The 72,089-nt window shown below is 37.6% G+C and overlaps 1 protein-coding gene, 1 long non-coding RNA gene and 1 pseudogene across 4 annotated transcripts; 2 read left to right on the top strand and 1 right to left on the bottom strand.

Moving 5' to 3' along the window:
• Nucleotides 1-15,868: 15,868 nt before the first annotated feature.
• CLECL1 (C-type lectin like 1) lies at nt 15,869-30,389 on the top strand. 2 transcript variants are annotated; one of them, XM_085024708.1, is made up of 7 exons: nt 15,869-15,925; nt 16,250-16,334; nt 19,817-19,903; nt 21,426-21,524; nt 25,394-25,563; nt 29,331-29,443; nt 30,049-30,369. In XM_085024708.1, exons 2-7 carry the CDS (start codon nt 16,253-16,255, stop codon nt 30,164-30,166), a joined length of 669 nt encoding a protein of 222 aa, XP_084880834.1. In that variant the 5' UTR covers nt 15,869-15,925; nt 16,250-16,252; the 3' UTR covers nt 30,167-30,369.
• Nucleotides 25,229-41,131, bottom strand: LOC146403426 (uncharacterized). 2 transcript variants are annotated; one of them, XR_014803861.1, is made up of 4 exons: nt 40,896-41,047; nt 40,291-40,391; nt 27,825-27,930; nt 25,229-27,589 (listed from the first exon to the last, which is right to left on the bottom strand). It is a non-coding gene; the product is annotated as an uncharacterized LOC146403426 (long non-coding RNA). The 2 variants fall into 2 exon arrangements; XR_014803862.1 differs by lacking the exon at nt 40,896-41,047 and adding an exon at nt 41,059-41,131 and having other exon boundaries at nt 25,230-27,589.
• Nucleotides 41,132-41,148: 17 nt separating this feature from the next.
• Nucleotides 41,149-42,300, top strand: LOC100624127 (polynucleotide 5'-hydroxyl-kinase NOL9 pseudogene; annotated as a pseudogene).
• Nucleotides 42,301-72,089: the final 29,789 nt, after the last annotated feature.

Consider the following 72,089-nt stretch of genomic DNA (forward strand, 5'->3'; position numbering starts at 1 on the left):
GAGGTGGTGTAGGTTACAGATGAGGCTCGGATCACGCATTGCTGTGGCTGTGGTGTTGGCTGGTAGCTGCGGTTCCAATTCAACTCCTAGCCTGGGAAGCTCCATATGCCACAAGTGCAAGCCTAAAGAAAAAATGTTTAGTGTGTGTATATATGTATATATGTGTGTGTGTGTGTGTATGCATACATAATTACAACCAGCATACAGAGAAGTGCACATTATAAATGTACACTCATTTTCACAAAGCAAACATCTATGAAACCTCTACCCAAATCGACATGAAATGTTGCTAGCACCAAAGACAGCCACCTGTCCTTTCTCAGTCTCTATCTCACTCATCTCGCCCAGAAACACAGAAATTATCCATTTTCTTATTTTCTAAAATTAAGGTTTGAGATTTGTTCTTGAGCCCTCTGTGGGTAGAATCCTGTGGTATGTTTTCCTCTGGGCATAATTTCCTTCAACATAGTTATCCAGTTTGAATTCATGATCAACATTATGTGGATGAGTTCTATTGGTGCTGTTATGTGTGGCTATATTTAATTACTTTTCATTACTGTGTAGTATTTCATTGTTCTAATAGAAAATATTGATAGATATTTGGTTTGTTTTGCTGTTTTCAAATAAGGCTGCTATTGGTATTCTGGTACTTTTTCTTTAGGTATATGTATGTACTAACTTCTGTTGACTATTTATCTGCATCATGTAATGCAGACATGGTGAATTGAAACAATTTTTATAATTTATTTACATATATTTTTTTCTACTGTACAGCATGGTGATCCAGTTACACATACATGTATACATTCTTTTTTCTCACATTATGTGTTCCATCGTAAGTGACTAGACAGAGTTCCCAGTGCTACACAGCAAGATCCCATTGCTGATCCAACCTGAAGGCAATGAAACAGATAATTCTTAATAGATTTCAAAAGTGGTTTTAACCATTTATTTTCCCATCCATAGTATATCATTTCCCATAGTTCTATATACCTTGCCAAAATGTGATAGTAGAGTCTTTTAATTTTTAGCTATTTTAGTGTATGGATTGAGGCATCTAATTGTGGTTTGAAGCACTTGCATTTTCATTATTACTACTGAGATTGAACATTTCTCATAGGTTTACTATTCATTTGGCTATTATATTTTGTGTTATGTCACTTTAATCCATTGAATTTTTTTTTAAAGGCCACATCTGCGGGATATGGAAGTTCCCAGGCTACGGGTAGAAACAGAGCTACAGCTGCCGGTCTATGCCGCAGCCACAGCAATGTGGGATCTGAGCCAAGTCTGCGACCTACACCACAGCTTATGGCAGCACTGGATCCTTAACCCACTGAACAAGGCCAGGGATTGAACCCACATCCTCATGGATACTAGTCAGATTCATTTCCACTGAGCCACAATAGGAACTCCTGAATATTTTTCTTTCACTTTTATGTTATTATTCACTTATAGGATTTTTTTAGGTAGATAGATAGAGATGATAGATGGACAGATACATAGAGATAAATAGATCCCTTTATCAATTACATGTGTTACAGTATCTTCCCCTTTCCTGCTCTGTGACTTGCTTTGTCACTCTATTAATAGTTTCTTTTGAAAAATACAAGTCTCTGATCTTAACGTAATATGGAATATCCATTTTTCTTGATTTTTGTGCTTTTACTTTTTTAAGGAGATATTTTCCTACCCTGAGATTGTGTTTTCCTGTTATCTTCTAGAAGCCTTATTGTTTTGTGATTAATTTGCATTTGTACGTATAACTCATCTGCAATTACCTTTTGTGTGTATGGTTTAAGGTATGAGCCAAATTCTCTTTCTCGAATGAATATCCAATTGTGCCATTATAACTGACAAATTTTACTTTCTCCAGTGCTGTACAGAGCCACTTCAGTCATAAACCCAGTTTTCGTTTGTGTATAGTTATTTTCCAGTCTGTCTATTCTGTTTCATTGATATGTATGTTTATTCTGCCACACTATGTTTTCTTCATTACCAACACTTTATAACAAGCCTTGATATTTAGTGGAGCGACTTTTCCCACTTTGTTGTTCTTTATGGGTATCTTGATTACTATTATTATTTTTTGGCCATGCCCATGGCATGCAGAAGCTCCCAAGCTAGGGATCAAACCCAAGCCACAACAGTGACAGTGCTGAATTCATAACCAGTACCACCAGGGAACTCCTTGATTATTCTTAATTTTTAATTTTTCCATATAAATTTTAACTTTTTACATTTTTCAAAACAGACTTACTGAGTTCTTAAGTGAGATTCAATGAATTGATTGACCAACTTGGCAAAAATTAGTATTGTAAGTCTTTTACTCTATGCCATAATTTAATTCTCCACCTATTTCAGTCTTCTTTAATTTCTATCTTTAATTTCTTTCTATACTTGTGCAAAATGCATGTACATCTCTTTGCATTTATTCCTAGATATATTATATGCGTGATGCTATTGCAAATGGTGTCTGCAGCAGAATGGAAGGTGTCACCTCAAAATAGTCTTCTTTGACTTAAGGATTATTTTAGGCTGATTATTGTTTGAAAAGTAACACTCACAGGTGAAGCTCTGAAAACTGAGTAGATGTCACATTTTTGTAAGAGACATTTACATTTAAAAGGGAAATCTTCATTTGGAAGGGTGTCTCCCTCTCTGTATAGGAAGACAAGGACAAGTCCAAATCTCTAGAGACTTTTAACAGCGGTGCAGACAACTTAAATCTGTGTCATAACTTTACCCTTGTTTCCTATGCTTTTCGTGGTAACCTCTGTCTACTTAAAAAAAAAGTACAACCTAAAAGTTGAGAGTTAAGTTTTATTTGTGGCAAAATTAGGACTTAACCCTAGGAGACAGCATCTCAGGTAGCCCTGAGAAAACCACTCCAAGGAGGTGAGGCGGGAGCTAGGATATACAGGCTAAAGATGAAGGGAGAGGTGAATGCAGCCATAAACATGTTTTCCAAAAGGTTGCTTCTGCTCTCAGGAAGGTAACTGTTAGTCACAAAGAGCAGACATCACCATGAAGGATTTTCGTGGTTTTCTAGTTACAATGAGACCCAAGAAGTGGGCTCGTAAAATCGTCTCCTAAAATAACTAACTATCTGATGATCTGTTCTTCCAGTTTTCCCAGTGCACAGAGTGCCTCTTTTCTGGTCTCCACCCTGAGCTCCCTCAGGGGGTGTGGCGGGTTGGTGACTGCAGTGGCTCATGATTTAACTCATGCAGAGGCTGCAGGCAAGTGCCAAACTCCAGTTCACACCTCCATAACTGACCTCCCCATTCTCTCCCCTGCATCTTCTTTTGTCTTCACCTGGAGATGTTATTTAAGGCTGCTGCTTGGGCCATTTTGAAGAGTGACTCAGTTTTCCTGGGTCTCTCCCACATATGCAGGAGGTCTGCATGTAATTAAACTTCTGTATGTTTTTCTCCTTTTATTACAGGAAGTGTCTCAGTCAAGAACCTAGAAGAGTAGAGGGGAAATTAATTTTTCCTCCTCCACATCGGCAAAAGAGCCCCTCCTCCAGTATTCCCATCTTTGGAAAATATGAATATGTTACATTACACAGAAAAAAAAATTTAGAAGCAATTAATGTTACAAACTTTCAGATAAAGAGATTATCTTGAATTGTCCAGGGGGTCTCAAACTAATTACAGGCATAACTCATTTTATTGTGTTTCGTTTTTTCACAAACTGAAGATCTGTGGCAATCCTGCATCAAGTAAGCTTTTTGATGCCATTGTTTGAACAACATTTTCTCCCTTCCTATCTCTGTGTCACTTTTTGGTAATTCTCATATATCACTATATATGTTATGGTGTTCTGGGATCAGTGATCTTTGGTGTTACCACTGCAGAAAGCTTATGATGTACTGATGGCTCAGACGATGGTTAGCATTTTTGAGCAATGCAGTATTTTTTCATTAAGGCATTTACATGTTTTTAGTCATAATGCGACAGTTCACTTAGTAGACTACAGCGTAAGGAAACATACCTTTTAAATGCACTTGGAAACCAAAAAAATTTTGTCACCCACTTCATTATGACATTCCCTTCCTTGTGGTGGAACTGAACCTGCAACGTCTCTGAGGTCTGCCTGTATATGAGCCTTTCAAAGCAAAGAAATTTATCTGCCTAGAGATAGAGAGAGCTGGCGGAAAGAGAAGTCACAGAGAGATGAGAAGCATTTTTGCTAGCTTGAAGATGGAGCAGGCGGCATGATAAAGAATGCTGTTAGCCTTGAGAAGATGAGAGAGGCTGACAATCAGCAAGCAAGTGAGGACAAAAACATTTCAGCCAAAGAAACTGGCATTTCCAACAACTTTTCCAAGGTCCTCCAGGAGGAAGGGAAGTGCTGTTGACACTTTGATTTTGGACTCAGACCCTCAGCAGAGATCCAGCTGCGTCACACTGAGACTGACACTGGACTTCTGAATCATAGAAGCTGCAAGATAATAAGTAGATGTTGTTTTAAGAGTTGACTTTGTAGTAATTTGTTATGGCACCTTTTATATTGACTTTCTGTCCAGGTAGCTTCTCAACTCACTTCTTGATGCTAAGACTGTATCAATAGATTCCTTCAGAATTTCCAAAAGAATTGTTATCTGCAGCTGATAAGGGCTATGTTTCTTCCTTTCAAATCTTTATAACTTTAAAAAATGTATTGTATGTCTTAAGGTTGCCAATAATGACATTAAATAGACATGATGATAGTGAATATTTTGTCTTGTTCTGAATCTCAACACTTTAAAAACTAACACTATAGTATTTTAAAACATTTAAAAACTATTACTATAGTTTTCTTTGGTTGTTTGCTCATTTTCTGGTGATGGTGGGGATACATATTATCAGATTAAGAAAATTTCTTCTATTTATTCTGAGAACTTCATTTTAATTGTTATAGTTTTTAGTTTTAGATTTTCCACTTTCAACTTTTTTTATAATCTCCAAGTTTCAGCCTAAATTCTAATATACGTATTTCTTCCCTTGAGCTCATTTTAAATATGCTATTATTTCAAAATATCTACATTTTAAAAATATAAAATACATATATTTAAGAAATAATCCTATATATAAATCTAATTTTCTTTTAATTATATTTGAGCATCCTTATGTCAGTCTGTGTCTGACATTGTACTTTCTGGAGCCCTAGGAAGCATTCCCCTGCTGTCTATTATTTCTATTTGTTATTTTTCATGTCGTCTTATTTACGCAAATATTCCTTTTTTTTTTTTTTTTTTTTTGGATCATCATTGTTGAGTGCGAGATTTTGTCTGTGAAACACCATAGTAATTGTCTGAGAACTGGATCGTGTTATATCCTTTGACCAAGTTGGACTTAACGTCCCTCTCAGTGTAACTATACCTCAGACAGGTTTCTTCCTCATTTCCTGCCCTCCCTTTTCCTAGAGTATTTATTTGAAGAAAATTGTAACTGAAAATTCTCTCTCTGTCCCTTTAAGATAGAAATCTTCTCCCGACCTCCTGCCAGTTTGACAGCCCATAAAGGTCTTTTTCAAGGACTTGGGAATTATCCCTTTGAAATGGAGAGAACACTTTTACCTCCCAGTCTCTGTGGACCATAGGGACCTAATTTAGAAGCAAAATATCGATGGACAAATTAGCACCAATTAGAAAATACAAATGGCCCAAGCACACTGACCAGCCTCCCTAACATTGTCCAGCACTTTCTGACCCTGGCACTTAGAATCCTCTTGCCTCTTGTTTCAATAGAATTGAGTTCAATCTCCCTTATCCATTGCAACAGTCTTAATTAAAGGCTTCCCTTCCTGTTTAACTTGTTCAGTATAATTTTTCTTGGACATCTTGTAGAAGTTAAAATTGCTTCTAGTAAATCATCACAGTCACTAACGATCTGGGATCAATTCCTTTAACTCTAGCCACTGAATGGATTTGAGGTTGAGCTTCCTCAAAGACCAGTTTTCTCTCAAATCAGCCTTACCCCTAGGGCAGTGGTTTTCAAACTGGGAGGATTTTGTCCCTCAAAGAATGTATAGCAAAGTCTAGAGATATCTTTGGTTGTTCAACATGGTGGGGAGTAAAGATGAGGGGAACTTGCTGCTGGATCCAGAAGGTAAAAGAAAGGAATCTTCCCCCCCCCCCGCGCGCCCCCCGCCGCCTGCCTGCTTTTTAGGGCTGCCCTTGTGGCATGTGGAGTTTCCCAGGCTAGGGGTTGAATCGGAGCTGCAGCCACTGACCTACACCACAGCCACAGCAATGTCAGATTCAAGTTGCATCTGCAACCTACGCCACAACTCACTGCAACACCAGATCCTTAATCCACTGAATGAGGCCAGGGATTGAACCTGTGTCCTCATGGATACTATGGGAACTTCCAAAGGATGCTTCTGAACGACATATAGCACGCAGGACAACCTCCAACAATGAAGAATAATCTGACTCAAAATGCCAGTAGAGCCTCAGGTGGAAAATTTTGTCTTTGGGTGTAGATTTTGGTGAACCAACCCAACCAAATATTCTGATTTTTCAGTCCCCCTCCCCCTACTTGAAGACCAGAGCTAAACCCAAATCTAAGATAGCAAATCCCCGTTCAGCAGCTCAACTTCTTCATCTGTCTTTGAAAGTCTTCTATAAGAAAAGGAGCTCTTCAGAGTTCCTGTCAGGGCACAGCGGAAACAAATCCGACCAGAAACCATGAGGCTGTGGGTTCGGTCTTTGGCCTTGCTCAGTGGGTTAAGGATCCGAATTGCTGTGAACTGTGGTGTAGGTCGCAGATGCGGCTCAGATCTGGTGTTGCTGTGGCTCTGGCATAGGCTGGCCGCTGTAGCTCCTATTAGACCCCTAGCCTGGGAACCTCCATATGCTGCGTGTGCAGCCCTAGAAAGTCAAAAAGACAAAAATAATAAAATAAGAAAAGAAGCTCTTCTTCCTGGATTTCAGATTTCTCTTAGAGTTGCATTATGTTATTCTTCACTAATTCATTATCCCCAAACAAATGCTTATCTTTAATATAGTTATATATTGTTATGTAACTTTAATAGTTTAAAATATTTTACCTGCTTGGCAGGTATTTCTTAGTGGAGAGAGGGTTGTTATGACCTAGTAAATGATTATCCATGCTTTTAATGAATAGCCAAATAAAAGTCCTTGAGGTTTCACGCTGCCTTTAAGAAATCGCTTCTGAATAATTCTCAGAATTTTGGGGAACTTCTTAAAGCTTTGTGTAGTGCTTGATATCTCTCCCTTAACTGTTGCTCCGGGCTTTTCTATTAGTCACATGTTGCTGAGTTACACTTGATTGCACGTGGTGCAGTCTTCAACCCACACTACTTTGCTGACTTTGAGGACATTTGTTCCCCATATTACCCAAAGCATCAAAAGCATGAAAGTAACAAAAAGTTCACATTGAATGATTCTATTATTCTAATAAACATAACTAAATACAGCAATAATTATAATCAGCATTGTTTCTTCTATATTTCAGAAACTTAATAGTTTACTTTTGATCAATTTACTTAATCCTCAAAACAACCCTAGCATTTAGGTTTTATGGAGATCTGACAAGGAAACCAACTCTTCACAGAATTAAGGACTTTGCCCAAAGAATTTGTATGGAAGATCCAGGTTTTGTACCTAGGCAATCTGACACTTTGGGAAAACATGGCTTGTTTTGGCACATAAAAATATAGACTATTTAAAATCCAGTATCAGTTTCATGGCTGTTCAAGTTTAGGGCAACCCCAATCACACAGCACCCCCTACTGATAGGACATTTTCTTTTCCTCCTACTTCTGCCCTGTTGCTAAACCTTGCCTACTCATCTTCCCATGAGACACTTTTTATTAACAATTTTTATTTTTCCATTATAGCTGGTTTACAGTGTTCTTTCAATTTTCTACTGTACAGCAAAGAAGTGACCCAGCCATGCACACACAAATATATATATATATATATATATATATATATATATATATATATTCACATTATCCTCCATCATGCTCCATCACAAGTGACTAGATATAGTTCCCAGTGCTATACAGCAGGATCTCATTGCTTATCCATTCCAAATGCAGTATCTTGCATCTATTAACCCCAGACCCCCATTCCATCCCATTCTCTCCCCTTCCCCTTTGGCAACCAAATGTCTGTTCTCCAAGTCCATGAGTTTCTTTTCTGTGTGAAAGTTCATTTGTGCCATATATTAGATTCCAGATATAAATTATATCATATGGTATTGTCTTTCTCTTTCTGACTTAATTCACTTAGTATGAGAGTTTCTAGTTCCATCCATGTTGCTGAAAATGGCATTATTTTCTATTTTTGTGGCTAAGTAGTATTACATTGTGTATACACACCACATCTTCTTAATCCAATCATCTGTCATGGACATTTGGGTTGTTTCCATGTCTTGGCTATTGTGAATAGTGCTGCAATGAACATGCAGGTGCATGTGTCTTTCTTAATTTGTCTGGATATATGCCCAAGAGTGGGATTGCTGGCTCATATGGTAGTTCTATATTTAGTTTTCTAAGGTACCTCCATACTGTTTCCCATAGTGGTTGTACCAATTTACATTCCCATCAACAGTGTAGGGGGGTTCCCTTTTCTCCACTTCCTCTCCAGCATTTGTTATTTGTTGACTTGTTAATGATGACCATTCTGACCTGTGATGTTGAGCATTTTTTTCATGTGCTTGTTGGCCATCTGTATATCTTCTTTGGAGAAATGTCTATTCAGGTTTTTGCCCATTTTTCAAATGGGTGGTTGGGTTTTTTGCTGTTGAGTTGTATATGTTGTTTGTATATGGTAGAGATATAAAGCCCTTGTCAGTTGCATTGTTTGAAACTATTTCCTCCCATTCTGTAGGTTGTCTTTTCACTTATGGTTTCCTTCACTGTGCAAAAGCTTGTCAGTTGGATTAGGTCTCATTGGTTTATTTTTACTTTTATTTCTGTTGCCTTGGGAAAATGACCTGAGAAAACATTTTTATTTTTTATTTATTTATTTATTTATTTATTTTTGTCTTTTTGCCATTTCTTGGGCCTCTCCCGCGGCATATGGAGGTTCCAAAGGCCAGGGGTCTAATTGGAGCTGTAGCCGCTGGCCTACGCCAGAGCCACAGCAACGTGGTATCCAAGCCACGTCTGCAACCTACACCACAGCTCACAGCAACGCAGGATCCTTAAACCACTGAGCAAGGGCAGGGATCGAACCCTCAACCTCATGGTTCCTAGTCGGATTCATTAACCACTGTGCCACGACAGGAACTCCAAAAAACATTTTTAGGTTGAAATCAGAGAATGTTTTGCCTATGTTCTCTTCTAGGAGTTTGAAGGTGTCTTGTCTTACATTTAAGCCTTTAAGCCATTTTGAGTTTATTTTTGTGCATGGTGTGAGAGTGTGTTCGAGTTTCATTGATTTACTTGTGGCTGTCAAGTTTTCCCAGCACCACTTGTTGAAAAGACTGTCTTTTTCCCATTCTTGCCTCCTTTGTCAAAGATTAAATGACTGTAGGTGTATGGGTTTATTTCTGAGTTCTTTATTTTGTTCCATTGGTCTGTATGTCTGTTTTGGTACCAGTGCCACACTATCTTGATTATTGTGGCTCCATAATATTGCCTGCAGTCTGGGAGACTTATGCTTCCTACCTGGTTTTTGTTCCTCAGGATTGCTTTGGCAATTCTGGGTCTTTCATGGTTTCATATAAATTTCTGGATTGTTTGTTGTAGTTCTGTGAAAAAAATGACATAGTAATTTGATAGGGATTGCCTTGAATTTGTAGATTGCTTTGGGTAGTGTGGCAATTTTTATAATATTAATTCTTCCAACCCAGAAGCATGGAATATCTTTCCATTTTTTTGAATCCTCTTTAACTTCCTTGATTAATGTTTTATAGTTCTCAGCATGTAAGTCTTTCACCTCCTTGGTCAGGTTTATTCCTATGTATTTAATTTTTGGTGGAGCAATTTTACAAGATATTGCATTTTTATATTCCTTTTCTAATATTTCATTGTTAATATACAGAAATGCAGCCAATTTCTGAATGTTAATCTTGTGTCCTGCTACTTTGCTGAATTCATTGATCAGTTCAAGTAGTTTTTATGTGGAGTCCTTAGGGTTTTCTATATATAGTATCATGTAATATGCATACTGTGACAATTTTACCTATTCTCTTCCAATTTGGATACATTTTATTTATTTTGTTTGTCTGATTGCTGTGGCTAGGACTTCCAATACCATGTTGAATAAAAGCGGTGAGAATGGGCATCCTAGTCTTGTTCCATATTTTAGCAAGAAGGCTTTCAGCTTTTCTCCATTGAGCATTATATTTGTCATAAGTGGCTTTTATTATGTTAACATATGTTCCTTCTATATCAAATTTGGTAAGAGTTTTTATCATGAATGGATGTTGGACATTGTCAAATTTTTTTTGTATCTATTTAGATAATCATGTGGTTTTTTGACTTTTTTTTGGTTAATGTGGTATATGACATTGATTGATTTGTGTATGTTGAACCATCCTTATGAACCTGGGATGAATCCTACTTGGTCATGGTGTATGATCTTTTTTATATGTTGTTGGATTCAGTTGGCTAAAATTTTGTTGAAAATTGTTGCATCTATACTCCTCAAAGATATTGGCCTATAATATTTATTTTTGGCAGTAAATTTGTCTGGTTTTTGTATTAGGGTGATGGTGGCATCATAGAATGTCTTTGGGAATGTTCCTTTTTCTTCAAACTTTTGGAAAAGTTTAAGGAGGATGGGTATAATTTCCTCTTTACATGTTTAATAGAATTTGCCTGTGAAGCCATCTGGTCCTGGACTTTTGTTTGTAGGGAGTGTTTTTATTATGTATTCAATTTCATTTCTAGTGATCTGTCTGTTAAGTTGATCTATTTCTTCTGGATTCAGTTTGGTAAACTGTTAAGTCTCCAAAAAGTTGTCCATTTCTTCTACGTTGTCAATTTGTTGGCATATAATGGTTCATAGTATTCTCTTTTTGTTTGTTTGTTTTTTGGTACTTCTGCAGTATCTGTTGAGATTTCTCCTTTTTCATTTCTTATTTGTTTTATTTGGGTTTTTTCTCTCCTCTTCTTGCTGAGTCTGGCCAGAAGTTTGTCAACTTCGTTTACCTTTTCAAAGAACCAGCTCTTGGTTTTATTGATTTTTTTTCTATTGTTTTTTTGAATCTCTATTCTATTGATTTCCTCCCAATCTTTAAGATTTCCTTCTGCTGACTTTAGGTATTTTTTGTTCTTCTTTTTCTAATTGACTTAGGTGGTGGGTTAAATTGTAGATTTGAGATTTTTCTTCTTTTTTGAGGGAGGCCTATATCACTATGAATGTCTCTCTAATCACTGCTTTTACTGCATCCCATAGTTTTTTTTTTTTTTTTTTAAGAGTTTTTCCCTTTCTCCACAACCTCTCCAGCCTTTATTGTTTGTAGACCTTTTTTTTTTTGCTATTTCTTGGGCCACTCCCGCGGCATATGGAGGTTCTCAGGCTAGGGGTCGAATCGGAGCTGTAGCCGCCGGCCTACGCCAGAGCCACAGCAACTCGGGATCAGCCATGTCTGCAACCTACACCACAGCTCACGGCAACGCCGGATCGTTAACCCACTGAGCAAAGGCAGGGACCGAACCCGCAACCTCATGGTTCCTAGTTGGATTCATTAACCACTGAGCCAGGATGGGAACTCCCCCCTCTAACTTCTTAATCTGGTTCTTGTTGGTCTACATTCCCATCTCCAGGTAACTAGTGTTAACCACCTGCGGGATCGTCTTCCTTACTTTTTCCATGCTAGTTTTGAAATATACTATTTAATACAACTCCTGCATCCCATAGATTTTAAATGGTTTTGTCCTTTCAGAATTTTAAATATATTGTGCCACTCCCTTCTGGCCTGTAGTGTTTCTGTAGAGAAATCAGCTGATAGCCTCATGGGGTTTCCCTTATAATTAATACTTTCAGTTTCTCTTGCTGCCTTTAGAATCCTCTCTTCATTTTTAACTTTTGCCATTTTTATTATAATGTGTTTTGGTGTGGGCCTTTTTGGGTTCAACTTGTTTGGGGCCTTCTGTACTTCCTATATCTTGATATATGTTTTCTTTAGATTTGGGAAGTTTTCAGACATAATTTCTCCAAATGTATTTTCAATCCCCTTTACTCTTTCTTCTTTATGGTACATTTCCCTGTGGTTAGGCCACTTACTCATCAGCTTTATTTCTTAATGAAACTAAGTGTTCTTATTTTTGGTTTTCAATGTTTGCATCTCATTTTAAGTTTCACTTTGTCTCTGATGCACTTCCAGGCTGCAATAGAACCTCATGCATTCTCTGTTGGAAAATTTTTTGCTTCATATATAAAATGGTAGTCAGTGGTTGGTTTACCAATCTAAACTTTTACATTCAGTCAAGCTACATTTCAAGTTCACAAGTGTAAAAAACCCATTCAGACAAATTCCTGAAAACTATAATTTCTCTCTGTCTCTGATATAGATGTTGTCTTTGCTGACAAAAATCTCTTGACCCTACTTTGAACAAATTTCTGGGCTGATAATAAGTCAATGTTTCAGGTATTTTTGACACAACTTTCTAGTTAGAGACAGGTCCCTCTACTTGTGCTTCAACCTCAGTCTATGTGTATTTGAAGTGAATGATCCTATGGTTTCTTTTAAGGTAAAGTTTTACTCTTTATTTTAAAATATAGTTCCTCTTTTTGCAACTGACAATGCTGATTTGCACAACTTCCTTTTCTTAGATATTGCCTGATATGTGGTTAATTTCTTAACACACCGTATAATCTGTTCTGTATCTTTGACATTTAACATTATGGACATTAATCTTTTATTGTGCTTTTGTATCTTATTTTTCTGCGTTGTACCTTAATAATACTGGTAGAAAAAGGGGCTTTTCCAAATTCTTAAGAATGCATACAATTTATTATTAAATATATTTCCTTAAGCATTACTATTTTAGTCCCTTTTTCTAAACACAAAATATCTATTTTAATGGCACTTAAATTAATTAATGGAAGAAGAAAAATAAAATAAAGCACCATAAAAGGGTGAGGAAGAAGTTAGAGAAATACCATGGTAAATGTAAAAGGAAGCCGGTGATGTGCAAGAGAAAAATAGGCGTATTTACAGTTTAACATGTTACAATATCCCATATCCTATGATAGTCCTTCATATCGTATCTGTTGTAGATTAGAATATTGGCATTAAAAGATAAATTTGTCCAGACTTCTTTAGCTGCTACCTTTTTTAAGTCAAGATTCAGGCCTAGGCTTTTAAAATTACAAAGCCAACACTCTTACAATGGACTATGATGGAAAGTTGAAACTAAATAATACAGGAAAAATGAAACAAACTAATTTAGCCACATAATATTCACCTTGAAAAAACATTTTAAAAGAATATGATATGAATATAAAGATGTTTAAAATGGATAGCACTATGGATTAAGAAGAATCAGACTTAAAATCAGTCAGAAAATTTAGCAAACACATGCAAAAATGCTTTCAGATATTACAGAACAGAAAGCTCAGGACTGTGTTCCTTCAGAAAAGGGAAGCAAAAAGAGTTCCTGTCCTGGCTCAGTGGTTAATGAACCCAACAATTATCCATGAGCATGGGGGTTCTATCCCTGGCCTTGCTCAGTGGATTAAAGGATCCAGCACTGACATGAGCTGTGGTGTAGTTCACAAACATGGCTTGGATCCTGCTTTGCTGTGGCTGTGGTATAGTAGAAAGAAATAAAATGAGAAAGAAAGGAAGAAAGGAAGAGAAGCAAAAAAGAAGAGCGCTAAGATGACTCCAGATTTCGCTGGGAGTGATTTTCCATAATACAGAAGCAGGAAGAACTATCCAAAGAGAGCTAGCAGCCTCATTGAAATTGAGGAGACAAAGATAAGGGTTTGGGGAATCTGGGGCAGTTGAGAGAGTTAAAAAAAAAAAAAAGTTCCCTTAATTCTACTGAATACTGATATGCATAGAGTTAGGATGAAAATGCACAAGTCTGGGTAAATGACATCAAAGCAGTTATCTGCAGACCAATTCAAAATTATCAGATGCCACTTTACCCTGCCCCCGTGGGACAGCCATGAGCAACAAGATGAAAATTAACAAGTGTGATAAGGCTGTGAAGAGACATACATTGACAATGAGAATGTGAAATCTTTTCAAGTTTTACGAGAATTTGTACTACTGATTTTTATATATTCCTGTTTTTGAGGTGACAAAATCTTGGGAAATCATTGAGGTATGATGGCATTTCAACATTGATCCTCCTCAAGCTCAAATCAGTACTCTAACCTAATGATGACTTGTCTCTGGTTTACTGTCCTTTAAATGTCAGCTCTATTTTCTCAGAAGTTGTGTGTTTACAATGAGTTAGTGCTTTTCCTCAGTGTGAGCGGTGGTCTGTCTCTTGATTTTGGTGTACGTGTTTTATTCCAAATAACTAAATCTGTAGTCTACTCTGTACGTGTGCTCTTAACTGTTAATTTTGTTCGTGATTATTTTATCTTGCTTGAAGACTGATTCATACTTCTTCATTTGATAAAGATAGGGTTTTTTCCTGCTTATAAAAAAAAGACTGTAAAATGGTGAAGCCTCAGTAGAAAATAGTTGGACCATTTTCAAAAGTTTAAACATAGTTACTAAATGACCCAACAATTCCACTCCTAAGTATATATCCAAAAAAAAAATCAAATCCATATGCAAATGTTCATAGCAGCACTGCTAATAAATGCCCCAAAGTAGAAACACATCAAATACCCATCAAATGATAAATGTATAATCAAAGCATGATATATCCATACAGTAAGATATCCTTCTACTATAACAAGGAATGACATACTGAAATACTACAATCTGGATGAGACTTGAAAACATTGAATGAAACAGCCCGACTCAAAACTGTGTGACAGTCTACTTATGTGAAATGTCCAGAATCCTCACATCATGTCAACTATATCAATATAAAGATGTTACATAAAAATCATGCAACTGGCAGCCCCATTATTCTTCTTCTCAGAAGAACCTGTTTGTTCACTGTTCTAAATCATCACTGGTAAATATTCTTTGTCTGGGATTAGTAGCCACATATCTTAAATGGCTTCTGTTGCCTTTTTTCTTTCAAGGAGGCTAACTTGGATTTCAGCACCTCCATTAGTTCAGAGATTATAGTGAACTCCTCCAGATGTAAGCAGCACACTAAAAAAAAAAGTGCTTTTTTTTTTTTCTTTCTTTCTTTTCTTTTTATGGCTGCACCTGCAGCATGTGGTTCCCAGGCTAGAGGTCAAATTGGAGCTGCAGCTGCCAGCCTCTACCACACTCTCAGCAACACCAGATTCAAGCTGCATATTAGACCTATGTCACAGCGTGTGACAATGCTGGATCCTTAACCCACTGGATCAAGGCCAGGGATCAAACTCGCATCCTCACAAACATTATGTCAGGCTCTTAACCCAGTGAGCCACAACAGGAACTCCAGCACCTAAAACATCTTGATCTTTTCTTTTAAGGTCCTTAAGTAAAGAGACGCTTAAGGTTCATCTAAGTAAACATGCAGTCAGATATTTCCAAAAACATTGCTTTGCCACAAATTGATGGCTGGAATAAGAAAATGCTGACTATCCTGTCCTCCTACTAAATTTAGAATCTCCAAATTTAGGACCTGAAACATGCAACACTATACTTCTCTAATGAGTTAGTGCACAGTGATAAGCAAAGAAAGTTCTCAAACATCTATTTTCCCTCTAGAGTAAGGTTTAGTGTCTATCAATTCTTTCTATTCCACTCACAATAGTATCTCTCTCTCTTTTTTTGTTGTTCTCTCCCTCAAATTGCCATTCTGCTTTGAAGAAAATACTAGAAGGTCATAGAGTTTCTGCCGGAGAGCGTGTCTAAGAAAAAAGAGGAAGTGGTTCATAGTTAAGTAGAACAATATCTTCTGTAATATCATTAAAGATTAAAATGATTCCAAACATAGGCGGAATACTAACTGTAGAGCAAAAAACTACTGCTTAAATAGTCCTTTTCTTCTATGACATGCAAGGGTTCAAAAATCTATTACCTTGATTAATAAGGCTGAACACATTGCTTTTGAGTGTTATTCATCGGAGAAACAAACCAAACTCGGGAGAGGGGAAGAAAATCATCCTTCTCAATTTATCTAACTTACAGGAAGTTTGCCAACATATGGGACTCCCTTCAGCAGAATATCACTAGTGGGCTTCTCTCTCGTTTTAACATAGGCAATGGCTGGAGATATAGTCTATGCTGACATCAACATTGCCAGGACTCTTTCTTCGGAACATTCCTCTTCAGTACAGAGATCCGGTAAGTTGGATTTAGGACTCATTAAACTTAATACTTTACTTTTAATTTCCCTTATTGCTGCCCTGTGTCTATATTTGCCTTACTGGAAATAGTGAAGAGACTGGATTCAAAGCAGAACTTACTGAATGCAAGAATGAAAGTCAATGTTTTTAGTGACACAAAATGTTCGTAAAGTTAATTTTAATTTTAGCCTTAATATGTAGAATTTCGCTTTGGGTTTTCATAGACCCTCTATTCTTTATATTTGTTGTGGTGAACATTTATTATACTTACATCAATCCTCATGTCTCCTTTCTCCTCTACAGCTTTACTCACTCCAATCAAATCTTCCCTTTTAAAATAGTTTGATCAATTTATTTACACTGAGGAAAATATCTCTGGCAATGATTCGCAATGTTATTTATCCTTTTGGAATTTGAATATTGGTAGGATAAAAATGTTAAGCTAAAGACACAAAATATTAGTATTTTATTTCCTGAAGTTTAGGATTGATGACTGAGTAAGAGAATATTTTTGGAACATAAATAGATAGGCATACAGCTAAAGAGAACACTGTACCTTAATCACAAACCACCTCGAAAATAATAAATTTTCAAATCCAGTGTATTTTCTATATACATTATATACACATGAAGCATTAGAGAAATTTCTGTATTTCTTTCCTATTCTTTCCTTTAGGGTAAGAATTTTTATATTATAAACTTTATTTAAAATGTTTAAATAACTTAAAATCTCCTCATTGTGCTTGGCCTTGTGGTGTAAATCTGATGTTTTGCTTTTCTATATTTCCCAAGAATGCCTTTCTTCTCCTATATTTTTAAGCTTGCAGTTATCAAATGAATCTGAGGTGTAGTTTTCTCTAGTTGCAAGAACATGTTATTTCCTATGTTTAAATATTTTCTCTCTGCCTTGCTGAATAGAGGCTTATCTCTTTTCTCCATAGACCAGGAATTTTCACTTTAAATTAGCTAATGGAACTTAGTTTAAAAAACTATGTGGACTAGAATTGTATTCTTATTTGCCCATTTCCCCCCAAATCTCATATAATTGGTCAGTTTTTCTAGAGATTAACTCACTTCAAGCAACAAAACCCATATATATATATATATATATATATATATATATATATATATATATATATATATTATATATGTATAATTTTATGGCCACATCTCCAGCATATGGAAGTTCCCAGGCCAGGGACTAAATCTAAACCTCAGCTGCTACTTACACCACAGCTGCAGCAATGCCAGATCCTTTAACCCACTGCTCTGTGCTGGGGATCAAATCCCACACCTCTGCAGCAACCAAAACTGCTGCCGTCAGGCTCTAAACCCACTGTGCCACACCTGGAACTCCAACAAAACCAATATTTTTGATTCTGCATTCTGAGATTTAATTTCTTCTGATGATGGAAAGAACATTACTCTTTTCCTTGTTTAAAGATTTGGAGACAACAATTTTAATGCTGTCTAGTCCAATATTCTAATGTTTAAAAAAAGGAAATATGACTATATAAAGATTAAACTACTACCTATAGTCATGCTTATGACCAGATGTCAAATTTCTTACTACTCTTTCACTGCACATCTCTATTTTGGACAAATGCAACTTCTGCCCTCATGCATCATATCACTGAAGAGAGAAAGAACTATTTGATACCTTGGTTTGTAAATGTCCATGGAGCCCCACACAATTGTCCAGGGCCTTTCTTCCTAACTTGCTAAATGTCACTTATTTTGCTCTGGTTGTTGACTTTCTTTTTGTTCTTTAAATTTACCATATTCCTTCCCATTTCAAAGCCTCATCTATGTCGAAAGCCCCTCCCCAATCTCTTCATTTTTGTATTCCCCGCACCCCTCACGATATTAAGTACATAGCAAGCAATCAATAGATGCTTGGTAGGTGGAAGAATGTATAAATGGACAAATAAACTAATGGATCTCATTAGGTACTTAATAAATATTAGAGGTTTTTCGGTTCTCCATGATATAAAAAACACGGCTACTACCATGAAGCTGAGTGAAATATGGGTGAGAAGTGTGATTCCACTAAGAATACCCCAGGCTATGATTTGGGAATTCATAGCGTTCTTAAATTTTCCTTCAGCTGCCTAAAAATATGAGCTAGCATCCCACATTAGGCCTTTTATGAAGTTTGAAGATTTATTCTTTAAGTTTTTAGGTCTGTAAACTCAATTCTTCATATTAGAAGCTAGTGCTGGGACATCATCACCTTCTTCTTCTGATTGCCTTGATTGGTACAATTTGAATTGTTTTGCCTAATAAATGAAAACACATGGACTTCTTTAAAGTTTTGAGAATAAATTCCCACTAAAGATGTTTTACTTAGCAGGAAGAATTTGAACAAAATCCCATAATATTTCACTAAATAAGAGTTCCTGTTGTGGCTCAGTGGGTTACAAACCTGACTAGTATCCATGAGGATGCGTATTCAATCCCCGGCCTCACTCAGTGGGTTGAGGATCTGGTGTTGCCATGAGCTATGGTGTAGGTCACAGACATGGCTTGGATCTGGCATTGCCATGGCTGTGGTGTAGGCCAGCAGCTGCAGCTCCAGTTCAACCCCTAACCTGGGAATTTCCATATGCCACAGGTACAGCCCTAAAAAAAAAAAAAAAAAAAAAAAAAAAATCACTAAATAAACACTCAGGTTAATCAGTCTGGACACTTGACTTTGTAACTGGTTTTATTTCAGTATCAGTTATAGTAGTACTTTCTCAGTATATTGTATGGATGTGTATGTCTATCACATATTTAGTGGAATTGATATACTATAGCTATGTTGGGTAAGAGACTGTTGGTTTTAACTATTGGCTCAAAGATAAAAATGCCAATTTCTTTTAATGATTTATTTATCTTTTGATCATGTGGCTATTGATTACAGCACTAATGTAGTAGTCAAGAGACCTGAGGAGGCCCTCATCTCTGCTATCAATTGTGTGGTTGTAGATTTGAAATTCCCATTTTAACATGCAGATGTTGGATAAGATTATCCCTAAAATTATTTTACTTTAAAATGTATAATTTCATGAAATTATAATTCAAATCACAGGAAATAGGTGCATTGTATAAGGGAGGGGACATAAAAGCATGGATCAATTCAAATAAGTCGGTGTTGTCTGTAAGCTTATGAGAGAATCCTGAGAATTTCGTAGTCTTATATAAAAGCTTAGGGATGCAGACAGTAGACCATAAGCAAGGCTAATACTGAGGAACATATATGGTGAATCAACAAAGAAAAATTTATATCCATTCATAGTTTTCTAGGTCTCTTTTCACAAACTAGGGGACCAGATATGTTCTGTGTGTGAGTGTGTGTGTAAAAGGAAGCTAGACTACATATTTCAAAGGAAAGTAATTGAAGAGCATAACTGACAAAATTTATTAAGCATTTCCCTGCCTCTCACTACCTAAGAAATTGTCTACTGGGCTTGCTAGCATAATCTCTCCATTTTATAGATTCTCACCACCATGGAATTTTCTTGAGAGTTGGATGTGCAATGATTGTCATTCTTCTTGTAATAGTAATTGTGCTGAGCATTTTTGGTAAGTAATTATGAATACCATTCATATATCCTAAAGTATTATTTTATCATGACCTGTTGTAGTAGTGTTTGCTATTCAAGTGGTTCCTAAACAACAAAGTATGACTTCAGAAAAGCATGAAATTTGACACACAAGTAAAATTAGAGATATTCTACCAAACTTCAGCATGTGATATAATACATATTGTGCAATTCTTTCATTGATAAAGGAGAGATTAGGTTTATATTTTTATGATCAAAATCATAAAATGCATTTTACACACAATGCATTTCCCAGTGCAGTTTGATAGTGAGTTAATAACAGCTTTTCTGGTATACACTATGTAGAGTGAAAATAAATTAAATTATGAAGCATATTTCTATTTGTGTTCATTCATATTAATTATTCCTAGGCATCATAAATCTTGTATCTACAGGTGGGAAATTTGTCTAAAATCCGTCAATTCAATCAAGCATCAAAAAATTATACTCATAGACTATGCATATAGCTAAGTATAGCCCAATTTCCTATGGCAATTACCTTAACATTTATTGAATCAATGCTTGGAGAAAAATTCTCAGATGATATATCTTCTAAGGAATTCATATTTCCAGATTAACTCAAGCCCTAGAACACACCAAGGCAGCACCTGCATATGTTGCCCTGTGAAAGTTATTAGTAGTTATGAATGTCATTAGTAATTAGAGGTAAGCAGAGTCATAAAATTTTAGGACTGGAGGGTGCTCTAGAAATCATCAAGGTCAAACCTCCAGTTGAGGTGATCAACCTAAAGCCCAGAGTGATAATTGGTTTGACTATTTTAATCTAACTCCTCAGTAGCTAAACTGAAGCTTTAACATTAAAAGGAAGAAGCAAAAACACTTAGCATTAAACATATCTGCAGTATTGCTTTTGGTTGTAAGGTAGATTTGTTTGTTATTGAAACAGTCATTGTTAGTAAAATAGATTTTAAATATTTAATTGCCTAATACACACTACTATGAGATTATAAATTACCAAAATGTAATTTCAGTTAAATGCCCATCAGAAGTACCGATGTCTTCTTCATATTAGAAAAAAAATACTCTGGGCTCACTCTACCCTTCTATATGTAATATTTACATATACAGTCTCAAAAGGAACAGAATCATGAACTGAAATCAAAACACATAAAACCCTTTCCATGAATCAGGTGACATCTGATACAATTAATAGGAACTCACTAAACACAACTATCCAAATTAGACTTTTAACAAGAACTGGTTATTTTGTGATTATTCCAGTAAAAAAAAAAAAAAAAAAAAAAAAAAATCCAGTAAGTATACTTCTGGTCCCAGGTCATATTTTTCCATTTCTCCTAAAGTTAACATTAATAAACAAAAATGCAAAGGAATGTTCAGAAGCAATGTTGTTCTTCCTCTTAAATTTTTAATCGTTTAGCTTACTATGGAGTTTCCACATTAATGAACTTCACATCGTCACTAGAAGTCAATAGTTTTGTGCTTTATATTTAATCAGGAAAATATGTTTCTTCTTTTCTTAGTTATCCAGTTCAAATCTGCAAGACATATTAAAGGGGATAATGAATCAAAGGAGAAAAACTGTGCCAGGCAAAATGAATCTGAAACACTCACCTCAACAGGTAACATTATTTTTTAACTAGTTAGACTATGATGGCAAATTCTGTGGGACATTATCCCTAAAGCAATTTTACTTTTTGCTGTGCTCATATCCATGATACGTGTGGTTATAGTGATACTAAATAAACCTCTAGTTTTAAATTCTGTCAAACTTGCTTTCTAATCCTCCTTCCCTTGTAGATGCCCTAACTGTAAACAGATCCTAGAGTCCTTGTTTTAATTCATCAGGAGTAGGTACCAACTCTAAATTTGTTTGATCTTGAAAGCTTTCAGCTTTTCTCCATTGAGTACTATATTGGCTATGGGTTTGTCATACATGGCTCTTTTGATGTTGAGATATATTCTTTCTATACCCACTCTAGTAAGAGGTTTTTTTGTTTTTGTTTTTTTTTTTTAATCTTGAATAAAGGGAATGGGATGGATAGGAGTTTGGGGTTAGTAGATGCAAACTGCTGCATTTAAAATGGATAAGCAATGAGGTCCTGCTGTATAGCACAGGAACTATATCCAATCTCTTGGGATATACCATGATGGAAAATAATATGAGAAAAAGAATGAATATATATGTATATATGACTGGGTCATTTTGCTGTATACAGAAATTTTTCCAATGTTGTACTTTCTGATCACTTGAGATGGAACATGATGGAGGATAATGCACTGTTACCTGGAAAGAGTTTGAATTAGGTATACCCTATCAATCTAAGGTAGAACTTTACAAGCTATGGAAGAGTGTGGACTTAATATTGAAAGTAAGAACAAATGTTTTGTTTGTTTGTTTGTTTGTTTGTTTGGTTTTTTTGACCACCCATGGCTTGCAGAAGCTCCCAGGCCAGAGATTGAACCTGCACCATGGCAGTGACCCAAGACATAGTAGTGACAACACCAGATCCTTAACCCACTGTGCCATCAGAGAACTCCTGAAATGTCTTTTTAAAATATATTACTTACCTTATACCATAGTGTTTACCAAGATATTTTCCTTTTTTGATGTTATTCTTTCTTGAATATTTAAGTTTCCATTTATAAACATTTCTCATCTCCGTGAAGAACCTCCTTTAACATTCATTATACTGACTATCTGCTGGCAACAGTTTCTTTTAGATTTCTTTTATCTTAAATTTGCCATAATCTTAGAGGATATTTTCACTGATATAAATACTTTGTTGACAGCAATTTCTTTCCTTCAACAATATGAAGATATTTCCATTATATTCTGACCCCCATAGATTGTGATGAAAATGAGAACTTTTAAGTAATTTTCCCTTTGGTAATATGCAATTTTTATCTACCTTCAAGGTTTTTCTGTCTTTAGTTTCAAGCAATATAACTATTTTTTCCTATACAGATTTGCTTCATATTTATCTGGCTTCAGGTTTGTTGAGTTCTTGAAGGTATAATTTATAAATTTAAACAACTAGGGAAATTTTGTCCATTATCTTTTTTCTGCATTATTTTCTCTTTTCACTGATTCTAGGGCTTGCATTTCACTTACATCAGATATTTTTTATATTGTCCTGCAAATCCTTCAGGCTCTGCATACTTTTTTCCATCTTTTTCTGTTTTTTCCCCAATTAATAGTAACCTAATTTTCTGTTAATTCGCTGCTTTAAACCTGTATTGTATTGTATTTCTCAATTCTGAATTTCATTTAGTTCTTTTATATACTCTTTATTTCTTAACTGAAGTATCCTATCTTTTCATTAATTGCAAGCATATTTTCTTTCACATCCTTGTGCATAGTCATAACAGCTGCTTTAAAACAATTCTAACACCTTTGTCACTTTCCTGTTGTGATGCATTGATTCTCTCTCTCTTTAGAATTGGTTACTTCCAGGTTTTTCTTATGTCAAGTGACTTAAGACTATGGCCTGGATATTGTGAAATTTATGTTAAAAAGTCTGTAGATTCTGCTATATTCCTCAAAAGAGTATTGCTTTTCCTATTTTATCATGCATTTGGTATAGTGAGACTCAAATTTAAATTTCTATCTTTTGGACAGTAGCTCAAATCTCAATTCAGTTTTGTTTTGTTTTGTTTTAACCCTCAGCTATAATTCACACACATCACCTGGGGACTTGGAAAATTTTTACAACCAAAGTTGGTGCATACCCTTGATTTTTTTTAAAAAATGGGATTTACTCTTCATTTTCAGCATCTGTCATTGTCCCAAATTGTGTTCTTTGGTTATTCAGAATAGAAAGACTTCAGATTGTCTACCAAAACTTTACCCACTCTACATGGCACCAGCATTGGTTTGTCTTAGGCTAAAAGTTATAGAAATGGAAAATTCTTTTTTTTTTTTTTTTTGTCTTTTGTTGTTGTTGTTATTGTTGTTGCTATTTCTTGGGCCGCTTCCGCAGCATATGGAGGTTCCCAGGCTAGGGGTCGAATCGGAGCTGTAGCCACCGGCCTACGCCAGAACCACAGTAACTCGGGATCCGAGCCGCGTCTGCAACCTACACCACAGCTCACGGCAATGCCGGATCGTTAACCCACTGAGCAAGGGCAGGGACCGAACCCGCAACCTCATGGTTCCTAGTTGGATTCGTTAACCACTGCGCCACGACGGGAACTCCAGAAATGGAAAATTCTTACCTTGCTATACCTTACGTTAAATGTCAGCTACATTCCAGACCTATCTGCTTTTGTTGACTCTTCAACAATGACTCTTCAAGTCACTGTATGATATGTATGTGTTCTTAAAAAATATTTATTTGAAGTTCCCATTGTGCCTCAGCAGGTTGCAAACCCAAGTAGTATCCATGAGGATGCAGGTTTGATACCTGGCCTCACTCCGTGGGTTAAGGATCTGGCACTGCCATGAGCTGTAGTGTAGGTTGCAGACAAGGCTCAGATCCTGAGTTGCTGTGGCTGTGGCTGTGGCATACAGCTGAAGCTCTGATTCAACCCCTAGCCTGGGAATTTCCATATGCTACAGGTGCAGCCCTAAAAAGAAAAAAAAAAAAAAAAAAAAAAAAGCAAAATAAAAAATATTTATTTGTAAAAAAATAAAATAAAGAATATTTATTTGAGAGGACAATGGTGTATGTGGAATGCCTATGTGTCATCATCTAAATTTACTAGCACATATAAAGTAGTTCTGTCTGTTATCTATCTGCACATTTTTAGATGTCAAGATCCTTTTGTTCACAGGAGGGTCAACCTATGAGTTTTGGGGGTCACCTATTACACAAATTTTACCCAAGAAAACTCTTCCAATGCTATATATAATTCTCAAAATGTCTAGTTTGTTGTTAGGCCGCTAATTAAAATCTCTAATTTCTATTTCTATTTTTCCTCCAAAATGTTTATCTTCCTGAGGCCTGAATATCCATTGCTTTTTTTCTAGTGTCTGGTGCATTGCCTCGCTGATAGAAAACAATATATTTTAAGAGAATAAGTTGCAGTTTCTGTCATGGCACAGTGGAAACGAATCTGACTAAGATCCATGAGGTTGCACATTCAATCTCTGGCCTCGTTCAGTGGGTTAAAGATCCGGCATTGCCATGAGCTGTGGTGTTGGTCACAGAAGCGGCCCAGGTCTGATGTCACTGTGGCTGTGGCGTAGGCCAGCAGCTGTAGCTCTGATTGGACCCCTAGCCTGGGAACCTCCATATGCCACAAGTGCAGCCCTATAAAACAAAAACAAACAAACAAACAAAAAGGAATAAGTTAAATAGAGAAAGAAAGAAAAAGATTGCAATTTTTTTAATCTTTATTTTTTCCAAATCCACCCTGAGAAAAGCACACTTTTGTGAAAGACAGTTTAGGCCATAATTTAACAAATTCGGAGAGGTTTTAATTAATGTACAATATTAGGGGTATAGTCCCAAGATTCTTTTAATTAATCATCCTTTTTTCTTTCTAGTTTCTTCCAATTCTTCTACCACTCATAAACCATGCCCCTTCAAAGACTGGAAGCTACATGGGGGGAAATGTTACTGGGTTGCAGAAAAAAAGAAATCTTGGAATGAAAGTAAAAATGACTGTGCCCAGAAAGAGTCACATCTCATGGTGATCCGAGACTTCACTGATATGGTAAGATGCAAAATTTGGAGGTCATAGCATCTTTCACAATTGCCATGGATTCTTTGTGTAACAAATTTGAAAATATCTGTGAAAAAAAATGTAAACCTCATTGCTATTAGTTATACAAATGTTATCTGAATCACTGAACTATATTATTATTTTAGGCTTTATTTTTGGCTAGGTATAGGAGGAATTCATTTGGTTATACACCTAAGTTCTTCTCTACAGTGGATCCCAGGTTCCATTTAAAAATACATAACATAAACTATCTGATATCCCATGTTGAATCCATTGCTCACTAAGATTGTGGTCAGATATCATGGCAGCTGAAATGAAAGGTATTGGGGGAAAGGTAATACAGCATAGACCTCATTAAGACTTTGTTCCTCCTTGGGATAATTTAAATTGGAATTTTGCAATGTGAAGGTTGGACACTAAACCTTCTAATTAATAAGGCCGGTGTATATGTTAATTGGCAAATGTCAAATATGGGTTCTCAGCATGATTGGTATGTTGGAATCAGAAGCTATGTCAAAGGCTCAGTTTCAGAAAACTCAGTGATAGCTGTGCTTCACAATTTTGGTTGAACAACAGCCATCTTCAGGGATTTACATGAGGGCAGCTGTTGAAATTTCTGAAGGGGGAAGAAATAGTCCTTCTGATTTTCACAGATATCCACAAGAAAAACAAAATTAGAAGTAAACATCCTTCTATGTAAACAGTAAAACCCCAAATATCAAATGATAAGACTCTTTGTCAGATGCAGTTCAAATTGGTTCAAATATGAACCAAATCCAGGATAGACCAAGAACTAAAAAGAGACTTGTTTTCTTGGAGGTCAATTTTAAGACAAAAACGAAGTGGGTATCAACTGGAAAATGTCTGATAAGAATGCCCTGACAGGAATAAACATTAAATCATTGCATGCAGAAATAGTGCCATGAGAGACTTCACTAAGAACCTCATCCATTTTCTTCTCACCATTAAAGGGAAGAATGCTGAAATGCAGAAAAGGCATGTCTCTTTATTAATTGGGACAATTAATAAACCCAATTTTAGAGAAGAGTTGGACTGAGACAACTTATTTTAATGGAAATTTTCTCCCGTCAGTTTAAGTTAAACCTCTTCACATTCTTAATCAAATGAATAAGCTAAACATAGTTATTCCCTTTCAAGGATAGATAAAAATCCATCAGGAACCTGTATAGAATTTAGGCATAAGTATTTCCATTTGTAATTTCTCCAAGAAAGGACAAGTAAAAGTCAGATAAGACGTATATTACAGAATAATAATTATCACAAGAAACAGGAAGTTATTTTCTATCAAATACTTTTCCAGCAGTTGAATAAGTTAAAATGATCAAAAAATTATTCGCCCATCTAGAATTCCCAGGTGTCAACATAGTACCAAACTCAGGTTCAGCTGCTCACCGTCCAAAAGCCAATAACTGAAAGGCAAGTATCACAGAAAGAAAAGATGCTTTAGGAGTTCCCGTCGTGGCGCAGTGGTTAACGAATCCGACTAGGAACCATGAGGTTGCGGGTTCGGTCCCTGCCCTTGCTCAGTGGGTTAACGATCCGGCATTGCCGTGAGCTGTGGTGTAGGTTGCAGACGCAAGCTCGGATCCCATGTTGTGGCTGTGGTGTAGGCCGGTGGCTACAGCTCCGATTCGACCCCTAGCCTGGGAACCTCCATATGCCACGGGAGCGGCCCAAAGAAATAGCAAAAAAAAAAAAAAGAAAAGAAAAGATGCTTTAATCAGAAAAGCTGGAAACCTGGGGAGAAAGTGGACTCATGTCCTGAGACCAACTCCGAAGATTCTGCCCAGCCATGGCAGTTTTAAGGGAAAAGAGGGGGAAGAATCTCAATGAGTCAAGGCAGGAGGTTGGATTCTGCATCATGCTCCATTGTGTGCAGACCAGCTGACTCTGGCTGACTCTTTCTTCAGAGATTATCTTGCCAGTGTGATCTCTCTCCAAGACCGTTAAGGGGACTGCTAGGGGTAGAGAGCTAGTCATTCTTACTTCTGTTTATCTAGGAAAAGAATCAACAGGTTAATTAGGTTCTTTGAGGGTTGGAGGGGAACACAAATTGGCAAACGAAAAGAGCTGCTTTCAATCACATGGCAAAAAAAAAAAAAAAAAAGAATAAAGAAGGAAGAGGAGGAGGTGAGGTAGAAGAAGAGGAGGAGAAAGGCGTATTTTCAAAAAGCAAGGGAGATCTAGAGTTTTCATTATATGACACAAAGATCTGGAAGAAATATTGCTACCTTTTTTACAATGAATAAAAGTGGTGCTAACTTTAAATTGCCAACGTTTTTCAAGTCCATTGGAGAATTGAGATTGAGGAGCCAAAATCTATGGTGAAACAGGCATCTGTGAGAGAGAGGAGACACATTTTCACTTACTTGCAATTGACAACTCAAACATTAGATATCAGAGAGTTCAGCCAGAGTAACTGGGGAAAAAAACGAGCTTAAGATGAGTGTAGGATGGCAGAAGAGTATGAAGGTGCTAAGTTCTGCAGGAATTGGGGAATTCTACCATCTCTTGAAGGCTGTTTCTCAACAAACCCCACCAGCACTCAAAGAAAACATTGGAAAGAACTATAAGAAAGTGTTCATTGTGTCACAGACCTGGGAGAAGAAAACAGCAATAATGCATACATAGAAAGAAAGACTACCAAGACCCTTCTACCTGTCTGCAATCTACACTATGAACAAAAGCTTAATTTATGTATGTGTGGGAGAGAAGAGCAACAAACGTCGCTGCCCTTAGGGAACCAGTGAAACATCATCAGGTGAAAAAGGGGATGGGGAAAAAAAATACTCCTGTGGTGGTGGGGCAAGAATGCACACTGGGACAGCAACTACATCCGAGGTAGGGATAGCAGAACTGGGAAAGCCAATACATTGGAAATACAGGGATTCAGTGTCTGCCTGAGACTGAAGCATAATCAGAACCAGAAAGACCACTCCTTTCACCATCTTTTACTACCACACCAACAAATTTCAAATAAGATGTCAGGAAGAATACTGCGTATCTCTCTGTGCGTGCACATTTCTTCTTCATATAAGAACACCTATCAAATTGTATTAAGACCTAACCTAACAGTCTCATTTTAGCTTAATCACCTTGCTAAAGGCTCTGTCTCCAAATACAGTCACATTTTGAAATATTGGGTGTTAGAGCGTAAATGCATGAATTTTGATGACACAATTTAGCCCATATTATTCTACCATTTGGCCCAATATTGTTGCTTTCTTTAATTTCCCCCATATATTCTCTTGCTTCTAGATATGGCTCCATACTTGCATTTAGTAGTAATCAATAACATTTATGTGATGAATATTTATGATGTAAGGAACATTTATGATGGTATTAAATACTATTATTTAATAAAAAATAAGAATAGTTCTTTGAGATAGATACTATATAACCTGGGCTTTAGTGACTGGGCAAAAACTAAAGTAAAAATATTGAATGATTGTGCAAAGATGCATAGCAGTGTATAAATAGCAGTGCTAAGACTCAAATTGGGCAGTCTGCCTACATAGCTTTGGTGGCTACTACACTGTATCTAATTGCACTTTAGCTGTTTGTCCCACGGTGTTGCAGTACTTTGTCCCTCCACGGTGATCTTTTGAAATCATGATGCATGTCTTAGCTGTTCACCCCTAGCTTCTAGTGGAGTGCCAAGCATATAGAAAGTGTGCAAAATATGTTTCTTGCATCTATAAGAATCCATTTCATATAACATTCCTTATTCACTTCAGAGTTTCCTATGGCGGAACCTGAATATATCGGAGTTTTATTGGGTTGGTTTGAACATTCCTTCTGGAGGGAAATCATGGACCTGGGTGGACAACAACACTTTTGACCCCCATCTGTAAGTTTATTACATTTTATTATTTTTTTGTGGGTTTAACCCCATATTGTATGTGACAAGAAAGAGATATCGGATGTTCTTGGCCTTGAGCTGATTAAACCGGTATGAATTTCCTGATTCTTACAATCTGCTCAATAGCCTATAAAGTGGTTTGCACAGAAAGTTGAGAAAGAAAATATATCTCACCCTATCCATTCAGAAGATGTATGTGTGAAAAAGAATTTGCACTGCTGCCTTTCTCTTTTATCTTTTTATCTAAGGTAAATTAGTAAGCATAAAATCTCTTACGACTGCACAAGTTTAGTTTACAAAATGTAAATTTCCACTCATTTCTTACAGTGATCAATTTTTAAATGATAAAAAAGTCACAGGTGATATTTTAACTCTAATGAACTATTAACTTCTCTAGAAGAGGTTTTGAGAAATGAAACTGAGGATGGAAAGAACTGCTTTGCCTATCATATTGCTGTGTATTGTTTAAATTGTTTTAAAGATCATATTTTCATTAAAAATTAGAAAATATTTTCTAAGGTCCTTTTTAGCGTCTGAACATATACATGTTTTCATTTCTGATATTAAGATAATCATTTGCTTTCTTTCTGCAGGTTTTCAATAGAAGAAAATAAACCACGGACCCGGAGCATGAAATGTGCCAAGGTGTCTTATACTGAGATAGCTAAAGAAAATTGTGCAGAAAATAATCATTGGATTTGTCAACTGTAATCCACTGGGCAGAAAATTGGTCTATTTTTGTCTGACTGAGAGACACCACGTGAAGTTTGAGCTCCGGTCATAAGAAAGTTCAGAGAGTTGCATGTGTCCTAGAGGGCTGTGCATGCATATGTATGTGTGTCCATTTATGATTCATGTGGGTAAAGTACTATTTCCCAGAAGTGACAGAGAAAATAAAGTGTTTTAGAAATTGATGGATAGATTTTTACATCTGAATTATCAGTGTAATTATTCAATCACCCATCTCATTTTGCCAGTATTTTGGAAACTTCAGTCTTTATCCCTTTTTTTTTTTTTTCTTTTTTCCCCTTCCTTATTTTTCATTTTATTTTTTTTCTTTTTCTTTTCCTCTTTTTCTTTCTTTCTTTTTGTAATAGCTGCAGCTGTGGCGCATGGAATTACCTGGACCAGATATTGAATCCAAGCCACAGCTGCAATCTACATCACAGCTGCAGCAATGCCAGAGCCTTTAACCTATTGCCCTGGGCCAGGGATTGAACCCATGCCTCCGCAGCAACCCCAGCCACTGCAGTCAGATTCTTTTTTGTTGTTGTTGTTGTTGTTGTTGTTGTTGTTGTTGCTATTTCTTGGGCCACTCCCGCGGCATATGGAGGTTCCCAGGCGAGGGGTTGAATCGGAGCTGTAGCCACCGGCCTATGCCAGAGCCACAGCAACTCGGGATCCGAGCCGCGTCTGCAGCCTACACCGCAGCTCATGGCAACGCCGGATCGTTAACCCACTGAGCAAGGGCAGGGACCGAACCCGCAACCTCATGGTTCCTAGTTGGATTCGTTAACCACTGCGCCACGACGGGAACTCCCAGATTCTTAACTAACTGTGCCACAGTGGGAACTCTTTATCTTTTCCACGTATTTTCTCTATGATATCCTTAGCTAAACTTTTACATTTTCCCAGTTTCAATTGCCACATACAGAGCAATGTGTATCAGTTATATCTCTAGTCCATATCAGTCCTTGATCACCAGACCTGTATACGATGCTGCTTATTTAACATATCAAACATAAAAATCTCAAAGATACTTCAAACTCAACATATAAAAATAATTCATTAAATTTTATCAAAAGAAGAACCATCTTCTAGCACTCCATACCCAAAATTTATATGCCATACAAGACATTTATGGAATCTATAAACCAGACTCCATCCCGTTATCATTCTATCACTCGGCTGCTCTAGATTGCTCTCCACTCCCCACCTCATATCGCCAAGTTTTATATTTTACTAAATATCTCTCAACTATGTCCTCCTCTTTCCATCACCACTGTCATGCTCTTAATACAAAGGTACTAAAATATTCAATAACTGCAACAACAAGGTCTTCCTGTTCCATTCTTACTCCAATACTTCCCTACAGTGAAACCAAAGTGATTTTTTTTCTGAAAATATGCGCTAACAATACAACTTTTCCTTTTTAAAATACTTCAATATTTTCCTTACAATAGTACTAAACTCCATGGCCTAGAAATTGCTATCAGAGCTAAGTCTTCCTTACTTATTCAGTTTCTTCCAACACCAAACTTACCCAGATTCTCAGGGCCACAATTACCTTAAGCAAATTTTTATTTTTTTGACAATTTTTAGAATTCATACTGTGTTTCACCACATTGCCTTAGCAAATGTTGTTCACTAGACCTGAAATTCCCCCCTCTCTTCGCCATCTCCCAAAACATTCTCTACAGCTCTGCTCAATTTTTATGAACTCTTCCGTGAACTTCATGACAATGTCAAATATCCCAACATTATATAACCCTCCCTAGAACTTAACCACATTTTTGGTTTTACATATAATTGTCTTTTGAGTGAATACTTGATTAATGTCCTTTCCCTCACTTAACTGTAAATCTTATAAGGGTTCAATATCGGGGTTTTTATATATATATTTCTAGTGCTATTTATATTGCCCACTACATAATAAATACTCAAAAAAATTTCCGTTGTATTAAATTGTCTCTGAGAGTTCACAGAAGTAAAATGTTAATATGTGGTTGGGGAGATAGGGTGCAAAAAAAAAACAGACTCAGGGAGTTCCCATTGTGGCCTGGGGGGATGAACCTGACTAGTATCCATGAAGATGCACGTTCAATCCCTGGCTTTGTTCAGTGAATTAAGGATCTGACATTACCACGAGCTGTAGTGTAGGTTGCAGACACAGCTCGGATCTGGTGTTGTTGTGGCTGTGGTATAGGCCAGCAGCTGCAGCTCTGATTTGACCCCTAGCCTGGGAATCTCCATATGCCACAGCCCTAAACCACACTTAACTAGATGGTCTGAGAGCTCCTATCCATATTAAGCCTGCCTTGCACAATCTATCCCCAGAGAAGAATGAAACCCTGTTATTTTCTAAAGATTTCCATCTTGGTTGTTTTTCTGTGTTTACACAATCCATGTGGAGAAGTGGGAATAGTTCAGGACCAAGATAGAATTAATATCTGCTAGGGGCTGAGCTTAGACTTCCCTTACCTAATTGATGTCTTTCGTGAAAATTAGCAAAGCTGATATTGTAAAGGTAACATGTAGAGAAAGATAGGCACGTCACACTCCATGAATTAAAAGTTCACCCTGAGTAATTTCCCCCACATTTTTTTTGAACTGTTACCCTTGTTGGTCTCAACTCTTCCCCTCTTCATCCATGCAGGTCCCCACTTTTTGGTCCACCTCTCTGAGAAGCCCACCTTTCTCCTAACAATTTATTATTATTATTATTATTATTATTATTATTATTGTTTTAATAGTTATTTCCCCAATATAATTTTTTTTCTACTGTACAGCAAGGTGACTCAGTTACACATACATGTACACATTCTATTTTTGCACATTATCATGCTCCATCATAAGTGACTAGACATGGTTCCAAGTGCTACACAGCAGGATCTCATTGCTAATCCATTCCAAAGGCAATAGTTTGCATCTATTAACCCCAAGCTCCCCAACCACCCCAATCCCTCCCCCTCCCCCTTGGCAACCACAAGTCTATTCTGCAAGTCCATGATTTTCTTTTCTGTGGAAAGGTTCCTTTGTGCCTTATATTAGATGCCAGATATAAGTGATATCATATGGTATTTGTCTTTCTCTTTTTGACTTCACTGAGTATGAGAGTCTCTAGTTCCATCCATGTTGCTGCAAATGGCATTATTTCGTTCTTTTTTATGGCTGAGTAGTAACTATTTTTATTTTTCTCCTTCATTTTAAAAAGAAACCTACATTTTCCAAGTCCCTATCCCAGTCTGACCTCATAAATCCACTGAGTTTTGTAAGACCTGTGTGAACTGTCACTAACATAACCCAATTTCTAACAAGAGTAGCCAATGTAATATATAACAATGCATTTTTTGGTTACTTCCACAAAGAAGGGTTCTTTGATTTTTTTTCTCACTTTTTTTTTTCAAAAATTCTCTTTTATTTCTCAATACTCTTTTTTTTTTTTTTTTTTTTAAGGGTCACACCTGCAGCATACAGAAATTTCCAGCCTAGGGGTAGAATTGGAGCTGCAGCTATCAGCCTACACCACAGCCACAGCAATGCTAAATCCAAGCCACATCTGTGACCCATGCCATAGCCTGCAGCAACACCAGATCCCCAACCCAGTAAGCAAGGTTAGGGATTGAATCTGCATCCTCACAGAGACAATGTGGGGTCCTCAAACCTCTTAGTCACAATGAGAACTCCTCAATACTGATTTTTTTTAGAAAGCAACTGCTAAGAGATTTAAACCTAAAAATGCCACTAATTATGCTGAATGTAAGTAGCAAATGCCACAAATAAAACAAAAAAGAAGGAAAACAAAAATTAATCTCTTAACAATGAATAAGACAGAAGAAAATAGAAAGCATGTAAAAAAATTGAAAAATAAAATTAACAAATCTGACCTAAATGACATATCAAGACCAATACATTAACAACTAGATTTTTTTTTTCAGTTATACAAGGGATATTTGCAAAATGGGCTTTAGGCTGGGCCATTAAAAAAAAAAAGACTTCACAAATTACAATGGACTGAAACCATACAATTTATAGCTTAGTGATAATACTAAGTCATACCGAGAAAGGGAAAAATAATAAAAATATAATAAAATTTTATTTGGAAATTGATTGTGTAAAAATATTACTATAATAATTACAAAATATTTTCAATTGAGTGATGATATATATATATATATATATCAAATCTTTGAGATCATAGCTGACTAAAGCTATGCTTTTAAGAAAATATATGTCAGGGAGTTCCTGTCGTGGCTCAGTGGTTAATGAATCCGACTAGGAACCATGAGTTTGCAAGTTCGATCCCTGGCCTTGCTCAGTGGGTTAAGGATCCGGTATGCTGTGAGCTGTGGTGTAGGTTACAGACGCGGCTCAGATCCCGCATTGCTGTGGCTCTGGTGTAGGCCGATGGCTACAGCTCTGATTCGACCCATAGCCTGGGAACTTCCATATGCTGCAGGAGTGGCCCAAGAAATGGTAAAAAGACAAAAAAAGAAAATATATGTCAGAAATGAATATGCTGAAAATGTTGACAATCAATCGAGTATTTGTATAAAGATATAAAAAAATAGCAGATTATATCCAAATTAAAGGAGAAAGAAATACAAATGAAGAGTGAAAATAACAAATTGGACATAAGATATAAAAAATACTGTTATATTCTTAAAGCCAAATAAATTATTAAACCTACTTTTAGATTGATAAAGATTAGACGCTGGAAAGCACATATAAAAAAATCTCAAAAATAAAAACAGCACATCTCAGCAGATTGTGTCGACATTTTTAAAAAAGGGTAGTATAAGCAATATTATGACGAAACATTTGAAAATTTAGGTGAAATGGTGTCTAGAAAAATATAAACACAAAATTTCATACAAGAAGAAACAAACTTTCTTTCTTAAGTATAAATAAAGTTGAACACATAAATTAAAACTTCCCAGGCTCTTTAAAAAAAAAAGTAAAACAAGTCTTATGCAATTTCTTTTAAAGATTATTGGAAAAGCAAAAACACCCCAAATTGTCTTTTATGGCCAAAGTAACTGTGACACCCAATCCAAAAGGATATAAAAATGAAAATAAATGAAGGTTAACCTCAGTTGTAGGTACAAAATCTCAACCAAGGTATTAATACACAAGTAGATTACTTTTCACAAATTTGATTTACTCAGAGACTCCATGTCACCCTCTAGTGGTAGCCTGAAAAGATGCATGGGCCCCATTGCCATGACCTTATGATTCGTGTTCCCAATTGAAGAGCTTGTATGAACAAAAGAATGTCTCAATAGATTACTCCTAAGATAAGAGACATCCCTCTTCTGGTAAACAAAGGTCACCAGAAGGCCCAGGGATGAGAGCTGAATTAACCAGGGTTCCAACCACAGAAAAAAAATTAGTAGGGTAGATATAGATAATAAGAGAATGATAGGTGATAGAGATAAAGAAATTTATCCCAAGAGATTTTCTTATGCACTGTGGGGGATAAAAAATACAGATGACAGGTAGATGATGAAATTTTAAATACATAGATAATAGATAGATAGACAGACAGATAGCTAGAATTGGGTTACACAGTTATGGGGGCTGGCTAGGCAAATCTAAAATCCATAAACCAGGCCATTGGAAGGACAGGCTAAAAACTCTCTAGCAGGAGCTGATGCTTCAATCCTCTCTCCAGCCCCCTCACAATGCAGCTAACAGTGGTTGCAGGAAGTTTCATTTCCTGGAAAATTTCAGATATTTCTAGGAACTTGCTTAGCTTGTCCCCACATATGTTGTATGATAACAAAAAGCAGTGTGGACTCTCTCCAGCAGATGGAGCCATTAAAAAAAGGCATTCTGAGAAAGGCATCGTTAGAAAGTTGTTCCTATTACTCTATAGTCTTCTGAGATATTGAAGGCAACTATTAACATTAATAACTGAAAAATTAGGGAAGAAAAAGAAATAAAAAGCATCCAAATTGGAAAAGAAGTAAAACCGTCACTATTTGAAGACACTAAAACCTTAAGGACTCCACCAAAAAACTGTTAGGACTAATAAATGAAATCACTACAATTGCAGGATACAAAATCAATACACAGAAATTTTGTAGCCAAAACATGGCCTCTGTACACTTGCATCAATTAAGTCTTGGAGACAAAATTTTGGGAGAATTAGAAACAACAGATTTATTGCTTTGCAAGGCACAGGAGACCACAGCAGACTAATGCCTCAAAACTGACTCCTACCTTGAGAGGGGATAGCAGAGGGTTTTATAGGTTTAGCTTGAAAGACAGGCTTATTGATTAAGGCGTCTGTATCATTCTCCCTCCATAGATCATTTCAGAGTGATCAAATCTGGCATCATCAGTCTGGTGATAGTTTCTGGCTGTCTTGGGGGTTATTGTTCCTTGACATTTGCTCTGGAAAGAAGATTGCTTAGAAGGAAGAGGTGTTAGGGAGTGTTCCAATTACAAAAGAAAGCACGAGGTGCAATATAACTCTAACTAGAAAGTAACCATTAGTAGAAGAAAGCAATCAAGCAAGGAAAAGATCATTTGTGAAAAGCTGGGCGCTAGGCACAATAAAGTTCTAATTAGAAAGTAAATATTAATAATAAGTTACTGGGCCAAGGCAGAGCACAACATAATGGAGACTGTTTTAACTAGTTTTTAGCTGTAACAATATTTCCTAATCGTTAACATTTGAATCAGCCTTTTGAGACTGACGGAAGGCCTGGGAGGCTAAAGGAAAAGTCTTTTACTTCAAAACACAAAGGTTTAGGATTTGGTACAGGGTTTCAATATGTTGCATTTCTATACACTAATAAAGAGCTATTGGAAAAGAAATTAAGAAAACAACTGTATTTACAACTGCATCATAAGAAATAAAATAGCTAGGAGTAAATTTAACCAAGGATCTAAAAGACCCATACACTGAAAATTATAAGACATGGAAGAAAGAAATTAAAGAACACAAATAAATGGAAATACATTCCATGCTCATACATTGGAAGAATGAATATTGTTAAAATATCCCAACTCTCTGAAGCAATCTGCAGATTCAGTGCAACCTGTGTCAAAATTATAACGGCATTTTTTCCTGAGAAATAGAACAAACACTCTCAAATTTATATGGAACTACAAAAAACCTTGAGTATCCAAAGCAGTCTTGAGAGCTGGAGGCATCATGCTCTCTGATTTCAAAATTTATTACAAAATTCAAAATAAAACCAACAGCATTGGCATAAAAACAGGTACATAGAAAACTGAACCGAGTAGAGATTCCAGAAATAAAGTCACACATATATGATCAATTAATTTATGACAAAGGAGCCAAGAATATATAATGGGGAAAAAGGATAGTCTCTTCAGTAAATGGTGTTGGGAAAATTGAATAGCCACATGAAAAATGAAACCGAATCACTATCCAACATCATACACAAAGTTAACTCAAAGTGGGATAAAGACTTGAATGTGACTTGAAACCAAAAACATCCTAGAAGGAAAAATAGGCAGTAAGCTCTCTAACACAGACTTGGTGATGATTTCTTTGGATTTGTCACCAAAAGCAAAAGAAACAAAAGCAAGCAAGTGGGACTGTACTCCGAATACAAATGAAACTATCAACAAAATAAAAATGTTACCTACTGAATGGAAGAAAATATTTTCCAATTACATATGTGATATGGGTTAATATCTAAAATATATGAGGAACTCACACAACTCAATGGCAAAACAACAACAATAAACCCATCTAGTCTGATTTAAAAATGGGCAGAGAATCTGAATAGATGTTTTCCAAAGGAAGACATACAGGTGGCCAATAGGTACAATAAAAGACGGGCAACTTCACAAATCATCAGGGAAAAGGCAAATCAAAACCACAAAGTGGGAGTTGAGGGAAGGAAACATAAAATTGGGTTGTGATGATGGTTGTATAACTATAAATATAATAAAATTCATTAAGTTTAAAAAAGCTCGATCCTGTGAAATTGGATTATTATGATCATTATATAACTACAGATGTGATAAATTTATTTGAGTAATAAAAAAAAAAAGAAAAAAAAGCTCAAGGAAATATCCCCTCACAGTTGCTAAAAATAACTATTATCAAAAAGGTAAATAACAGGTGGAAGAAAAGATATGGAGAGAAGGGAATCCTTATACACTATTAGTGGGAATGTAAATTAGTGCAGTCGCTATGGAAAACATTATTGAAGTTTCTCAAAAAATTAACAGAATAACCATGCGATACAGCAATTGCACTTCTAGGTGTTTATTCAAAGAAACAAGCCCTGTTTATAATTCACAAGTACACAGATGAATTATAGAGACTTGGACGAGAAAAAAAATGTTGCTATCTTAATGACTATCTTTTTTATGAAAAATCTAGATTACCTTTAGACTCTAAAAGCAGCCTTATACATCTCTGTTTCATGATAGTAAACTATGGGCATGTCTTCTACAGATAACTTGAAACAACTTTAACAAGACATCTAAAAATGTCTATATAAGTATATACACATAATGTGCATACATAAATGTTATATGATTTACACATCAGTATGTGTTATGTGTATATTATATACACATGTATAAATTAATTTACAGAAATTAATGTGCCTGTGTATTATAAATGCATGTATACATAGTATATACATATGTATTACAAATGAGTTTATACAGTATAGACATATATCAAGCTTATTCTATGAACTGCACATTAATACATACATTAATATATAAATACATGATTACATATATTTATATATATATAAGTGCATATTTACATGTATGTGTATACTAGAGAGAGAGAGGAAGAAAGAAAGAGAGAGGAGATGGAGAGAGAGAGAGAGAAGGATCATGGTGTGAACAAGCCACTGTGCGGTGTGCTGCCAGTAAAAAAGACAGATATGGTTCTTGCCCTCATGAAACTTAATAGGAGAAGAACTCATGAGTCAACAATAAGAATAATGACTTAGGAGTTCCCGTCGCAGCATAGCGGTTAACAAATCCGACTAGGAACCACGGGGTTGCGGGTTCGGTCCCTGCCTTTTGCTCAGTGGGTTAAGGATCCGGCGTTGCCGTGGGCTGTGGTGTGGGTTGCAGACGTGGCTCAGATCCCGCGTTGCTGTGGCTCTGGCGTAGGCTGGAGGCTACAGCTCCGATTCGACCCCTGCCCTGGGAACCTCCATATGCCATGGGAGCGGCCCAAAGAAATAGCAAAAAAAAAAAAAAAAAAGACCAAAAAAAAAAAGAATAATGACTTATAAGAGGAGGACATAAGGTAATGAAGTCCAGAAAATTAAGCACTTTTGCCAAAGAGAACGTGACATTGTAGTATTGGGATGGACTACAATATTAACAGTAAAATTTTAGCACCAAATTACTCCTCTTTGGGACACAGTACAAAAGCTAACTTTATACGTAACTACAAACTAAGAAAATTGCTGCCCAATAAAACCATAAATAATATGTATTGGTCAAGTTAAAGAAATCAATATTATTGATATTTTTACTTAATTTAAATTACAGCATTTGAGAAAAAACAGTCTATATGGATAAAATTATGTTATTTCTGGACAGATAACTATTATATGTTGTATATTGTGTAACAGTTATATACAGTTATTGTATACATGGCTTTATATAAAATTACATCTATTCTTTTATGAATCAATATGACATTGATCTAGGACACATGTCATTACATTATCTAGCTCCAATTTAAGAGACAGTCCTTTAGTGTAAGGTTTCCAACTGCTGCCATCATGTAAGAAACACCTGGGAGTTCCTGCTGTGGCTCAGCGAGTTAGTACCCAGCTAGTATCCATGAGAATGTGATTGTGATCCCTGGTCTCACTCAGTGGCTTAAGGATCCAGCATTGCCACAAGCTGCAGCATAGGTCACAGATGTGCCTTGGATTGTTGTGGCTGTGGTGTAAGCTGCAACTGGAGCTCCAATTCTACCCCTAGCCTGGGAACTTCCATATGCCACAGGTACGGCCCTAAAAAAAAAAAATAAAAGCACCTGGATCCCCCTCACCTTTCTGGCTTCAGTTCTCATGCTTCCTTTTCCTCTCTACACTTCAGTTTATACTGACCTTCATCCTTTCTCAAGTGAAAAGGTCACTTACCTCAGGGCCTTTGCACATCATCGTTGCTGAGAACATGCACTCCTCATCCTTCTTCCACTGAGCCCACTGCATCCTTAAAGTATCAGCTTTAAGGTGCTACACTAAAAAGCAAAAAATAAAAAAATAAAATACTCTTTAAGCTGCAAGTATTTGGGAATTCTCCAGCAATCTTTCTGTTGTTGATATCCAGTTTCACTCTACTTTATTCCCAGAACATGCTTTGTATGCTTTTAAATTTGTTACTGCATATATTGTAGCCCAAAATGTGATTTATCTGGGTGAATCATCTATGTAAACTTGAGAAGACTGTGCGTTTGTTGGATATTCTTAAAATTCCAATTCGATCAAGAGGACCTTCATTTTATACTTAGTCCCTGTTACTGGGAAAAAGGATTTGATATCAGAAAAGAGATTTTGGAAAAATCATTTTGTCTATGTCCCAGAACTTTTTATTCTCCTACAGGAGCTTAAAAAAAAGAAAGAAAGAAAAAAAAAAAGAGAGAGAGAGAGAATATGAACCAAAGCTTATTAAAGTATTTTCTTTAAATTTCTGAAGACGGAGAATGTGTTTGCTGTAGGTCTACCATATGACATATGCGTAGTACATCTTAGCTTTTAAAATCCTCAGCTCAAGAGGCATCCCTCCTGCTCCACATGGCTGGCAGCCTGCCAGGTCCTGCCCCAGCCCATCCTCAGCCACGGCCCTGCCCCAGCTCCGGATCCTGAAGGGGCTACTTCAAGCTTATGGCGACGAAGCGGAAGGCTGACCTGTCATTCTGATTTGTGACTCTCGGACATTGAGAAGTCAACATTTCTTAGAATGTTGATCCTAAGAAATGTCGATTCTAACAACTGATTAACCAGTTGTTAAATAGTATAGCTGGCGTTGACAATTTGTAATGTGATCTGAGACAGGCAGAATTTATTGTTCCAGGTTGCATTGCCTAACTTACTATTACAGAACCAGTTCCAGAACCACCGTTCACCCACCAGAGGACACCACGGAAAATGAGGTATTGTGAGAAACCTTCTTGTAAACACAACTTTGAGAATTGTGTTGCGATAATAAAGTATGTGTTTAGCTCCTACAAGAGGGAGTCCCCTCTTCTCATCAACACCATGGGCTTGAGAGCAAGCTCTCTTAGTTCTCATTAACCTGATCAGACTGCTGTTCCCCAGTCACATTGTTCAGTTCAGCCCTGGCTCAAGTAAATACATGCCAAACCTCATCTTTGACTATGTGGACAACGCGAACAGATTTTACACAAAATCAAGTCCAATATCAGAAACAGACATTTCCATCTGGCAGAGTTTGCAGAGAATTTGGAATTTGCTGACCAAAAAAAAGGGGGAGGGGGGAACGTCCAGTTGTGTTTGCTGGATACAAATTGATGTCGGTTAAGGGTTTGTGTCCAGAAAAACTCCAAAAAACAGAGAATCACGTGACAAAATTCTTCATGATTTGGTAGTGTTAGGTTACCTTGGCCAGCTGCAGCTCCCAGTGCAAAACTGCTTTATCCCTTACATGGTCTGACCACCCCTTCCCCCATTAGATCACTTTAAATGCCGTTGAGCTGATATGGCTCCTACTCATATATTATACCCTATGTTATATGCCGTGAATGCCAGCTGGGCTGGACTTTGCAAGACCCTGGACGACGTCAGAGGATATGCAAATAGGTCCATCCTGCTTGCCCAGACTTCTGTCTGTGACTGTTTGAGGTTTGGAATCTGTAAAGGGATTGACATGGAGAACAGTCTTTACCACATCCTTACTCCTGTGCCTCTGGGGGAGCTAAGACAACAGAATTGTCTGCTAGTTGTAGCCATTTCCGTTCCATAGCATGTTCTCAAGAATCAGCATGGGCCCAAAGGAATGATACTTTAAATCACAACTGATTATGATTTTAAATCTCCTGGAGCATCGAGAAAATTGGAGCATGAGAAATTGAAGAAACACATAACAAGACAGTACACCCCAAATCTAAATTCGATCAAAAAACAAACTGATACTGATGTTCTTAGCTAGGGAAGGGACTTTTCCACCAGAAAGCTTGACTCTGTCTCCCGCCTGGCATCAACAAACGGATGAGCTTCTGTGGCCATGCATGGTGTGCTTAGGGAGCAAAGAGTATTTCCTGCAAAACTTGTCGGTATGTTTACAGTACATTTAAGTCTTTATTAAATAGATGTGACCTGGGAGGTTTGGGATAGGCTTCTAGTCTACATTTTAAAGGGATAAAGCAGCAGGGGAAATTTTGTGCACCACTGAAACAGAAAGAACTTAGTAGATTCCTCAAAAAGGTTTTCAAGGAAAAACTTGGTTGTTGAAATCTGGGATAATAATCGTGAAACTGTAGCCAGAGAAATGGACCAGCAAGGAGGCGGGCTGGCCAGCGTGGCCCTCCCCACAGTGGGTGTTTCTATCCCTGCTCATTTGATGCCATCCAAGTTCCTCCATGCACAGGAGTCCAGGGTTAAGGTTATATTTGATCTGTTCAATTTAATTGAGTTTTCATAGATAAAAGTTTGACACAAGATCCCTTCTTCTTTTTTTAACCTGATGGTTTTATGACAAAAAAAAAAAAAAAAAAAAAAAAAAAAAACCTCTAAAATCCAGGAAGTCTATCCTGGGGCATCTTTGACACTAGACTTGTCCTAATTGACTCCTCATCTGAGACTGAAAACACACAGGCGGAGCCAGAAACTGGGCTGTTTGGAAGAAGGACTGGCGGAGTGGCTCATGCTCTTGGCTTTGACTTCTGGACCTGAACTCTGTGCCAGTGATGATGCTGTCCTCCCAGAGGCTTTGGGAAAAATCAATGGAAATCCCTTCCTCTTCTCGCCAGTGGCCAGGATTCTCTGACCTCCAAGGTTGGAAATTGTTTCAGTAAACAATCAATACAAACCAGGTCAGGTCACATCATCTCTGCATTTAGGATGGCGAGATACTTACTGAGGCAGCATTTCAAACTGGTGTTATGGATGCCAGCTTCCCAGGAGAACTTGTTGAAGGGCCACTATCAGGATGTGTGGATTTTAACATCTGTGTTCATTTAAATTGTTGATTATCGTTGTCTTAAGTACTCAGATGGCCTCTGCTCATCTCGTAGACCCACAGATTTAAGGAGTCCTTGTCACCCTCCAGAATTAGTTTTTTGAAAAGTGTATCTATATATAATTGTGATTTGGTATGCACCAATATCTATATAAAACACATTTTAAAAGCTTTTCCTTAAGGGTCAAGCATTTTACTTTATTCCCTTTTTCCTTTGAATTAATATTTCTATCCCACTTTCCAATAAAAATTTGTACCAATATATTTATTTTCTTTTTTGCCACCCCTTGACATATGGAGTTCCTGGGCCAGGAAACAGATCTGAGCCACAATTGCAGCAGTGCTGGATCCTTTAACCCACTGTAGGGGGCTGGGAGCAGCAGAGATCCCTGGATCCCAATGCACTACACTGGGAACTCTTATCAATATTTTATTTTAACTGTACTTCTTAAAAATTGTTCAAGCAGACTATTTGTTGGAAAAGAACATATAAGGAAATTGGCTATCTTAAAATTTGTCCCTTAAACTTATCCTTGTCCCCTAACCATCAGGAATATACATACTTGTTTGAATACCTAATGTTATGACATTTTAAAAAATATAATTACATTATTAAACTGAAAATCTATTATATAAATCTATTTATAAATATTTAGCATGTTTCATATTATAAATATAAATCTATTATGAGGTTTTAAAAACAAAGCTTATATATTCTTTTTTTTTTGGTCTTTTTGCTATTTCTTTGGGCCGCTCCCGTGGCATATGGAGGTTCCCAGGCTAGGGGTCGAATCGGAGCTGTAGTCACTGGCCTACGCCAGAGCCACAGCAATGCGGGATCCAAGCCGCGTCTGCAACCTACACCACAGCTCACGGCAACGCCGGATCGTTAACCCACTGAGCAAGGGCAGGGACCGAACCCGCCACCTCATGGTTTCTAGTCAGATTCGTTAACCACTGCACCACAACGGGAACTCCCAAAGCTTATATATTCTTTATCTTGGTTGTATTATAAATCATCCTTAATCTTCCCCCATTTCTGGAAAACTACACCCCCATAATTGGTAAACTATTTGAGATACATGACTCTGTATCTTTTACTTTAAAACATTAAAGACTTATGACAACATAAAAAAGAAAACATTTATTTATTTATTTATTTATTTATTTATTCTTAGGGCTGCACTTATGGCATTTGGGAGTTCCATGCTAGGGGTCGACCCGGAGCTGCAGCTCTGGGCCTACACCACAGCCACAGCAAGGCCAGACCCAAGCCACATCTGTGACCTATACCACAGCTCACAGGAACTCTGGGTCCTTAACCCACTGAGCTAGGCCAGGGAAGGTACCCTTTTCCTCATAGATACTAGAAGGGTCCATTACCAACGAGTTACAACGGGATCTGCGAGAACTTTATTTTTTAAAACATGTACAGTTGATTTACAATGTTGTCTTGGTATTGGGTGTGCAGCAAGGTGATTCAGTTATTCACATACATATATCCATTATTTTTCAGATTCTTTTCCCATATAGGTTATTAAAGAGTATTGAGTAGAGTTAGTTCCCTGTGCCATGTGGTAGGTTGTTGCTGGTTATCTATTTCACACATAGTAGTGTGTATAGGTTAATCTCACACTCCTAATTTATCCCTCCCCACTATGTTTCCCTTTGGTAATAATAAATTTGATTTTGCAGAATTGGTTTTGATATGCTAGAGACCATTTAAGGTCTTGCTTCTTAGTTGCCCCTTACTTATATATCTAACTTTAACTTCTATGCTTTGTTTTTAATCTAGGCCTTGCAAAGAATATTAACAGACAATCACCATCACCTTTTTGCCTCCCTCCCCAGTTCCTGTATCTTTACAATAGTTCTCACTATAGGTCTTTAGTAGCAAGTATCCGGAAGACTGCATGCGCTGCCCTGCCACTTGCATTTTCATTAAAACCAGGCTAGTCTTTAGCGTGTTTCCTGTTGATCTTCAAATTGCCTTTTCTTCAATCCCCACGTGTAAAGAAAGCAAACGTTGCCACTAGAGGGAGCTGTCAGCGTTTGAGCAACTGTCCAAACCCGGGCAGGGGTTGCAGTGGAGGGCGGCGGACTCGGAGATGTTGGAGGCGGGGCTCTGTGGTCGGCTTAGGGTGCGCCGGAAGCCTGTCAGTGGTGCCTTCACTTTGGGCGCCCATCAGACTTCGGGACTCTCAGCGTTGATGGTCTGGGCCTCCTGCATTTCCCCAGCCTGTGATGGTTCAGAGTGGCTGAGAGTTCTATGTTGGAGACACTAACAAAACTCTTCAGTCGTTTCTATGGGTGATTTTCAAAGCAGTACATGCTTATTTTAAGAGAATTAAAAGAATATATGACTTAGAACATGAAAAAAAATCCTCTAAGTCTTACCTTTAAACAAATCAGACACTTTCCATTTATTTCTGCACGTTATTTGTGCAATTATTCTCTGAGTCCCTTCTGTACCTACATGGATCTCGGCTTATTAAGAATCTTCCTCAATGATTTAGGCAGTCAGGTAGAGTAAAAACTAAGGTTGATCTCCAGACCATTCAGTAACTATGAATTCTTATATCCTTGTACTTACCATATGAAGATTGAGTTATCTGTGTAAGTATCAGGGATTTTTTTTCTTCATCTTTGGATTTACATCTTCTAGTAGAATGCCTGACAAATGCAGCTTTAACAAATATGTGTTGAACAAACAAATACATGAATGGCACTGATAAAATCCGGTTCATTCAAAGTAGTTTGATCATGTATACACACATATGATCGGAGGCAAGAAATGGAAGAGATGAGAGAAGTTTTCACCTATTTGGAACTAACGAAAATAAATATTTTTATGATTTCTATTATGTATTTAAATAATTCATATGATTTTTGAGATCGTATTGAGCACGTAAAATATTGCAGAGACATTATCTCCTTCAACCATTCAAACCACTCTCCGAGGGCTGTTATCTCCATTTTATAGATGAGGAAATGGAGGGGCACAGAGAACAAGTTAGTCAATGCTCTCCGAGGGCTGTTAGCCCCACCCAGATGAGGAAACTTGAGTGGCAGAGAGAACAAGTTAATCCACGTAGCTTTAGCACTAGAATCTGCATCCGTGAGGCCTGATGCAGAGCCTGGACTCTTCAAACTATAGCTACATCGTTTCTTAAAAAAAGTTTTCCCAAAGATCCTCTATACCTCTATACCACATAAATGTCTTTATTTAATTTTCCTTTATCTTACGAGAAACTTTACCAATGACTTTTTTTTTTGTCTTTTTAGGGCCACACCTGCGGCATATGGAAGTTCCTAGGCTAGGGGTCAAATTGGAGCTGCAGCTGCCAGGCTACAAAACAGCTCACAGCAACACCAGATCAAGCCACATCTATGACCTATACCACAGCACACAGCAATGCTGGATGTTTAACCCACTGAGTAGGGCCGGGGACCGAACCCAAATTGTCATGGTACTAGTTGGGTTGTGACCCACTGAACTATAGTGGGAACTCCTCAACCTAATTTTTTAATATCAGGATAGCAACTATACATCATGTTTGGCTTTTGTAATATGATCATATGCTGTATCATTTTTGCAAAAAAAAAAAAAAAAAGAATACCTTTCCAAGTTTACTTTTTTCTTTTTTTTTTTCCTTTGTGTCCTTTTGCCTTTTCTAGGTCTGCACCTGCGGCATATGGAGGTTCCCAAGCTAGGGATCTATTCAGAGCCGTAGCTGCTGACCTACACCAAAACCACAGCAATGCAGGATCTGAGCCGCATCTGCGACCTACACCACAGCTCACGGCAATGTTGGATCCTTAACCCACTGAGAGAGGCCAGGGATGGAACCCGCAACCTCATGGTTCCTAGTCGGCTTCGTTTCTGCTGTGCCACAATGGGAACTCCTCCAAGTTTACTTTTAACCAAGAGCATCTCTTAATATTTTCTTCTTCAATTCATTCTGCTTTGAAGCATCTACCAACCTTCTTGGTGCCCCTGTTGATTTTCTATAGTTAAATCATTAACTTAGTATAGCTCCAATGTTCTCTCATTTGTCAATAACTTGGCCTGTGATTTAAACAAATCTTTCATTTTACTTCCATGGCTCCTGTAAAATCTTAAATACTTTGAAAGCAAATTTAATTTGCATAGTACACTGTGTGCACTATACTGTCATGTTCACATCTGACAGCTGGCGAAAGGCATCTCGTGATGTAGTGGGTGTCATGACACAGATGGAGGCTAAAGCCAGGTGGCAAGGGAGGGTGGGTGGTTGTTGATTTTGTAAATGTCAGTTCATCAGTGAATCATTTTACTTCTACTGCTTTTAGAATTTATTGCTTTATTAACAAGTAAAGCATAACTGCAGTGATTCTGGGAACAAAAATCTGAAGAGTGGGGCCTTTCTGTATAATATATTAAAGTTGAAGATAGTTTAACACAATTCTTGAGTAATACTGAAAGCTCTAATATGACAGTCAAGACAGACATCATTATTTCCACTTTATACTTGACTTTTTTTTTTTTTTTTTTTTTTGTCTTTTTGCCATTTCTTGGGCCGCTCCCGCAGCAAATGAAGGTTCCCAGGCTAGGGGTCGAATCAGAGCTGTAGCCACTGGCCTATGCCACAGCCACACAGCTACGCGGGATACGAGCCGCATCTGTAAGCTACACCACAGCTCAAGGCAATGCTGGATCCTTAACCCACTGAGCAAGGCCAGGAATTGAACCCGCAATCTCATGGTTCCTAGTTGGATTCGTTAACCACTGAGCCATGACGGGAACTCCTATACTTGACTTTAAAAGGTTACATGATTTGTTTAAAGTCAAAGAATCCCTGAATTACATAGTTAAGTTTTAAACCCAAATCTCTTCCTGTACCAGAGTCCTGTTTAATGTATTATATACTGCCTCCTCTTGGTATCAATTTATATTCTCCGGCATCTATAAATAAAGTCATGTTATTTCCTTTTCTTGAGGATTTGGGAAGACTGAAGTTCTATTGACTTGTCCATTATCAAAGTATTTTTTCCCCTGCATACCAGGGTGCTGTTTTCTAATATTCGCATCATTCTGCATTTGTATAATTTTATGCTGTCATGCAGGGAGGAGTTAATCATATGAAAAGTTAACATGTGTGGTATTTATTTAATCTGAGACATTGTATCCTCAAAGTTATAAAACTATTGTTATCACTGCCACTTTAGTAGTAAAATGGATGATGCTTATGGAGTCTATGTAACTTGCCAACATTACACAGTGGACAAGTGCCACGCCTCACTTTCTCTTGTTCATCACCAAAGCCCATCCTTGAAACCATGCATTACACTTCATAGTACAGTTTTCCCATAATTAGGATGTTTGTCGTGGCTCTCTATTCCTTCACTGCCTGTTTACTGCTTCTCCAACACAATTTCTTCTGACTGACCACAAGCATTAGGTCTTTTGAAATCAGTCCTTGAGTAATACCTTGTTCAACTACTCATTTGTGTAAACATAACAAACAGGTATCTCCTAGTGCATATGACCTATACCTGTACCATTTTTTTAACAAGAAGTATCCAAAGAGTTTGTTTTAAAATATGTATTGATTTTGCCACTCCTGACAAATCCTGACATTGGTGGTAAAAAAAAAAAAAAAAAAAAAAATCAGTGGTGAACAATATTCTTTTCTAAACACTTTGATGTCTAAATCCAGACCATAGCTTTAAAGCTACTGTCCAATGTAGTCATGATTAATCGCATTTGAGTGTTTATATTCAGGTCAATTATACTTACCTAAAATTTAGAAATCTAGACAACTCCCAAGTGCCCCGTTGCCACCTATAGCTAGTGGCTACAATTTTGGGTGCACTGATGGGAAATATTTCCACCATGGCAGAAAGCTGATTCAATAGTGCTGGTTTAGAATAAAGATAATAGTTTTCTTCCAGATGTTGAACAAAAGGAAATCCAGCTAAGTTGTTTTCAAACAATGAACCATATATATAGCTCAATACATCTTACAGCAATTAGGCTTCTTCAATATTTGTGCTTATAAAAAGGGTGGACATTAAGATTTAAGTGAAGCAAGGCTGAATATGATGATAGTGTGTAAAGGGAACATGAATAGAGATGAGCAATGCCTACATGTGCTCATTTTTTAATCCTTCACTGGGATAAAGTAGGTACCTTCAAAGCAAATGGCAGCACATGTCTAAAAATGCAGAGATTTCTAGTGAAAAATGACTTGTCTTCTCTTCCAGTATCTTACGGAAATACCCTGTAATACAGGGGAAATACAGCATGGTACCTGATTGAATTTTAAACTGGATACGTGTTACAATATGGAAGAAATTTCTACAGCTATAGCAATTGATGGGCTAGAATTAACCAAGTTCCTTAATAACAAGTAGAAGTTTTCCCACCAGAGCCATGACAGATAGAAAACTGAGAAGTGGCCTAAAAGTAGTTTTTGAGCACTTCTAATGACAGCCTTTAAAACAGGCATGGCGGAGTTCCCATTGCGGTTCAGCAGGTTATGAGCCTGACATTGTCTCTCCGAGGATGTGGGTTCAATCCCTGGCCTTTGCTCAGTGGGTGAAGGATCTGACGTTGCCTAAGTCACAGACGGCGCTCAGATCCTGTGTGGCTGTGGTGTAGGCCTGCAGTTGCAGCTCCAATTCGACACCTGGCCCAGAAACTTCCATATGCTGCAGGTATGGCCATAAAAAAGAATACAATACAAAATTTAAAAATAAAATAAAATTAAATTAAAAAAAAAACAAGCATGAAAACTGCCCCAGATGAGAAAAGCTACACTCAGGAAATCACATCAGGGCAGGGCACAAGGCCAGTGAAGGCCCCTACCTGAAATGAGGACCCTGGGACTCTTGTGCACTGGCTGCCCTACAACTCTGAGGATGGAATAAACAAGTCATAGAATTCCCACAACTGAGGATAGAAGGTAGCCCATGCCCCCATCTGGGGAGCCAGAATACAAAAATTTCAGCAAAAAACCACTTTGCATGACCTTGGGTTTGGAGCACCAGCATCCCTAGAGTGGTGCCAACAGCGGTAACACAGGCTTGGACGTGTCGGTCTTTGCCTGTCACCTTCTCTGAACTGAAAGCACGCTTTACGGTCTTCTCCTGGCCTCAAGAGACCACTTAGGTTTACCCAGGGTGAAGAGTAGCAACGCTTGGTAACATTATCAATTACTAGAAATCATACTATCACTACATGACCAAACTGCTCTCCAGTTTTATATTAGAGAAAGTAGGCGGAAAGTGGCCAATTCTTGAGTGAAAATGTCCTAATACTGAGAGCTCTCCTTTTTGATGTAACAGTTTCCCATTTCACAGCAGGATATAACTCCATTCAAGGATGAGAAAACAGAAAAAAAATATGCATTTTGGGAACACAGTTTTCATGTGCAGATGTTAATGTTGTGAGAAGAAAGAGAAAAGATATCTTCCTCTGAAAAATATTTACTTCAGCCAACTCCAAATGTGAAAGTCTATTGAGGGAGTTCCTGCTGTGGCTCAGTCGGTTATGAACCTGACTGGAATCCATAAAGATGAGGGTTCGATCCCTGGCCTTGCTCAGTGGGTTAAGGATCCGGCGTTGCCTTGCACTGTGGTGTAGGTCATAGACACAGTTCTGATGCCACATTGCTGTGGCTGTGGTGTAGGCTAGCAGCTGTAGCTCCAATTTGACCTGGGAACTTCATATGCCTCAGATGTGGCCCTAAAAAAAAAAAAAAAAGAAAAGAAAAAAAAAGTCTATTGAAAAGAAGTGTTCAGAATAATTGAGATAAAAGAGTAATCAATAGAAGTCTCAAAGATAATTCTAAAAGGAATAATAAATGGATTGAATACTCTTATTAGATATTAAACAGGTTTCAAAAAATTAAACAAGTTTCCTGTATGAATTTGCCATGAGGCAGATAATGAAACAACAAAGGTGATCTATAAATATATATTTCCATACAAAAGTATTCAATCTGTCTTCAGGATGGCAAAGCAAATCAATAGAGAATAAAGACAAAACTCAATGTCTTGAGTCAAATGGGTGAAAATTTTGTGAAATGAAATATTTTATTTTGTAATATACACTGAAATAAATTCTGGATGAATAAAATCTGTATATGGGCATAAATTTCATTGGAATATTCTATGCATACCAATACTATGTCTTTATAAGCCAAAAAAATGTTAAAATTTGTATAATGGAAGAATGGCTCATTTAACTTCAGTATATTTACCTCTATAGATAAAAGTAACTAATTTTTTTTTTTTTGCAGCACCCATAGAATATGAAAGTTCCCTGGTCAGAGATCAAATCTGAGCCGTGGCTGTGATTTACACTACAGTTGAGGCAATGCCTGGATCCTTAACCCACTGCACCAGGATGGAGATGGAACCCATGCTTCTGTAGCAATCTGAGCCACTGCAGTCAGATCTTTAACCTACTGTGCCATAGTGGGTTTAAAATAACTAAATTTGTAAATAAAACAGTACATATCAAAATATTTTCAGGACAATTACAGAGAATTAATAGATCTACTATGTAAGGAAATCACTCTGGCTGTGAAGGGACTCTGGCTGTGATTGAAGTTACTATCAGTTTATTCAGATTCATCTTGGCCAACTTGGATGCCCAGGCAATTGTTCTTTTTGTTTATCACTGCTCCATGATATTCCTCCCAAAGATTTACATTTGAAGAGGAAGTTTTTCTGATTTCGGAAAGGATTCTATAGTTAATATACATTGTCAGTAGTTCTCCGGTAGTATGATGTTGGTTTGTGAGATATTTATCAGTTCTCCATACTTCAGGAGGCATGTGCCTCAACCATTCATTCACAGATTCTTTATTTAAAGGAAGGTAACTTTTTTTTTTTTATTTGACAGAAAGGATTTCTTCAGAATAAACTGCAATTAAAAAAAAAAAAAAAGCATTTGGATCTGTTCAGGTCAGATTTGAGGAATGTTAAAGAAGTTTGCTTTTTTTTTTTTTTTTGTCTTTTTAGGGCCACACCTGCAGCATATGCAAGTTCCCAGGCTAGGGGTTGAATTTGACCTGTAGCTGCCAGCCTACACCATAGTCATAGCAATGCCAGATCCAAGACACATGTGTGACCTACACCACAACTCATGGCAATGCCAGATCCTTAACCCACTGAGCAAGGCCAGGCATCAAACCCACATCCTCATGGATGCTAGTTGGGTTTGTTACCACTGAGCCACAATGGGAATGCCAAGTTTGTTTCTTAAGGATGAATGATGTGTAGACAATTGAACACTATGATTGAGATTTCAGTTAATTGTAAGCAGTTATTTTCCTTGGGTTGTAGACTGTCTACCAGTTTATTTACAGAACTAGTCTTCTCTTCCTTTGTGTTCACCGAAGTCTTGGCAGAAGTACCTTCACTTGGTGACTTTCTAAGTCACCTGTGTAGCCATTAGGTCCGGGACTTTTGTTTTTTGGAAGGTTTTTAATTACATTTTCAATTTTGGTACTTGAGATTGGTCTGTTCATATTTTCAATTTCTTCCTGGTTCAGTCTTGGTAGGTTGTACCTTTGTAAGAATCTGTCCATTTCTTCTAGGTTGTCCATTTTATTGGCATATATTTGCTTATAGTAGTCTTTTATGATCCTTTGTATTTCTGTGCAGTCAGTTTAATTTCTCCTTTTTCATTCCTAATTTTATTGATTTGAGCCCCTCCTTTCATTTTGAGTCGGATTAGAAAGCGTATTGGGCAGTTGCAGATGTCAGAGTCCTTTTCCTCTTTCTCGGACAAAAAGAAGACAAGCAAAAACTTGATTGGTCCTGGGGTTTGAAAATGTTGATCTAAGTTTTAACTTCAAAATATTGTTTATATCTTCCAAATTTGGCACAAATTGATTTTGTACCAATATCTCTAATTAACTTAGAAGTCCATCTCAAGAGTATCCATTGTACCATCTGTCATGTTCATGGCACTGTGCACACTTTATGCCCCACCACCAGGTAAACAGCCCTTCCAATTTTGGATCTACACTCTCCTGTAATTTCATTGGCAGGCTTTGACTTGGGTTTGTAGTTTTGTCTGTAAAAGGGTGATTCTTTATAAAAGAAGCAGTTGAATTTTTATCAATCCCATCGAAAGAAGTCAAAGATCATCATTACACTGTGTACCTTGCCTTATTACCTTTCTCCACTGGGATGATTCAGTTTCTTGGTACAGTACCCATGAAGCTGCCAGAGTAGGTTCATTTGAATAATTGAAATATCAGGTTTACATGCCTAATTGTTTGATAGTCTGTCAACTTCATGAGTGTATCTTTATTTTTCCCAACATCTCTACGCTAATTACTATTCTCTTCACTCTGTTGGTCACTGTTGTCAATCCAGTGGCCCAGGTTGCTGCTTTGGCATGGGTTTAGTCCCTGGACTGGGAGCCTCCATGGATGCAGCCAAAAAAAGAAAAAAAAGCTGAATGCAAAACCTAAAGTTGAGGCTGAAGATATTTCTTTGAAGTCATAAGACAGCCTTTTTGTATCTACCTATGTAAGATATAGGCCAGAAATGGTCCTGACTCAGCCATTGGCAATGATACTGCAGAGTCCCCACAAAACTCCATGGAGAAAACTAAGAAGCTAGAAACCCAGACAGAGATGGACCACATGTCATGGCGAACCACACAAACAATCATAGGAGGACAGTTGGCTATGTAAGCAAATTAGAGTTGTTGGGCCCAAATCAAGAAAATGGTATCTATCTTTTCAAGCCTGGATTAAGAGCTTATTCCCAGAGTTAAGTAATGATAAGATTTAAAAAAAAAAAACATATTGGGGTATAGTTGATTTACAATGTTGCATTAGTTTCAGGTATAGAGCAAAGTGAATTGGTTATACATATACATATACACATATATAAATCTATTCCTTTTCAAATTCTTTTCCCATATAGGTTATTACACAGTATTGAGTAGATTTCCATGTTCTGTACAGTAGGTCCTTGTTGATTATCTATTTTATATATGGTAGTGTGTATATGTTAATCCCAACCTGCTAATTTATCCTTCTAACCTGCATTTCCCCTTTGGCAATCGTATGTTTGCTTTTGGAATCTTTGAGTCCGTTTCTGTTTTGTGTATATGTTCTTTTGTATCATTTTTATTAGACTCTGTGTATTAGTGATCTCATATGATACTCGCCTTTTCTCACTTCACTTAGTATGGTAATTTCTAGGTCCATTCATGTTGCTGCAAATGGCTTTATTTCATTCTTTTTTACAAAGGAGTAATATTCTAAATATATGTATATATTAGAATACACACAATAGAAGATATGCCATATCATCTTTATCTCTGTTGATGGACATTTAGGTTGCTTCCATATCTTGGCCATTATAAATAGTGCTGCGATGGACATCAGGGTGCATGTATCTTTTCAAATTACAGTGTCCTTCAGATATATGCCCTGCAGTGGAATTGCTGGATCATATGGTAGTTCTAAATTTGGCTTTTTAAGAAATCTTTGGAGTTCCCGTCGTGGCGCAGTGGTTAACGAATCCGACTAGGAACAATGAGGTTGCGGGTTTGATCCCTGGCCTTGCTCAGTGGGTTAAGGATCTGGCATTGTCATGAGCTGTGGTGTAGTTTGCAGACGCTGCTTGGATCCCTCGTTGCTGTGGCTCTGGCGTAGGCCAGTGGCTACAGTTCCGACTAGACCCCTCGCCTGGGAATCTCCATATGCTGTTGGAGCAGCCCTAGAAATGGAAAAAAGACAAAAAAAAAAAAAAAGAAAGAAATATTCATACTGTTTTTCACAGTGGTTCCAACAATTTACATTCGCACCAACAGGGTAGGAGGGTTCCCTTTTCTCCACATCCTTTCCAGCAAGTAATGCTATGATTGCATCAGTCATATTTGGGCAATCAGAGAAAGAAGTTGTACCTTTCAGTACTGGAGTACGCATTGTTCATGACTGGGTTAACCCAGGGCCAAAGAGGCACCTGGGTTGGGTAACTAACTTTTCAACACACTTTGCTTATGAGTCTTGTTTGCATCAATAGCTTCTACAGCTTGCAGAGCATTCACGTGACTCTTCTTACGCAAGAAGAATTTCAGAGGAAAGAAATGATGCTTTTTGCTTTGTTCTTCTCAAAGACAGGTTCTCTAAGGATGTGGTGCTAAGCTGCAGGGAACATGTTCTCACTATATCAGCTCCAAAGAAAACTAATTTGTTTCAGCAAACACTCATGAAATTCACAAAAACCTGGTCTCCCTTGGGTGTAGGCAAGTCTTTGTGGAGCACACTGAGACTCTAGCATTGAAGGCAAGGGATGGTGTGTCTTCTTAGGTAGATCTTATTGCAAGAATTTGAAATGCATATTTGGAAATTATATTGAACCTCATAAAAGTCAGACGAAGTTTACTTATTAGAAATATCACAGAGGCACCTGCAGTTTCTTCCTGCTTTTTCTTACTGCCTTGGGAAAAGCTGAAATACCCTTTACATTCTTTTTCTTTCACAACACCTAGATTCTGTGATGTTTAGTAGGATGTTTTGCCGACATCTATGCATACCATTCTTTCGGTCCCAGGTCATTAAGGGATGTTGTCAAGTAGAGAAGCTCTTGAGTTTGATCATCCATCAATAGGCCATGTTGATCAAACTCACATTTGCTACGTATAACAGGGACAAGGTCCTGAAGTGACATGTGGCTTAACCTCACTGTTGCCTTCTGGGATTTCTTTTCTCTGAAACTTTGCGATGACTGTACTTCCGTGAAAAGTAAAGAGAATACATTTCTGAACTGGGGGTGAGCGAGGTCAGACAGTAAAAATCAGATATCATTTAAAATGTTTCATTTCAGTTTACCAAAGAAACTATTGGATTGGTAAGATGTACAGACAACTTAAAATGAAAAAGGGCCTCATTACAGATTCTGAAAAATCCAGCATTAAACAGCATCAGCAGTATTCTAAATAACCATGGTAAAATATCCCTCATCTGTTTATTCAGCCTTATGGCATTAATTCCTATTCAACTGGATTTTTGGTCATGGTCTCATGAAGTTGTTTCTCAACTAAAAAGAGGTCTGGAAATCTTGATCAACACACCAGAAAGATCTGAATATTATCTAAGCAAAAACATCAGAAACCTGTTCCTAAGAGTTTACTCTTTGCAATGAAAGTGTAGGGAGTTGGAGGTGCCTTGTCGTGTCTTTTTCTATGGGACTCTGAGGTGGTCCTTCTTCACTGACGTTACAAACTCTGACCTCTAGCTGGTTGCAGACCCTTTGGACAAGCATTGGAGTTGAAGAAAACTACCTATAAATGAACAGATACACTGTTTTTTCGCTCATTTTACAAAAAATCAAATTGGAGTGCAGAGAAGTTGAGTAGCTTGCCCAGGAACACAGAAGTAATAAGCAGAGAGTCAAGAATGCCTTAGTAATCCCAAGCTACTAAGTAGAAGACACCCCCTACTACACACAACCCTTATGTTGGTGCTCTTGGCAAAGCCACTTACCTTCTGAGCAAAGTCACAGGAATCATCCCTGTCTTAAGAGGCTCCAATCCCATGATAAATCCCCTCCATCTGGCATTCTGATGTGTGGCTGTTGATATGCCTGCCTCAACAAAGCCCCATGGGGCCCATGGTTTGAAGCTGTCTTGCCAGATTTGACTGGAGCAAATATAACTCCAAGACCACTCCAGTGAACTCTGAGGGGCTGAGACAAAACTCCTGCTAGCCATGTGATATCCCTTGTACACACTAGAAAAAGCACCCTTTTGGGAGTGTGGGTACTTTTTAATAAAGTTTTCTTGGGGGTCCCTGTTGTGGTTCAGTGGTAATGAACTTTACTAGTATCCATGAGGATGTGGGTTTGATCCCCACCTCTGCTTGGTGGGTTAAGAATCTGACATTGCCATAAGTTACAGTGTAGGTCACATATGCGGCTCAGATCTGGCATCTGGCTTTGCTGTTGCTGTGCACCTCCAATTCAACCCATCACCTGGGAACTTCCATGTGTTTAAAAAGACAAAAAAAAGACAAAAGAAAAAAAAAAAAGACTTTGCTCCTGGGCTGTGACAGAGCCACCCTAATACACCCAGATGTAGAACTTCTTTTGACTTTTCTTAAAATTGATCATGCGTCTCACAGTGTTCTTCTATTACAGGTGTAGGGCTCTCTTTTCATCCAAAATTGTTTACTTTAAAATGACCGTCTCCACCTCCAACATTCTAATGAGAGTATTTGGCTTAGAGATAGACAATAAGATTATTTACAACCAGCAGCAGATCAACAAGAGATCTGTACTCTGAAAACTATAAGATGCTGATGAAAGAAATCAAAGATGACACAAACAGTACGAAAGATATACCATGCTCTTGGATTGGAAGAATCAACATTGTCAAAATGAGCATACTACCCAAAGCAATCTACAGATTCAATGCAATCCCTGTCAAATTACCAATGTCGTTTTTCACAGAACTAGAACAAAAACAATTTAAAATTTGTATGGAAACACAAAAGACTCTGAATAGCCAAAGTAATCCTGAGAAAGAAAAATGGAGCTGAAGGAATCAAGCTCCCTGACTTCAGACTATACTATAAAGCTACTGTCATCAAAACAGTATGGTAATGACACACACAAAAAAACGCCCAGAAGTATGGATCAGTGGAACAGGATAAAAAGCCCAGACATAAACCCATGCACCTTTGGGCAACTAATCTTGGCAAAGGAGGCAAGAATATACAATGGAGAAAAGACAGTCTCTACAATAAGTGGTGCTGGGAAAACTGGACAGCTATATGCAAAATAATGAAATTAGAATACTCTATAACAATGTACACAAAAATAAGCTCAAAATGGATTAAAGACCTAAATATAAGACTGGATGCTATAAAACTCTTAGAGGAAAACATAAACCGAACACTCTTTGACATAAACTGCAGCAATATCTTCTCATGTCCATTCTCTAGAGTAATGAGAATAAAAGCAAAAATTAACAAATGTGACCTAATTAAACTTAGAGGTTTTTGCACAGCAAAGGAAACCATAAAAAAAACAAAAAGATAACCCACAAAATGGGAGAAAACATTTGCAAATGAAGCAACAGACAGGGTTTTAATCTCTAGAATACATAAACACCTCCTGCAGCACAATATCAAAGAAATAAACAACCCAGTCGAAAAATGGGCAGATCAGAGCTCCCCATGTGGCTTGGTGGTAACAAACCCTACCAGTATCCATGAGGATGTGGGTTTGATCCCTGGCCTGGTTCGTGATTTAAGTATCCAGCACTGCCTTGAGCTGTGATGGAGGTTGCAGATGTGGCTTGGATCTGACATTGCTGTGGCTGTGGCATAGGCTGGCAGCTACAGCTCCAATTTGACCCCTAGCCTTGGAACTTCCATGTGGCATGCGTATGGCCCTAAAAAGACAAAAAGGGGGGGGGGCAAAAGATCTAAATACACATTTCTCCAAAGAAGACATACAGGTGGCCAAAAACATATGAAAAGATTCTCAACATGGCTAATTACTAGTGATAACAAATCAAAACTGCTGTGATGTACCACCTTTCACCAGCCAGTATGGCCATCATCAAAAAATCTACAAACCATAAATCCTGGAGTGGGTATGGAGAAAAGGGAACCCTCCTACACTCTTGGTGGTAATATACATTGGTACAGCCATTATGGAAAACAGTGTGGAGGTTCCTCAGAACACTAAAAATAAATTTGACCCTGTAATCCCACTCCTGGACATCTATCTGGAGAAAACTATAATTCAAAAAGTTACATGTGCCCAACATTCACTGCAGCACTATTTACAATAGCAAAGACATAGAAGCAACTTAAATGTCCATAAACAGAGGAGTGGGTAAAGATGTGGTACATACATACAGTACAATATTACTCAGCCAGAAAAAAGAATGCAATGATGCCGTTTTCAGCAACGTGGATAGACCTAGAGATTATCATATTAAGTAAAGTTAGACAGTGAAAGACAAACATCATGTGATATCACTTACATGTGGAATCTAGAAAAAGGATATAAATGAACTTATTTGCAGAACAGAAACAGACCCACAGAATTTGAAAAAATTATGGTTTTTTCACTTAAAAAATTGTAAGGGAGGAGTAGAGAGGGATGGCCTTTGGGTTTGGGATGAGCATATGCACACTAAGGTATATGAGAATTGACTGGCCAAAGGGGACCTGCTGTATAGCACAGAGACCTCTACCCAATATTCTGTGATCATCTATGTGAGAAAAGAATCTGAAAGAGAATGGATGTGTGTGCATGTATAACTGCGTCACTTTGTTGTACAGCAGAAATTATCACCATCTTGTAAATCAACTCTATGTTAATCAAACTCTAAAACATGGGATGAAAAAAGTTTTCTTATAAGTCAACATCCTGACCAAGCTTGCTTCCTGTTTCATGATCAAAGGAGATTTTACAAAACTGTTAGCCACAACAGTTCTCGGCTAGAGAAGTGCTGCTTTAGGTTTTCTCTCTGTTTCTGTCTTTTTCTTTCTCTGTGGTGGCTGAGGGCAGAGTTCCCAGGGGCAGAGGTTAGAACCTTCTGTGCTGTGGTACTCAGAGGCCCTTCAGCCTACTGGTATCTGCGTGTCCCTCCCCCTGCTCCTACTCATCCCTCCTGGCATCTGCCTGCTCTCGGCTTCCAAGCCAGAGGAAGAAGTGGAAGCTTCACAGCTCAGCCTGGTGCCTCAGGTTCCCATGAGAATGCAAAGCGCTGTGGGGACTTCCCCCTCCCCGCCTTGCATCATTTCTCTGCTCAGAACTCAAAACCTAATCTGTCTGCATCATTTCTCTGCTCAGAACTCAAAACCTAATCTGTCTCCATCATTTCTCTGCTCAGAACTCAAAACCTAATCTGTCTCCATCATTTCTCTGCTCAGAACTCAAAACCTAATATGTCTCAGATCCATGCCACAGCAGTGACCACCCCTGATCCTTAATCTGCTGAGCCACTGAGGAACTCCAGCCCTGCTTTTTCTCAACTTACGTAGAGATTCAGTCAGCTAACATGAAACCATTGGCTGTTTTATTTTCTCCAGAGAGCCAGGCTCTTAGGTAATGAGACAAATGAGTTTGGATGGAAGGGTCAATGATGGAGACCTGTCTGATGCAGATGGACAGCAATGTTTAAAAGAGTGGACCAGGTAGAGGAGAGCAGAGGCAGGACTGCCACGTCAAGAGTTTCAAAGTGGTACTAGAAATGGAGAAGTAGGAGTTCCCATTGTGGCTCAGCACAGCAGGGTTAAGAACCTGACTAATTGAACCTGAGGATGTGGGTTCAATCCCAGGTTCGTGGCAATGAACCTGACTAATATGCATGAGGTTGCAGGTTCTATCCCAGATCCTGCTCAGTCGATTAAGGATCTGTCATTGCCACACGCTGCAGCATCGGTCACAGACATGGCTCAGATCCCAAGTTGCTGTGGCTGTGGCGTAGGTCAGCAGCTGTGGCTCTGATTTGACCCCTAGCCTGGGAACTTCCATATGCCACGGGGGTGGCCCCAAACAAACAAACAAACAAAAAGAAACTGGGAAGTAAAACACTAAGCAAACAGTGCTAAAGGACAACAGAAAAACGTCAACATTTCCCCAATTTTCCTCAAGGTGCACCATGCGGCCATTCTTCTCATTATCATTTGGATTTTATCAAGACACACACGAATGGTTTTCAGAGAAAAGTGAAACATAAGCACAAAGCAAAACAATTTGTAAAGAAAAACATACTGCTTTGGATCCAGGATCCAGAGGGTGAGGACTTAAATATCTGATTTTTATTTAACTAATCAGAACAGGAATTTTCTTGGTAATTATATTTTTATGGGATTCTTTTTTGTGATGTAGAAAAAACAAATAATAACCCATCTTAAGCAGGGTATTCGGAGTCATTTATTGAGCAATGATGAATTCGTTACTCTTTGGGGCTCCTGGGGAACAAAAGTGACAGGTCCCTCCACTCAAAGTGCAGACACCAGAGGGTCCATATGCACTTACCTGAGAAGATGAAGCCTGAGGTGAATTTAAACTAAGTAGGTGTTAACCAGAAAAGGGGATCTGAGACTTGGTTGGAAGTGTGCAGGGAGTGGAGGGGGACTCTCTGAGTAGTGGCAGCTAGGTTTCTGTCTCCTCACTCAGGCTGGTTCTGTTTTATTGTTGTATTGTGATGAGAGAAAAACTGGCAAGTGAGGACAGAAGTGGATTTTCAGGGAGAAGGAAGGAAAGTAACTTCCTCATAACCTCCTTTCCCAAATAACCTAATCCCATATTTCTCTGATACAAAATTCCGTGTCTTCCTGTCCCATACCTGTGAGGAAATCCAGTATGCCCTGAAGGCTTTTCAGCTCCATGGACCTATCACATAGGGGTGTAATGAAATTTTACCTCCTGGGCATCAAAAGGGCCAATTAGCAGAAATATTAAAAGACATTTTTCTATCAAAAAGACAGTCAGAAAATTGCTTGTATTCTGTTACTAGAAAAACTGAGAGTTTGGTTTTGCTCTTTTTTTTTTTTTTTTTTTGCAAGTTTAAGACAACTTTCCTGTTGGTTCTCTAATGCAATGTGACTTCCTCTTCACATGGGCCTTCTGTCTGTACTCTCCCAGTCCTATGTTGATAACGCCTTGAAAGGAACTTGGCTCTCAGCTCTACTGCAAGTAGCTTTTATCTTCACCCCGTGACATCCTTGAGGCAGGACTCAACACCATTCCCAGTCACTGTAGCAAATTCATTCCGAAGCATTAGTAAGACATATATGTGGTACCGGAGATTTATAGGAAACTTAAAGAATAGGTTCACAGTGCATAGGATATACCCCATTTCTCTCAAAATACTCTTTGTATGTCATTTACTGTATCTCTAAAACAGAGTGTCTTCAGAGTTCCCATTGTGGCTCATGACAACAAACCCAACTAGGATCCACGAGGATGCATGTTCAATCCCTGGCCTTGCTCAGTAGATTAAGGATCTGTCATTGCTGTGAGCTGTGGTGTAGGCCACAGAGGCAGCTCAGCTCTGTGTTGCTATGGCTCTGGTGTAAGCCAGCAGCTGTAGCTCTGATTTAACCCCTAGCCTGGAACTTCCATATAATGAGGGTGCTGCCCTAAAAAGAAAAAAAAAAAACAAAAAACAGAGCATTGTCTCACCTCAACACCTAGGTGTTGCTCTAGGAAAACCATAGCATTTAGGGCAGGTGGCTCCTGAAGTTAACCGGCCCAAGAGCCCACCTTGGAGTTCAGACTGACAGGGAAACTGCTATAGCTTTTCCTTTCTTCTATCTTCAATCACGGGTGTATTGTCTCCACACTTTATCCCACTCTTCTCAACCTGCTGTCTTCAACAGGGCTGATGGAACAAAATGAGATGGGTGTTAATGCTCAGCTTCGAACACGGATTTTTAAACCTTATTGTAATATGATGCAGGCTTCAAGACAAATAGAAGTACATACTACTAAACCCTCCAAAGTAAGAGACTCGAAGTGACAAGCTGTTTGGGAAATACCTCTTATTCTGGTTATTTGTCTTTTCTCCAGCTCTAATTCTTTGCTACTGAATTTCATGTTTCTCTCTAGACACGTTTTCACCCCTTACTTCTCTCCCACTATTTACGGTCTGTGAACTAATCAAATCATCAAATCCCATTAGAATTGTGCATAATGTAACTACATAACTGATTTTGAATCAGGATCAGAATTAGACACTTTTCTGAATAGTACTTATTCGATTTGTTGACAGAAATAATCAATAAGCAATCAGTGATAAGAATAGGTGAAGTTCCCATTGTGGCTCGGCCGGTTAAGAACCCAACTAGTATCTATGAGGATGCAGGTTTGATCCCTGACCTTGCTCAGTGGGTTAAGGATCCAGGGTTGCCTTGGCTATGGCGTAGCCTGGCAGTTGCAGCTGACTCAACCCCTAGCTTGGGAACTTCCATTTGCTGCAGGTGTGGCCCTAAAAAAAAGAATAGGAAAGAGTTTTATTTGAGCCAAACTGATGACTAACCTGGAAGCCCACTTCGCAGATAACTCTTGAGAAAGTGTTTCAGAGAATCGGGGTTTTCAACACAGTTTTATATCTTGTTTGAACAAAGAATATTAAATATGTTAGGGTTGCATTTCTTCAAGGTTTCAAAAAAGAAAAAGAGAACAGACCATTGTGTATGTACACAGTGAGTCAGTCTGGACTTGGAACCTGGGAAGGGAGTCTTATCATCAAAGGAGCACCAGCATTGGTAACCCAGGAAGAAGGAACTCAATCTTTTTTTTTTTTTTTCATCTTTTTGCCATTTCTTGGGCCACTGCCACGGCACATGGAGGTTCCCAGGCTAGGGGTCCAATCGGAGCTGTAGCCTCCGGCCTACACCAGAGCCACAGCAACGTGGGATCCGAGCCGCATCTGCAACCTACACCACAGCTCTCGGCAACACCAGATCCTTAACCCACTGAGCAAGGCCAGGGATCGAACCCGAAACCTCATGGTTCCTAGTCAGATTCATCAACCACTGCGCCACGACGGGAACTCCTAATCTTTATTTTTAATATGCACATTCTTGTGGTTCCTGTCATGGCTCAGCTATTAATGAACCCGACTAGTATTCATTCGGACGTGGGTTTAATCCCTGACCTCGCTCAGTGAATTAGTGTTCTGGCGTTGTGGTGAGCTGTGGCGTAGGTTGCAGATGCTGCTCAAATCTGGTGTTGCTGGGGCTGTGGTGTAGGCCAGCAGCTGCACCTCCGATTAGACCCCCTAGCCTGGGAACTTCCATATGCCACATGCCCCTAAAAAGACAAAAAAAAAAAAAAAAAAAAAAGAAGAAGAAAGAAAACTACAAGTAGGCTCTATTACAGATAGGATTAAGAGCTTTTAGAATAGGCACATTTGGAATTCCTTCTGTGGCTCAGTGGGTTAAGGATCTGCCATTGTCTCTAAGGAGGCTCAGATTCAACCCATGGCCCAGGAACTTACATATGCCATGAATGCTGCTTGAAAAAAAAAAAAAAATAAGAATATGCATATTCTTCGATTTCATTGGATATTGACAAATTTTTCTTAAAAGGAATTCTAACAGTTTATATTTTCATTACCCAATAAAGAGAATTCTGGAAAAAATATTTGTCATTGACTCCTTCAATATTGTTTTTCTCTTATCATTTTATTTCATTTATTTCTTATAGAATTCTCATTAAACCTTCTCTGGCATCTTCTCATTCTATCATCCAAGTTTTTTAAATGTCTTACATATTTTTTAATCTCTTAATTTTCCTCAATTTTTAAAAGTTACAGTACATTACTTACCCTTCAGTCTAATTTAATCAGATATTTATTTGATTCATTAAAAATTTTAGCTTTTAGATTGTTTATTTCTAAAAGTTCAGTTTAGTTATTTTTAAAACATGCCTGTTTTGTTTCCTTTATTTTAAACAGTTTCAATTCCTCTCCTTTATACTATAATACACTGCTTCAGATCACTTCCTTTATTTTCTAGTAGTTTTTCAGGTCATCGCTTACCTGGTTTTGGGCTCTTCTGGTCCTGACCAGTTCTCCTTTGTTGCTTCTGTGGACTCTTCCCAGATAATGCTTTTTTGTTTTCTATGTGAACTTACCTTACGTGTGGATTTTTCCGCATTGTGAGAGGGTCACTCCCAAATACTTTTACTTTTAATTGAGATAAAATTGGAATAATGTAAAATTAACTCTTTTTAAAGTGGATGATTCAGTGGCATTAGGTACATTCACAATGTTGTTCAACCACCATCTCTATCTAGTTCCAGAACATTTTCATTACCCTGAGAGGAAACCCTGTACCCATTAAGCGGTTGCTTCCCATCTCCCACCAGCACAGCCAACCCCAGTCAAACCCCAATCTGTGTGTATATCTATGATGTTGCTTATTCTGGATGTTTCATACACATCAAGTTATACAATACGTGATCCTTGGTGACTGACTTTTTTCACTTAGCATAATGTTTTCAAGGGTTACCGGACTGTAGTATGTATTTGTACTTCATTCTTTTTTTTTTCATTTTTTAAACTTTTATTGAAGTACAGTTGATTTATAAGGGTGTGATCATTTCTGATGTACAGCAGAGCGATGCAGTTCTAAGTGTACACAGATCTATTCTCTTTCAGATTCTTTTCCCACATAGATTATCACAGAATATTGGGTAGAGTTCTCTGTGCTACCCAGCAGGTCCCTGTTGGCCAATCAATATCTCATTCTTTTTATAGTTAAATGATATTCCAGCCCCTGAATAGTTTTGCATTTGTATCTGCTTGTTGCCACAGGGTTCTTGATGGTAGAATTAGCACTTTTAATGTTAGCTGAATGTTAGTTGCATACTGTAATAGAAAGAGCAAAAAGAGAAAGCAGAACTGAAGTAATCAGAAACAGGAATTGAAGGCCCTTCCTCCTCAGTGCTCCTTCCGTGTCCTCTAGTTACAAATTACCACCAGTTCAAAGTCCATCTGCTGCCAGAATTTCTTCCATTTGGAAGAAATCAGTCTTTGCTTTATTTAGGTCTTCAACTGATTGGATGAGGCCCACCCACATTATGGAGGGCAATCATCTTGACTCAAAGTGCACTAATTTATTTTATTTTATTTTATTTAGGGCCACACCTGTGGCATATGGAGGTTCCCAGGCTAGAGGTTGAATTGGAGCTACAGCCGCTGGCCCACACCACAACCATAGCAACATGGGATCTGAGCCATGTCTGCAAATTACACCATAGCTCACAACCACACCAGATCCTTAACCTACTGAGTGATGCCAGGGATTGAACCTGCATCCTCATGCATGCTAGTCAGATTCATTTCCACTGAGCCATCACAGGAACTCCCAAAGTCCACTAATTTAAATCTCACCTAAAAAAAAAAAGATATATCCAGAACAATTTTGACACAAAATTAACCATGATGTTCCCCAGCACTTCTGGATGTCCTCACTTCAGCAGATACCGGAGAACATAAGCCAAATTCGCTGCCATGAATCATAGCACTTTCTGAGGACCAAGAAGCTGAGGTCTCAAGGAGTGACAGATCTGAGGCAAGCACACATAGAACAGTTCAAGGAGAAGGCAGCTGGGTAGAGCCCATCATACCCTTTAACCTTGTGTGCCAATTGGCAAGAACCACGTTGCTCATGAAAAACAATAACCACAACAGCATACTCTCAACTGACAGTCAGGATTATAATCCTAGAAATCTGAATAAAATGAAAGTGCTGAATCTCGAGCAAAGTAGTTACACTAAAGAAAGATTTAAAAGAGGAAACAAACAGTGTCTCTAGACAAGATGAGAAAATAAGAAAATTTAATTCAGCCTATAAATATACATAACTATACATGACACATACCTTATCTATAGTATTAAAACTTACCCTGTAAAACATGTATTATTACCTCTTTTTATAAACAAAAAACTAAATTTCTCAAGGTTCCATAGCAAATAAAATTAGAATTCATACCTAAATCAATGAAACCATATAGCGTAGGCTATTTCCACCTTGCTCACAATGGTAAATAGAATGAAGAAATGCTATGTTACAGGTAAATATTTTTGTCTTCATAGGCCCAGATTTTCTCCTGCCTTTTGTATCGATCACTAGTCAATAGGCTTTGATTAGCTGGAGATACAATCAATCAACTATAAAGATAGTGAATCAAATTTATCTTATATCTATAAGCATAGGATTCTTCCAACTACATCCAAAGCCCCACTTGGCTCATAGGAAAGGTCAGACATCTGTTTTTTTCTCAGTTTCAGCAATATTCTACTTCCTTACATAACTGAATTTCTTTTTCCTTAAATAACTGAAAACTCAGCAGTTTTTTTTTTTCACATGTTTCATCATAGTCTTCCTACTTCCTTAGTTGTTCTAGTACTCAAAATACAGTGCTATTGAGTTGTTTCAATGATCTGACATAGACATTTAAGTCAACATTTAGATAAGTTTCTCTACTGGTTAAAATTGCAGTATTCTGAAAGGGTTTGCTAATTGTTGAGACAAGCTAGGTCTTAATAAATATAATACATTTTCATTTCTATAGTGACAATCAGATTACACCTGGATAGTTAACAATATATTTGATCCTTAAAATACTTTGTAAATTAGACAGAGTAAATTATTTCAGACTTGTAAAGGAAGAAATAAAGGTTGACTCTAAGTATTTATCAAGCATGTACAATGGGTTGGGCACTGCAGATACCCCGGTGTGTAAATATGAGTTCTCATTCCTAAAACTTATCATCTGTCCAAGGAAGGTCAAAAAGTTAATGAATAAGAAGTAGTTTTCAAACCTACCAATGTTTAGACCAGGGCCCTTACAGCTAAACAAAGCTATATTTTCAATGTTGACTCCTGTATTATCATAAAGCAGCTTGTCAAAATCTCCTTGTCACCTCAGACAAGCATGTATTTAGTGAAATTGTCTGAGTCCAAGTCTTCTAGCATTATCCAAAATGTTTTCAGTAGTATAAAGATCTTATAAATATGCAAATGAGATTAAACTTGACAATATCAAATGTTACCTGTCTTAAACATTATAACTATAATCTTATAAATATTAAGTATCATTACCATCTTTCATAATATTCCTGTAAAGGGCTGAAGATTGATGCAATGGTGGTTTTATTTAACAATTTAACTTACATTTATTTAGTATTTTTAAATTAAAATGTGCTAATATATACATCAAAATCTCTGATCCTCACAACCACCCCGTGAAATCAGTAGTGCAAGTACAATTGATTTTGCTATAGAGATAAGTAACAGGCTTAAAGATGTTTTGTGGTTTGTTCAAGTAGAAAGATTTGGTAAATGACATAGATGAGGCCAGAATCAAGTTTGTAGGCTTTCAACTATGCCACCTATGAGTGGCCTTTGCAGCTTACTAATTGGCACTTTCTTCCTTTATGACTAATCTTAAATTAAGAATTTTTAGAGCATGTTACTAGAGAATACTTTCTTTTTGTTGTTGTTGGTGGTGGTTGGGGGGTTTTTTTTGTTTTTTTGTTTTTTTTTTGTTTTTTTTTTTTGTCTTTTTGCTATTTCTTTGGGCCGCTCCTGCGGCATATGGAGGTTCCCAGGCTAGGGGTCGAATCAGAGCTGTAGTCACCGGCCTACACCAGAGCCACAGCAATGTGGGATCTGAGCCGCATCTGCAATCTACACGGCAGTGCCGGATTCTTAACCCACCGAGCAAGACCAGGGATCAAACCCGCAGCCTCATGGTTCCTAGTCGGATTCCTTAACCACTGAGCCACGACGGGAACTCCAATGGTATATTTTAAAAATTTTTTTTAATTATAGTTGATTTACAATGTTATGCCAGTTTCTGCCAGCAAAGTGGCCCTGTTATATATATGTAATTATTTTTCTCATATTATCTTCAATCATCTTCTATCCCAAGAGACTGAACATAGTTCCCTTGTGCTATACAGGAGGATCTCATTCCATACCCATCCTAAATGTAATAGTTTGTATTGACTAACCCCAAACTCCTGGTCTATCCCACTCCCTCCTCCCCACCCCCTTGGCAACCACAAGTCTGTTCTCTATGTCTGTGAGTCTGTTTCTTTTTGCAGATAGGTTCATTTCTGCCAAGTTTTAGATTCCACATATAAGTAAAATCATATGGTATTTGAGTTTCTCTTTCTGACTTACTTCACTTGGTATGAGAATCTCTACTTGCATCCATGTTGCTGCAAATATAATTATTTTGTTCTTTTTTGTGGCTGAGTAGTATTCCATTACATTTATATACCACATCCTGTTAATCCATCCATCACTCCATGGACATTTAAATTGTTTCCATGTCTTGGCTATTGTGAATAGTGCTGCAATAAACACTGGAGTATCTTTTTGAGTTGTAGTTTTGTCCAGATAAATGCCCAGGAGTGGAATTGATGGATCATATTTAGTTCTATATTTAGTTTTCTTTCTTTTTTTTTTTATACTCCAAGGACATTTTTATTAAAATATAGCTTAGACAAAACAACAAATACTGAGTGTACAATTTGGTGAATTTTCTCCCATAGACACAAAAAATCCCCACATAATCAAGTAATTTACTATCTAGATGAGGTAGAAATTTATCTGCATGCCAATGTTCCCTTTCTGCACTCTTTTTTTTTTTCTGCTGTACAGCATGGGGACCAAGTTACACTTACATGTATACATTTTTTTTCCCTCCCTTTGTTCTATTGTGATATAAGTATCTAGGCAGTTCTCAATGCTACTCAGCAGGATCTCATTGTAAATCCATTCCAAGAGCAAGTTTGCATCTGATAACCCCAAACTCCTGATCCCTACCACTCCCTCCCCCTCCCTCCCCCTCCCATCAGGCAGCCACAAGTCTCTTCTCCAAGTCCATGATTTTCTTTTCTGAGGAGATGTTCATTTGTGCTGGATATTAGATTCCAGTTATAAGTGATAATCACATGGTATTTGTCTTTGTCTTTCTGACATTTCATTCAGTATGAGAATCTCCAGTTCCATCCATGTTGGTACAAATGGCATTATGTCATTCTTTTTTATGGCTGAGTAGTATTCCATAGTGTATATATACCACTTCTTCTAAATCCAATCATCTGTCGATGGACATTTGGGTTGTTTCCATGTCCTGGCTATTGTGAATAGTGCTGCAATGAACATGCAGGTGCACGTGTCTCTTTTAAGTAGATATATGCCGGATATATGCCCAAGAGTGGGATTGTGGGGTCATATGGTAGTTCTATGTACAGATTTCTAAGGTATCTCCAAACCGTTTTGTCCGGATATATGCCCAAGAGTGGGATTGTGGGGTCATATGGTAGTTCTATGTACAGATTTCTAAGGTATCTCCAAACCGTTCTCCATAGTGGCTGTACAAGCTTACTTTCCCAGCAGCAGTGCAGGAGGGTTCACTTTTCTCCACACCCCCTCCAGCACTTGTTATTTGTGGATTTACTAATGATGGCCATTCTGACTGGTGTGAGGTGATATCTTATGGTCGTTTTGATTTGAATTTCTCTTATAATCAGAGATATTGAGCATGTTTTCATGTGCTTCTTGGCCATCTGTATATCTTCTTTGGAGAACAGTCTATTCAGGTCTTTTGCCCATTTTTCCATCGGGTGATTTGCTTTTTTGCTGTTGAGTTTTATAAGTTGCTTATATATTCTAGAGATTAAGTCCTTCTCCATTGCATCTTTTGAAACTATTTTCTCCCATTCTGTAAGTTGTCTTTTTGTTTTCTTTTGAGTTTCCTTTGCTGTGCAAAAGCTTGTCAGTTTGATGAGGTCCCATGGGTTTATTTTTGCTCTTATTTCTGTTGCCTTGGGAGACTGACCTGAGAAAATATTCATGAGGTTGATGTCAGAGAGTGTTTTGCCTATGTTCTCTTCTAGGAGTTTGATGGTGTCTTGTCTTCTATTTAAGTCTTTCAGCCATTTTGAGTTTTTGTGCATGGTGTGAGGGTGTGTTCTAATTTCATTGCTTTGCATGCAGCTGTCCAGTTTTCCCAGAAATGCTTGCTGAATAGACTTTCTTTTTCCCATATTACGTTCTTGCCTCCTTTATCAAAGATTAATTGACCATAGGTGTCAGGGTTTATTTCTGGGTTCTCTCTTCTGTTCCATTCATCTGTCTGTCTGTTTTGATACCAGTACCACACTGTTTTGATGACTGTGGCTTTGTAGTATTTCTTGAAGTCTGGGAGAGTTATGCCACCTGCTTGGTTTTTTTTCTCAGGATTTCTTTGGCAATTCTGGGTCTTTTGTGTTTCCATATAAATGTTTGGATAGTTTGTTCTAGTTCTACGAAAAATGTCATGGGTAATTTGATAGGGATTGCATTGAATCTGTAGATTGCTTTGGGTAATATGGCCATTTTTACAATATTGATTTTTCTAATCCATGAACATGGAATATCTTTCCATTTCTTTACATCTTCTTTGATTTCTTTGATTAAAGTTTTATAGTTCTCAGCATATAAGTCCTTTACCTCCTTGGTCAGGTGTATTCCAAGGTATTTGATTTTTTGAGGTGCAATTTTAAAAGGTATTGTATTTTTGTATTCCTTTTCTAATATTTCATTGTTGGTACACAGAAATGCAACTGATTTCTGAATATTAATCTTATATCCTGCTACTTTGCTGAATTTATTAATCAGTTCAAGCAGTTTTTGGGTTGAGTCCATAGGGTTTTCTATGTATAGTATCATGTTATCTGCATACAGTGACAGTTTTACCTCTTCTCTTCCTATTTGGATGATTTTATTTCTTTTGTTTATCTAATTGCTGTGGCTAGGACTTCCAAAACTATGTTGAATAGCAGTGGTGAGAGTGGGCATCCTTGTCTTGTTCCAGATTTGAGTGAGAAGGCTTTCAGTTTTTCTCCATTGAGTATTATATTTGCTGTGGGTTTGTCATAAATGGCTTTGATTATGTTCAGGAATATTCCCTCTATACCCACTTTGGCGAGAGTTTTGATCATGAATGGATGTTGGACTTTGTCAAATGCTTTTTCTGCATCTATTGAGATGATCATATGATTTTTGACTTTTCTTTTGTTAATGAAGTGTATGACGTTGATTGATTTGCGTATGTTGAACCATCCTTGTGAACCTGGGATGAATCCTACCTGGTCACGGTGTATGATCTGTTTGATATGTTGTTGAATTCGGTTTGCTAAAATTTTGTTGAGAATTTTTACATCTATATTCATCAAAAATATTGG

This window comes from Sus scrofa, chromosome 5, assembly GCF_054392235.1.
Source record: "Sus scrofa isolate SSC_HxYL_T2T_F1_AM1 chromosome 5, Sscrofa_HxYL_maternal_Yorkshire_Landrace_v2.0, whole genome shotgun sequence".
Classification (NCBI taxonomy): domain Eukaryota; kingdom Metazoa; phylum Chordata; class Mammalia; order Artiodactyla; family Suidae; genus Sus; species Sus scrofa.

Excerpts from the sequence above, each read along its gene's own strand:
- CLECL1 (XM_085024708.1), top strand. The coding sequence starts at position 16,253 with ATGGCTGGAGATATAGTCTATGCTGACATCAACATTGCCAGGACTCTT. Across the intron at positions 16,335-19,816 it reads CTCTTCAGTACAGAGATCCG|ATTCTCACCACCATGGAATT; the intron begins GTAAGTTGGATT and ends TCCATTTTATAG. Across the intron at positions 25,564-29,330 it reads TCCGAGACTTCACTGATATG|AGTTTCCTATGGCGGAACCT; the intron begins GTAAGATGCAAA and ends TATTCACTTCAG.